This window comes from Siphateles boraxobius, unplaced genomic scaffold (assembly GCF_051911475.1).
Source record: "Siphateles boraxobius isolate OS27281-9 unplaced genomic scaffold, OSU_SipBor_1 1, whole genome shotgun sequence".
In the NCBI taxonomy this organism is placed as follows: domain Eukaryota; kingdom Metazoa; phylum Chordata; class Actinopteri; order Cypriniformes; family Leuciscidae; genus Siphateles; species Siphateles boraxobius.
The window spans coordinates 30192543-30264631 of NW_027508699.1; the positions used below are offsets into that span (position 1 = coordinate 30192543).

General features: G+C 37.8%; 4 protein-coding genes and 2 long non-coding RNA genes across 7 annotated transcripts in view; 4 read left to right on the forward strand and 2 right to left on the reverse strand.

Annotated features, from left to right (window-relative positions):
- Positions 1–9774: 9774 nt before the first annotated feature.
- Positions 9775–27189, reverse strand: prmt5 (protein arginine methyltransferase 5). The gene is made up of 16 exons (XM_077232798.1): positions 27050–27189; positions 24573–24691; positions 19641–19726; positions 19143–19277; positions 16470–16582; positions 16247–16296; positions 15986–16149; positions 15752–15913; positions 15566–15643; positions 14611–14669; positions 12823–12945; positions 12120–12295; positions 11829–12032; positions 11608–11718; positions 11132–11196; positions 9775–10505 (listed from the first exon to the last, which is right to left on the reverse strand). The coding sequence occupies exons 1-16, from the start codon at positions 27145–27147 to the stop codon at positions 10353–10355; spliced, it is 1896 nt and encodes a 631-aa protein (XP_077088913.1). The 5' UTR covers positions 27148–27189; the 3' UTR covers positions 9775–10352.
- A 1139-nt stretch (positions 27190–28328) lies between these two features.
- psmb11a (proteasome 20S subunit beta 11a) lies at positions 28329–30628 on the forward strand. The gene has a single exon (XM_077232883.1). The coding sequence runs from the start codon at positions 28329–28331 to the stop codon at positions 29445–29447; it is 1119 nt and encodes a 372-aa protein (XP_077088998.1). The 3' UTR covers positions 29448–30628.
- psmb5 (proteasome 20S subunit beta 5) lies at positions 29060–40434 on the forward strand. Its single transcript, XM_077232921.1, has 3 exons — positions 29060–31067; positions 34795–35101; positions 39607–40434. Exons 1-3 carry the CDS (start codon positions 30852–30854, stop codon positions 39891–39893), a joined length of 810 nt encoding a protein of 269 aa, XP_077089036.1. The 5' UTR covers positions 29060–30851; the 3' UTR covers positions 39894–40434.
- On the reverse strand, positions 39987–46754 carry LOC143740848 (uncharacterized). The gene is made up of 2 exons (XR_013204909.1): positions 46552–46754; positions 39987–45197 (listed from the first exon to the last, which is right to left on the reverse strand). It is a non-coding gene; the product is annotated as an uncharacterized LOC143740848 (long non-coding RNA).
- LOC143740852 (uncharacterized) lies at positions 41105–42110 on the forward strand. The gene is made up of 2 exons (XR_013204910.1): positions 41105–41186; positions 42017–42110. It is a non-coding gene; the product is annotated as an uncharacterized LOC143740852 (long non-coding RNA).
- A 24853-nt stretch (positions 46755–71607) lies between the features above and the next one.
- cdh24b (cadherin 24, type 2b) overlaps positions 71608–72089 on the forward strand; it is a 143350-nt gene continuing 142868 nt past the window's right edge. For both annotated transcript variants that reach the window (XM_077232827.1, XM_077232833.1), the window contains exon 1: positions 71608–71752. The gene's annotated coding sequence lies outside the window, so the exon portion shown is untranslated. The remainder of the gene's footprint in view (positions 71753–72089) is intronic.

Sequence of the window (72089 nt, forward strand, 5' to 3'; positions counted from 1 at the left end):
TAATAGGTGCTCAAACTTCATTTGCTGATGGCGACCATGTTTTTTGAGATACACCAATGTTCTGATAGACATACATGGCACCTTGGACCAAGACACTGACTGCATACCAATTTTCAAGTCAATCGGACTAACGGTCAGGTGTTCATAGCCCTTTTTATGTTTTTTTCATGTTCAACTTTTTTTCAATAATTATTAATATTCAGACTGGTTTTGGTTCCGATCGGGCGAAAAACCTGTACTAGTTAGTAAAAGTAGGTTTTTGACAAAATTCAAAATGGCAGAAGAATTTGCATACCGGAAATGAAATCGGAGATATACGTTTTGTTCTTCATGAGGTCTGGATTCCAATGATATAAGTGATATATGACACTTGAGTCTACGGCATATGGTATATGAGTTATGAGCAGTTTCATACTTTTGGTCGCTGTAGCTCCACCTATTGGCCAATCTGGGTCATACTCTCTCAACCTCTCCTCGATTTTTGTACTACCATCTGGCCAAGTTTGAAGTCTCTAGCCTTTACGGTTTGGTCTGCACGATTTGTTTTATGGTGGCAGGAAAATAATAAAAATCAGTACAATTTCAATAGGGTTTCAGCACTTCGTGTTAGAACCCCTAATAAATGTTTTTATCTTCACCACAATTATTCAGCCATTTTATAATAGAGAATACAATTGAGGGGATACAAAACATCATAGACTGATCAAGAGAACATCAACTAATATGCTCAATATAAAAATACAAATTTCTTTGTAACAGTGGCAAGAGCAATATTTATATTGCGTTTAATAATATTGCCAATGGGTGGCAGTATTGCACTAAGGATGTTTCTTAAGGCCAGTCTTACAAATGAAAATAAATACTTTTTTAATTATTAAATTAGTCGCCACATTTGTGTGGATGTTTGTTTTGCATTTTCAAAATCTACCACACTCATATTGCTTAAGTTTAGCTGTCGAATGAATATCCATCAATGAACCCGTAAATTGACTTCCTGTAATGTAGCCTAATCCTATTCAGCTTCCTCTTTGTCTTCATTTCCATCTCTGTCCTCAGCGGGATAAACCACCATGCACAGCTTCTGCCCCAAGTGTGTCAGTTTATTTATAGACAGACAATGGTGCACGGAGTGTCTTTAGTAGCTTCTAGGCCTCATTTCAAATCTGTTTAGTCTAATGCAAATGTAACTGACATTTGTAAATCATCTTAAGACATACCAACAAAAGAACTGAAGCTCTGGGCTTGTTTTCCCAATATACGCCAAATAGATAGTTACACAGGAACACCTGACAACATGATGGCCAGGCCAATGCTGCACGCCACAGGCTCAGAGTACAGAGAGAAGATCAGCAGGAATGCCCAGAAAATCAGGTAAATTACTGGCCACACCAAGCTCACCAGTCTGTGGAGTGAAACCTGTTGATTACAATAAAGGACTACATATGCACAGTACAAAAAAAGAAAGAAACAAATCTATAATCAATTATAAATTATTGTTTACAGGCTAATACTAGGCTCTGACAGCTCACTAACACTATGTCAAAACTACAAAATAAAGTCAATAAGAATAAGTCTTTCCTTGATTGGCCGACGTATATCTGGTTCTTTAATGCGAAGCACAATCTGCCCGGCAACAGTGACCCCATAAAACAGGTAGTTGATAAAACCAACATAGTTGATGAGGGTGTATATGTCGCTGGTGCACATCATCAGCAGAGTTGATATACACTATAAAATAAATCAGTACTTGATTTAACTTGATAGAAGCAAGCACCAACCAGCACACTGCATATCTTTTATAGAAAAAAAAGCTTTTTACATAACTTAAAGATGCTGTATGTAAGAATGACATGGTGGTCGAAATAGGTACTGCAGTCCAAATTCAAAATATCAGAGACAATTGTTTTCCCCGCCCTCTCCTCCTCAGACTCGGTGGACCACCATGGGAACTTATTTCGGAAAAATATTGTATGGTAGGCTAGTCAGCGAGAGACAACAAATATTTGGATCCCGTTTGAATTGTGGCCTGAATTACACATATGATGTTTGTCAATTTAAAAGATACATTTTAAAGTCAAGAACATCTCAGTTTGATGTAAATCTGTTGAGGTATAAGACTGTGAAAATACGTAATTACAAAGACTACAAAACCCAAAAGGCGCTCATGTGAAGTCTTACCTTTTCTCTCAATGAATGAAGCTAACTTTACTGAAGCTAACGTCTGTCATTTTTTCTATAGTGTAACGTTATAATCGTAACGTTACGACGTCATGCCTGTGTGTTTTGTACCAGACTGCACACACACACGAGCTTGGTGACGTACATAGTGCGAGACGAGAGATGTAGTTCATTGAGGGATTTTCACATAAAACTAAATGTTACTCTTCTGTTTTATGACAAACTGTGACGTTCTTGACTTTCATAATTATCTTTTAAATTGACAAACATCATATGTGTAATTCAGGGGACCGTTCAGACGGAATAAAAAGATAAGTTGTCTCTCGCCACTGACTATCATATTTTTTCCGAAATAAGGTCCCATGAGCCGGAAGCGGAGGGGAAGGATTTAGGCTCTCTATTGGTTTCTTGATAAACCCGAACAGTTTGAGATACTGTTGAAATCTTCTCTGCAACTGAAGAGGAGATAGCCTACATGAATTTACTTGATACATGAGGTTTCTTTCTCAGGAGAAAAATGTGAGAAGCAGATCAGTTGCCAAATGTCTGCATTTGCTTTCCATTCATTTTCAATGATATGTAGGAGACAAATTGAGGCATTATAAGATCCTATTTTTTCCTTCCTATGCCTTCTTACCACACTGATTTGGTGTCATTTACATTATTCATGTCAATAGAATCACCAGATGAAACAATTATGTATGTTGTTAAAGTGTACATTATACATGACAGTTTGAATATTATATTCATCATTTTGCATTTGTGGAAAATTACATCTCTGCGCTTCTGCGAATAATATTGGCTGTTTAATGCGTTAAAATAATGAAGTAATCCACAGCAAGTTTTGACTAGTTTTTACTTATTTTGCATGAAAATTATTTAATAAAACAAGCTCTCAAAGACCTTTCCCTTTTGGGGTTTATTACTTTGTGATATTATTTTGTGAGTGGCTGACAGTAGCCTACATCATCCCTGGCAAATGACAATGTACCTGTAGGGGTCGATGAGCTCTTCTGTTATATAGTTAAGAAAGTTCCATCCTGCATAAGCGAAGGAGCCCTGAAGGAAAGCGAGTGCAATGCGGCCCATGTCATAGGGCTGGAAAGGGTGAAACGCATGTTCTGGCTCCAACAAATAATAATGACCTGGAGACACAAAACAGAGAACCATTTTAATGTGCTGTGCCTGAATTAATATGTAGAGAGTATCCAAATAAATGGAGAAAGTTGAATTAACTATGCTGCATAATGAGTTTTATTTACTGCAGAAAAGCGTATTATGCACTGCACAGTACACTTTCCATTATCAAAATCAATGGTTCTTTCTTTGAGGATTTTTTAAGAAGACATCCAGAGCTCCTTTTTTGTCCTTGGGATATCAAGCACATGAAAGCAGCAGACTACAAACAGCCCAGCATGACAGTCGGCTTCATATGTGAGCTTGTCTGTGCTTAATGGATTTGTGCTCTTTTTTGTTTATAGTGCTAAAATGGGTCAAATATGAAAAGTATGCCACTGTAATACTCTTAGCCTAATGCCTGCCCTCTTATATTCAAGCCCTTTATGTTCACATCTAATACTTCACATGTGTCAAACACGCTTTTATTGTTTCCTTGCTCTGATACATAATTTCTAATATGTTTGTGGCAGTGGTAACAACAATAAAAAATTATATTGCGAGGCCTTTGGTGAACACAGGGCACTAAGCGAGAACACATAAAGGTGACATTAAACACATGTATAATGTTATGTAACAAAAGAGAATTCTATTTCAAATAAATGCTGTACTGTTGAACTTCATTTTCACCAAATAATTCTGAAAAATGCATCACGAAATATTTAACAGCACAACTGTTTTCAGCACTGATAATAATAAATGAGTCTTGAGCACCAAATCAGCATATTAGAATGATTTCTGAAGGATCATGTGACACTGATGACAGAAAATCACATAAAATGTATTAAAAAATATTAATAATACTGTAATATTTCACAATATTGGTATTTTTACTGCATTTAACTGCACACACGCACACACTCACACAGACACACAGAGTTTTCTTGTTTGTACAAAATAAAACTGTATTTGAAAATAGTAACTGAATGAAAAAATACTGGAATGGATTATATGCAAAATATAAGGAGGTGACCAGACAATTTTTTTAAAATATGGAAAAAAATATGGTGAAATATGTTTATCTGAGTAATGTTAATGAATGGATTTCCATGGACTGTACCCTTGCAGATCTGCACGATGCCCATAATGATGATGAGGCAGAGGGCGAGGAGCTTGGCTTGGCCGTGGTGAACACATCCTGTACACGCGTCGCCCAGCGGACACTGTAGCAGCTAATCCAAGTTAACAGCACTACAAGGAAAAGAACACATTATAAACATTCAAATTCAATTTGATGACAGTAACCATGCAAATTTACACTAAAAAGAGGAATGAAGTCAGTCATATGTTATATATATATATATATATATATATATATATATATATACAGGTCCTTCTAAAAAAATTAGCATATTGTGATAAAGTTCATTATTTTCCATAATGTAATGATAAAAATTAAACTTTCATATATTTTAGATTCATTGCACACCAACTGAAATATTTCAGGTCTTTTATTGTTTTAATACTGATGATTTTGGCATACAGCTCATGAAAACCTAAAATTCCTATCTCAAAAAATTAGCATATCATGAAAAGGGTCTCTAAACGAGCTATTAACCGAATCATCTGAATCAACTAATAACTCTAAAGACCTGCGAAAGATTCCTGAGGCTTTTAAAAACTCCCAGCCTGTTTCATTACTCAAAACCGCAATCATGGGTAAGACTGCCGACCTGCCTGCTGTCCAGAAGGCCATCATTGACACCCTCAAGCAAGAGGGTAAGACACAGAAAGAAATTTCTGAACAAATAGGCTGTTCCCAGAGTGCTGTATCAAGGCACCTCCGTGGGAAGTCTGTAGGAAGGAAAAAGTGTGGCAAAAAACGCTGCACAACGAGAAGAGGTGACCGGACCCTGAGGAAGATTGTGGAGAAGGACTGATTCCAGACCTTGGGGGACCTGCGCAAGCAGTGGACTGAGTCTGGAGTAGAAACATCCAGAGCCACCGTGCACAGGCGTGTGCAGGAAATGGGCTACAGGTGCCGCATTCCCCAGGTCAAGCCACTTTTGAACTAGAAACAGCGGCAGAAGCGCCTGACCTGGGCTACAGAGAAGCAGCACTGGACTGTTGCTCAGTGGTCCAAAGTACTTTTTTCGGATGAAAGCAAATTTTGCATGTCATTCGGAAATCAAGGTGCCAAAATGCCTGAAGTCCAGTGTCAAGTACCCACAGTCAGTGATGGTCTGGGGTGCCATGTCAGCTGCTGGTGTTGGTCCACTGTGTTTTTGCAGGGTCAATGCAGCTAGCTATCAGGAGATTTTGGAGCACTTATCAGATTAATACTTACACAGGCAGGTGGCAGCGAGCAGACCCAGAGCTCTCTCTGGAGGGAAGCATGAAGGAAAGAGAGGCTGCAATGCGTAATTGGCAAATGTGAGGGCAATCACAGCCTGGTTAGTTGGATAGATCACCAACACTGCAGTCCACAGCCTTAGAAACCTATTCAGAGGACAAGCTCTGTAAGACCTTACATTACATTACATCTAAAAAAAAAAGACTTGGTCTTACCCAGCTAGACCTCCAAAATTGTATTTAACATACTCTCCGCCTGACTTTGGGATTTGGCTCCGCCAGCATGTGCTATGCTGAACGCCCAGTTCAGCATAGCACAAAGCACTGATGGCAGTGATGACGCCCACGAGAATCCACACTATGAGAGCCAGACCCACTGAACTGGCATTTTCCAATACACCCTTTGGACTTACAAAAATCCCAGACCCAATACTGTTACCTGGAAAATTAAAACAGACAAGCAATTGCAATTAATAGAAGGGCTTAATTGTAGCTCATTGATGATTGTGTCTAAAATAAAGTAAATCCCCACACCCATCAGGTTACAAAATTTGGAAGAAAGGTATAGGTCCAACTCTCTATTAATGCCTATTGTTTTGGATATCGGACCAATATAGGGTTTTGGATGTCCATATACAACTGATGTACTGTATAATAACGTTTAAAAATGGGGTCAGTGCGTTTTTTTTGTTTTTTTTGCAAGGATGCATTTAATTGATCAAAAGTGACAGTAAATATATGTAAGAGTAATGGCTGCTGAAAATTCAGCTTTGCCATCACAGGAATGAATTACAGTTCATTCCTGTGATGAAAACAGTTACTTTAAACTAGAATTGTTTCAGATAATACAGTTTTTATTGTATTTTTGATCAAATAAATGCAGCCTATTGTGAGCATAATGAGACTTTTTCAACCACATTAAAAATCTTACTGACTTCAAACTTTTGAACAGTACTGTATATATCCTATAAAATAATTTGTCTCTGTGTTCTGCTCTTCTTTGTGCCTCAGTCTGTGTTCTTCTCTTCTAAGGTTTTCTTCTGTGCTTTGTGACCTTGAGGGCTGGTTTTAACTAGTCTGGTAAAATATTAAGAATGCTCATATTTAACACCTGTTGAGCACTGAAAAGTTTCTTTGTTTGGAAACAACAAGAGATGGAAAAAAGACGAGGCTAATAAAATAAGCTATTGCCACTTACAGAAGCTCTGAACTGCAGGTGATTTTTTGAATTATTATTATTATTCTTGAAGAACCTTCCCGAGTCCCTTTCCTCCATTATTTAACTTTGTCAGTGGTGTAGAGTAAATGTAATTAGTTATTGTACTTAAATATCTTTTTGGCTACATTGTAGTTTAACTGAGCATCAAAGATGTTAGCAACTTTTACTCTCTACATGACTACATTTTTGAATAAGATGTACTCTTTACTCCATACATTTGTGATGAGTAATGCAATTACTTGTTACATTATACATGGTATAGCTTTTTCTACAGCAGTTTATTTCTGCTACAAAAGAAGCGATATCGCCATCAACAGGGCATTTTGTTACAACATTATTTTATTTATCCGTTACATCGAAGTGACCTTTTTGAAGGATATAGGTTTACGTTTAAATCAGATACTCTAAGACCAGGTTTCACAAACAGGGCTTAGATTAAACCAGGATTCGGCCTTAATTCAATTAGGACAGTAGCTTCTTTAAACATGCCTTAGAAAAAAAAAAAACACATTACTGGTGTGTATCTTGAGACAAAACAGTGGCACTGACATATTCTAAGATATACCAGTGCAAGTTGCTTTCAGTTAAAAGCCTAGTCTGTGAAAATGTGGGTTTATGATAATTGTTTGCAAACAAGAGAGAGAGAAAAAAAAAATCAATCTTAAAATGATCAAGCAAATGATCTCTCTCTCTCTCACACACAACATTGCAACACAGAAAGATACTGACCCGACCAACTGTAACCCAAACACTTTCACAGCTTACATCTCAGATAACATGCATTAAACCATCACTTTGTATGGACAAATAGCTTAAGTTTAACCAGTCTTCAAAATATCTTATATGTATTCAGAGGACACAAAATATACTTATCTTCATATATTGTTCACCAAATAAAGTGGAAAGAGAAAAAAGAGAGGTAAAGTACAGCATAAAATACACTTTTTTAGACTTACCCACAATGATACCACACGCACTGAAGAGTCCAATCTCTTTCTTTAAGGCCACTGCTGGTTCTCTGTCCGAGTCCGGCACTGATGAAGCCCTGCGTCGGGCGCCACCGCTGCTCATTTTCACAGACAGCAGTGACTTTGTGCTGTTGGTGTTGAGAGTCTCCGTAACTTTATCCTCCCGCCCCAAACTTAATGTATTAATCTGATAAACCTGCCTACAGTGCTCAGGTATGGTCTAGTTTAGTAGATGATTGTAATGGGAAATATTATGCAACTACAAAGAGTTTTTATTATTATTCAGTAGCCCATTGGAATTACAATATTCGTATTCTAATGGCCCAAAACAAATTAATCTGGGTCATAATCAGATAAACAAACAGCATTTGAATGTTTGACCCCTGGACACACTATCACTGATATTATCAAGACAATAAAAGATTAAAACCTGTTGAGGTGAGGACAAAGTTACAAAAATAAAATGGAACCAACCCCATTTCTGTCATCTAAGAAAAAAATCATGCTTTGGTAAATCATATTTATGACAAAAAATTGTTACAATTATGAAAGTCAAAATTATAAGACAAAATAAGTATGACAATTATTGACTTTTTGTCATGAATCGACTTTTTAATTGAGATAGGAACATGTTTTAATTTTTTATATAATATTTTTAAGGCTTTAATAAATTTTGATTTCTATCTGACATCATTTGAGAAAAGAGTGTGAGTAGGGTTGTTTGGCATTTGGTGTATGAAATAACAATTAGAATTAGATGATCTAAACATTTATCTGTAAATATGCGCGCACACAAAACAGGGCTCCCACCACAAATATTGAGGGCACAATTTTTTCAGCACTTCATGGTGCCAGAATTGTTTTCTAGGGGCTGTGTGACAAAATGAGCTCTCTGGCAAGAGCACAAAGCTTCTCCGTCAGCCATGCAAACCAATATCTTTTCCCATAGTTACATTTTAATATATTTGTATAGTGATTTTCACAACGCATACTCTTCCAAAGCTGATTTACAAGTGAAAATGTCTCACAAACCACCCAGTTATTTAGCCAAAGGCATCAGTGGCGGGAAAGAAACTCCCAAAGATGTTTAAGAAGCCGAAGAAGCAGCCAAGAATCATTTACGATGACCAGAACAATGATGCAATGGCTTGTAAAATTGAATTCCAAAGAAATTAGTGTTTCTGGATAACTGAAAACTCTTAATGAGTGTTCATGAGTAAACAAAACAGAACCAGAGCTGATGGTTTCCCTTGTCTATAATTGTTTAGCTAAAATAATTCCCTCTCTTAAATGCATTTAAACAGCTACAGTGACTTCTTTGCATACAACAAATGTTTACATAAACGTTGTTTTTTATTCAGCATTAAAATGTTCATGTACAAATTTTGGGTCTGTTGGAGCATCCCGTCCAGCACAACACAACATTGGCTTCACGATCTCAGATTTTCACTACACGATAATCCAGGGTATCTGCAGATTATTATTATTTTAATCAAATGTAAAGCTTTTTATAACCTTTTTAAAGACCTTCTTCCTTGGAGCATTCCCATTCATACGATGTCCACATTTGGATTTGGCACAGGTTTTATGCTGGATGCCCATCATGACACTATTCCTGTTCTTTCTGTCCTCATATTTAAGACCTCTTGAAAAAAAAAAAAAGACTTTTCTTATTCTGTTTAAGATTCTTATGGCATTAAATCTCAAAAAATAAAAAAAATCAATTTACAACTAAAATTTGATAAGCAAATTCATCTTTAACTGTATTTTCTCACTTTTTTTGGTGGGGAAAATAAATACTGCTCAGAAATATAGAAGTGTAGGGGGGTGGAGAAAGAGTTTGTAACGATAAGTCTACAAAAGCATACAAAAAGAACTTGGGCTCAACCAATGGCTTGAGTTTGGAGAGGGACAATCATAACAAAGAGAAAGATCACATAATTTTGTATAATTTTTATTTATTATTCATGTTGTAAGACGTTATCAGGAAGAAAACAGTATAAAAGTATGGATTACGTTTCCTAACATGGCCTGACTGGGGACATCATACTATGATTATTCTAACCATGGGGCATTGCAGGGTATTGGTGGGCAATAGGGAAATATGGCTGATGTATTATGTACGATGTCAAAATAGACCGCCTGACTCACATAATCAGCTCTAGAAATGAATAGTCTTCAAAAACTAACAGATTTTTTTGTTAAGTCCCAAACACTCTTAAATATATATATTTTTTTAAAATTTCAGGTGTTTGAACTAAGAAAGAGCACCATGACTAGCACTTTGCTTTAAAGGATACCTCGTAAGTGCAGTTTTAATTTCCATCCTTATGAACATTACAGAAATTACCAAAGATACATCGCTGTCATGTAGAGCGTCTCCGTGAGTGTAGTTTGGCCCTTGAAACAAGATATTTAAACCTGCCATTTGACTGAAAATCAAAAAGTTGATACAAAAAAAAAACACGAACAAAAATAGGTAACCCCATGTGCGAGTAGATGTCAGTGTGGGAGTCTTGCTACAGGCCGATGGTGTAAGAGCGCCCAGCGGGGTTGTGAATGGCGGAGCATGTAGGCTCGGTCACAGCCCATTCATACCAGACCTTCTTTCCATTGTTACACCTCCAGAACCTCACGCTCACGTTATCACCGCAGGACAGCGGGATCGGCTGCTGCAAGGGGAGAGAGAGGGGGAAAGAAATAGGTGTTAGGATTACATTACCAACGTGACTGTACGCTTTCGCGTATTAACTGTGGAGTTGATGAACTGCCACGCTTTGACTGTGCTTTACTGGCTTCAATCTGAAAGTTCTAACTGTATTTATGTCCATGACGCACTTTCTTACCAATTGGTATTACAAGAAAATGCATATCAATACAGTATCAGTGTAACTGTACAGTTAGATAAAAGTCAATTATAAAGATAAACAGACTGCTAAGATGAAGCTATGTGAAAAATGCACTCCTTATTGTTAAGATTTTAAGGTAGCATGGCAAGAGAAAGCATGGTGAAACGCATAGCGAAGAATGGAAACGATGAATAGGAAGTTCAAAAAGTTCATGCTTTGATGAATAGAAAGTTCAAAAGCATTAACATTGCATAGCAATAACATTATAAATGTCTTTACTGTTAGTTTAGATCATTTTAATATCCTTGCTGCATAAAAGTATTAATTTCTTTCTACAAAAATCTTACTGAACCCAAAGTTTTGAACAGTAATGTATGCCTGCATTTAATTTAGTAAAAAATAAAATAAATAAGAAGTGTAGAAAAAAAGGTCTACTGTCTTGTACTTACTTTCAAAGGGAACAGGATGGGAAACCAGGAGAACATCCCAGGAGAGTGCGTTTCAGGTTTTATACCTGCAAAGATGAAGAAAGAGATATTAAGTTGTTGAAAGTGCCACACTAACAGCACTTTTGTTCAGTAAATCTGACTTGATACAGACAATTTAAACACGTTATAGCTACAGTTTGATGCATTCTGTGTAGATTAATAACCATTTGGATGTAAATGTGATCGGCTCTCATGTAAATTAGATTTTAATGGCGATCAAGTTAATAAGGCAATGATTCTTAATTGCCCTCTCCCAATAACCATGCCAATTTGTGGCCATCAAAATACTCAATGTGGTAACCCAGAAGTTATTTTTTGTTTAAATATGAATAGTCTAGTCACGCAGAAAGTGTGAATGAACAACACAAGCCTTACATTGTGAAATGGGCCTTTAAACTGACCCGGTGTGCATCACAAACACTGCAACAAAGACTTACTGAGTGTGACATCTTTGTAGAGTGTGGCCTCGAAGTATCCAGCAAAGCCGTGAAGCACTGAATTACATCCCACAGAGAATCGTAGACATTGATACCGGTTATTATTCATATCTGTGCAGGGTATAAACCAAGAGTTAAAGGCTCTGTAGAAAGTGTTAAAAAAAGAAACTAGAGGTTGGTCTTCTTGGCATCTATGTGTCTGTCTCTGCATGATCTCATACCTGTGGTGGGGTGTACGAAGGTGAAGCATGGCTTGGGGTCTGCAAGTTGGTGGAAGTTGTGTAGTCTGACAACATACGGTGTCTCAAAATGACACTCTGGGTCTTTGTCCCGTTCCCGACAGCCTCGGACTTCATTATATAGTTTAGATGAGGACAACGGAGCCAGGAAAGACGTGTAGGAGCAGGGAATGCTTACGCCACCATCTAGGAGAAATAAAGACTTTATGAGCTGATCAAGAGATGTACAATAGGGCGAAGTAAAACAAAGCCAAAATTTATATCATCCCAAACCTTTGAGGAAGTGCTGCGCTCCATCAAGGCACTCGGGTGAAAGCTCATTGTCCCCGAATGACCCTAAAAGCTCGCTAACAATGATATCTGCTTTCTCTGGAGCCGTCCATTCCCTCATGTCACATGACACAACAGTCACTTGATCACCCCACTCCTCAAATTTCCAGTTCTCCAGCCTGAGAAAGAGAAGGGGAAAACAAAGCTCTGCTGATTTCCATAGAAATTATTGCACTTGAAATGCCGTTATTTTTATATTTGACTGCATTCTGGGTTGAAGTGTCTAATTTCTGTGCAAATTTTAAAAAATATATTTTGCAAAAAAACAAACAAAACAAAGTCACCAAACATCACATTTGCTTATTCAAAAAAGATTAATGTATTCAAGAAATAATCTGAATATAAATAGTTAAATACATATAATTTGAGATCATGTGACACTGAAAACTGGAGTAATGGCTGCTGAAAATGTAGCTTCATCACCGGAAACAAATAATTTTTAAATACGTTAAAATAGAAAGCAGCTCTTTTAAATTGTAATAACACTTCACAATATTGCTGTTTTTATTATATTTTTGATCAAATAAATACAGCCTTGGTGAGATTTCTTTCAAAAACAAACAAAAAAATCTGTGATTATAGTATTTTATTGTTAAGGGAAAGGGAGAAAAGAAGAAAAGTCACACTTCAGTGTTAAGTTACTTACGTGACTACAGCATTAGGGTTCTTCTCAACAGCATATACGCGCAACTTCCTCTTAGCCTGGTTTGCCGCACGAAGTGAGGCGTTTACCAGTGGACCACGACCTGCACCTAGTACCATCAAAATCCTGAAAAGAAAATTCAGCGTTGACAGACTGCCAAGCAAACATCACATTAGTGATCGACCGATATTGATTTTTTATAACCGATACCGATACAGATTATTTGCATGTGTATGTGCCCGATAACCGATATGCAGAACCGATATTTATTTACTGTTATACTTCTGTTTTTGGCACAATTATTACAACACAAATGAACTGAACAAACCATTTTATTTATAACAATCACTCCCTCCTTGCATACAAAAAAAACAACCTTTATATTTATACACAAATAAATAGAGGGGTCTGAGTCCAAAAAATAAAGTGCACTGTTACTAAGTGTCTTTGTTTAAAAATAAAAGCTTTGATGAGGTAAAAAATAAAGCACAAAAACTATTCTAACATATTTGGATATGTTTATTTGTTTTCATAAATGGTAAACTAATCAAATTACAATAAAAACATTTATATTATTACATTATATAATTTATATCTAAATTAATCATATCATTTATAAGCATCAGCAGCAACAATGTTAACAATAGGCAAAATAAATGTTAAAAGTCTAATGTTTTCATATGGAAAAAATAATTGACAGGGGAGTCATATCACCTTTGCAGAAATGCAATTCATTTTAAACAGTTTTAGAAGGTTTATGTGCCGTTTAATAGGTTTAAACTAAGAGTGAGGAATAATTCACTGGGTAATATTAATTCACTGCATAATATTAGCTGGAATAGCCTATAACATCAGTAAAGTAACAAACAAAACAGCATATACATCATTGCATTTTCCAACTAGTATGTTATTAATTATTATTAATATTTTTGTCGGTCTAGATCATGAAATGCTTTATGACAAAGTGCTGTTTATCTATGCATTTACACATAACTATAACATTAGGCTATACGTTACTCAACCGCGATCGCGCGTGCAGATAATAAATAATTAATTTCCACAAAGCGGTATATTTAGATGTGTATTAGCGAAATAATTGCTATGTAGTAAATGATAATATAATCTAGGGTGTTTAAACAAGATAATCTTGTCAAAAGTTTCATTCAGTGGCCGTGCTCGAGCTTTCCTGATCATCAACCCAGTGAGTGCTCAGCAATATGAACGAACTTTTTTTTCGAGACTAATGGTGAGCAAATACAACAGATAGAGAATTAAATTCAGCGCTTTTATTTTCAACATGCACTCATTCATGTCTGTTTTATTTAATTCATGTAAAGTTACGTCTTTATTGGGGAAGGACATGACGGATTACGCTACGTGGCTCAATGAGTTTGTCTCAATTTTTTAGAACCAAGCTGCATAAATAAACTATATCAGGCATTTATGTCTCAAATCTCATTTCTGCATGTCTGTTATGTTAAATAAAGTTGAATAATTAAAGCAAAGCAACTAGAACATATACTTTACCTGTGCACAGAGTTGTTATTGACTGATCTCCTCAGACGCGGCCTGCAATGGCGGAATTCTCAAAACGGCCACAAGATGGCGCCGTTTATCGGAAAATCCGATATTACAAAACCGATTCCCGATTATGGGAAAATGCTTAAATATCGGGAAAAATATCGGTAAACCGATACATCGGTCGATCACTACATCACATCTCTGCAATTTTCTGCCTAGTTCATTAAGAACTGACAAAGGGGACACCTGGTAATGTGTGAAGTCACTTACTGCACATTGGTTTCCATCTGCTCTTCAGGAACTCTGTCTAGCAGACATCTATATACAGCCTGTCGGAAAAGATAATTCACCACAATTAATGGATACAACAGTGGTAGTAACAACAGTTCACACTACAGTTTTCTCAAGTAGTGCCTTTCCATTGCTACAACGAAATGTGCTGGTTCACAACTTTAAGGTCAGTAAGATTTTGTTTCTGAAAGAAAAGGTCTTGCTCACCAAGACTGCATTTATTTGATCAAACATAGTTAAAACAGTAATATTGTGAAAAATTATTACAATTTTAACTACCTTATTCCATTTTAATATATTATAAATTGTAATTTATTCCTGTGATTGCAAAACTGAATTTTCAACTTAATTACTCAAGTCTTCATTGTCACATGATCCTTCAGAAATCATTCAAATATGCTAATATGATTTGGAGCTCAAGAAACATTTCTTATTATCAATGTTAAAAACAGTTGTTCATTTTTTTTGGAAACAGATTTTTTCAGGATTCTTTGATTTTTTCTATAAATATATTTTTTCTTAACAATGCAAAATTCTTAACTGCCACTTTTGAAGATTTTAATTTGTCCTTGCTGAATAAAAAAGTTAATTTAAAAAAAAAAAGAAGAAAGAATACTGACCCCAAACTTTTGAACGGTAGTGCATGTAACTGCTAAGGTGCTCTGAATGTTTTTAACACATTTCTATGTAGTTGCTCGGGTGTTTCCTTACAAACCCAAATAAAAATATTCCTCCTCTACACTACTACATTGTGATGATCATGTATGGCTGAGTTCCCTCCTTCAATGCAACTTCATGGGATTTTTTTTGCCCATTTTATTGATAATTTAATATAAGCTCTAATGGTGCAACAAACAGCTCTAATGAAAATAACTAACTGGTGATCAACTGATGATAAGAATCTGCTTTCTATTAGCAAGTCCTTTTAACTCACCTGTTGGTACTGAGAATATTTGATCGGATCCTTTTCAAAAACTTCATACGTCTGTGATTCCAAATTGTCCATTAAAGGCTACCAAAACAATTAGGCATCATATTAGTATAATCAAAACCAAAATAATCAATATTGTGCTAAAAAAACCCCGCACAAGGCAAAAAGTTTACACTTTGGCAGACGCACCTGCAGTGGCGACTGTAGGTAATCTTCATAGCCTTTGGCGAAGAGCTCGTAGGCATTAGGTGCTGGACGGTTTTGGTTGAGGTACTCTAGATACTGCAGATACGAGCGCAAGTCTTTCTCACTGTGGCGGTTCGCCCCTGAGAAAATAAACTGAGCCTCCAGCTGAGGAGACCTTAGATAGTTAGATAACCACACTGAATCTAATTAATGTGACATAATATTGGTAACATTTACCTTGAAGAGGCGGAAAAGAACTCGCTGGTGGGCTTTTGAAAGGACCGGAAATCCTTTTTTATTGGTTAGAAATATGCTGGTGGGGAGAATGGCTGCTTTGATCGGCTCTCCAAGCCACTTGTCGACCACCGTGTCAGATGGCAGGTCTTCTCCGATCTCAATTGCTTCACACAGAAGAAAAAAAACTGAGTGTTTGGATTCACAGCTTAATTTTTAATAGATAATTATAAGCACTGGACATTTGAGCTTTTATGCTCTTACCGAGGCAAATCCTCTTGTTATAGTCACAAAGTGTTCTGAATGAGTGCCACCTGAAGAGGAAACGGGAAATTAAATGAACAGAGGCGGAAGATTGCTTTGTACTTCATGCAACCGAGTGATTTAATCTCAAAGCAGACCCAAATATTGACTAGGAGAGACTGCCACGGCCATCCTCGATGGGATGTATCATTAGATAACTTAATTAATATGTACTTTTACTCACCATCCCCAGGTCTTCTCATCATTGCTGCCATCGTCTATTGGTTTAGATGACTCGTTCTCAATGAGATCTTCACGCGTGTCCTCATTAGCCAACAGTGGAACTCGTATCCAAAACTATGTAATTAAAAACAAATCACCATTGAAATAATTTATTCCTAATCAACTGAGAAAGCAGCATTACAAGCAATAAAAGAGCAACCAACTGAGAAAAACCCAATGGATTGGTTTCTGCTTGCACACTGATGCATCACAAGAGGCTTAGCATTATAATTGAGTTGATACTGTGTCCTTATTGGAGCAGAGGTTGTCTTCGTATTTTGAACAAGTCTTTCTAATAACTTACTTTCTAATAAGTAAGCATGACAGGAAAATGTCTGTCCTGAATGTACATGAGGTGTGGAATTAATGGCATTTAGACCATCATTACGAATCATAAACTAATGCAGTCAATTAATTAAAATTTGTATGATATGCAGAATTAAATCACATAAATTAATATTTATAATCGATATGATCCTTAAAAAATAGACAATAGTCAATAGACATTTCTTATTATTATCAATTTTGAAAACAGTTGTGCTGCTTTATAGTTTTGTGGAAACAGTGATACATTTTTCAGGATTCTTCCATGTATAGGAAGTTCAAATAAACAACATTTATTTGAAACCGAATGCATTCATTTTGTTGGTCTACACATGATGAGAATTTCTGGCAATTACATGAGATCTTAATGTATATTCAGTGTCCATGAGCACTACACTTAAAAGACAGTGTTTCAAATTACAAAGAGCCGATTTTGGACTAATAAATGCAATTATTTGGATTTAGTAGGGATGGGTATCGTTAAGGTTTTAACGGTATTACTACTCTTACCGATACTGCTTATCGATCCAGTACTTTAACGGTATTCTTATCGGCTCTTTTTGGTGTGTGTGTTTTTTTTTACATTGGGGTATATGTACATAATTACCATTTGCTTTATATTTTTGAAATGTAAAATATCTATAGCAAAAGAAAAAGCAATGCTTTAACAAAACGAATAAAATATCTATTTGTTATGCAGCAGTGTGCAGGCTTTTTTTGTTTTATATACATGAGATAGGATACGATAAGCAAAATTTTGTAAATTTTTTAACTTACTAATTTAGTAATCAAATGTAAAATAACACTACATAGTTTATCATAGATAGATTAATGCTTAAGTTATTCATTCAAGAGCTGTGAGTGATTTTCTCTGCCTTTTGTTGTTTGATTCGCATTAATGGCTCAATCGTCAGCAGGTTTATTAGACGCTGCCCCTTTAAGACCGAGTGCAGATCTAATAGGTGACTGATGCGCCATCATTTTCTCCCAACTATTTATGTCCATTTAAGTCAAATTGTTTTTCAGTGAATCTCAGAGCTGGTCATTTTTATATTATATGTATATTTGATAGTTTAGATGCGCACATGAAGCCCAAAGTTAATTATATACTTTTCTTGTCTCGTTACAGTCCATTTCGGAGCGCGTGTCGCCTTGTGAACAGCGTCTCTTGCGCAGATTTTTGTGCTTTTAATAGCTCGTTTAATGATTAAACACGTCCGCAATTTAGCAACAGTAGAAACTGCATTTTACAACAATCACCGATCGTGCTGATTTTGACGGTACGTTTGGGTTTTTAGGAAGAAATGACAGCGCACCGCTGTGAATGGAAGGAAGTTGCGCTAGACAGAATGCGTCTAGTTTGTAATGGTTTCATCTCAAATATCTTCTTTTTATAATATTTGAAAGCCGAAATCTAAAATAAAATTAGAATAATATCCCAGATCTAACGTGTAACCACGTTTGAATGTTTAGATCTGTCCTCATTGTCACTCATTAAGCAGGGCTGTCGTGTTGTGCGCGCTGTGGCTCCGCGTGAGAGATTGCTCTCTCTCTTTTCTGGACTGCGAGGGGTGGTGATGGCGCAGTGGATAAGACACATGCCTTTGGTGTGAGAGACCCGGGTTCGAATCCACTGTGAGACACCAATGTGTCCCTGAGCAAGACACTTAACCCCTAGTTGCTCCAGAGGCGTGCGACCTCTGACATATATAGCAATTGTAAGTCGCTTTGGATAAAAGCGTCAGCTAAATGAATATATGTAAATGTATTATAGCCTATATATAGAAATGGCTTGCGAGATAAACATGTTCAAGATAACGTCTTTATAGCAATAATAAATAGTAGGCCTATTCTTAATTTCTCCAGTACCGACAGCAGAACCGATAACGTCCGAGCTTATCAATACAGCGGTCTTTCAAAAATTCAGCCCCGGGGCCCGTTTAATACCGGGTTTCGGTACCCATCCCTAGGATTTAGACGGCACTTAGTTCTTAACATAATTTTTTCTTTATACAATTAAGCTAATGAATATGCTAATCTGACAGCCCCTTTAAAGTATTGCAAAAGGATCTGATCCCTTGACCTTTATGGATCATGCATATAGTTATTAAAAAAAACAGATGGAAAGTAAAAATGATAATTGGTCTATTCAAACCACTAATTAAATTTCCATCGGTGTAAAAAAGGGAAGCAGCCGGAACGAAGATTGTGTGTAAATCATAGGCCCAGGGTGTATACATAAAAGAATAATGGTGTGTTTCGGAGCGTATTTGCGTATATATTTTCATTCTATGCTACAGACTGCCATTACCATGCAAGAGTGATGTCCTGTGTGGATGTGGTTGAGCAGGATTCGAGCCAGGTTGGCATAGTGTGGACCCCTTAGGGGGATCATGAAAGCTGGCAGCCCGAGATAAGCACAGAAATTGAGCTCCTGTACCACCGCCTGCAGCAAGGGCACAAAAGACATTAGAAGGAGAGATCACATCAAAATAATCAACAAATCTGCGTAGCTTCCTCTCTGTTGGGCAGATCTCCCATAAATGGCCCTCGTTTGCATCTGACTCTTGATTACATCTACAATAATACTGCAGTGTGTTTAAAGGAGCCAAATCGAGTCAAGATATTGTACACATAATTCGTGACAACAGTAGGTTACAGCAAATGCAGCATAATGTCTGCCTAATGAATTCAGATTAGATGAGGAATGTTTAAAGAATTTGAAAAGAAAATATATATGCTAATATATAAGGACCTCAAACATGGATAATTACAAAATAATAATAAGCAGAAGACACTGTGAACATACTGCTTCTGAATTCCTGCGCTCTGTGGTCAACTCTGAGTCCGTCTCAATCCAGGAGGACAGCTTTCCCACGATAAGTGTGTTCCAATCTAATGAAGAAAGAATGTTATTCTTATATTCTTAAGAATCTTATTATTACAAAGATTTAATCATAATGTCTAAGCGTATATAACTCTGTAAATGTAATTACACAGAGTATCATGGATAAATGCAGAACATGTTAGTTATTCAAGCTTTAATTTCTTAAAAAGGAACTTAACGGGTAACTATGCAGTTTTTTTAGCTTAACTCAACAGCTTCGGAGTCATTGGAATGGTTATATGACTTTTTTCGTACAGTATCATACAGTATGCCTAGGCTATAGGCTATTTACTTGTAATTTAGCTGCAATCATGTAAAAACGTTATAAGCCATCAAACACGGTGGACTAATTTATTATTATAAAGTAATAAAGTGCAGAGCCTCTCTGTGTGAATGGTATTTACGACAGTAATGTTAAATACAAGTACTCCACATCGACTCTAGGGGTCGCTGTTAAACAAAAACAGAATTCCTGCATAGTGCCTTTAAAGGGTTAGTTCACCCAAAAATGAAAATTATGTCATTAATGACTCACCCTCATGTCGTTCCAAGCCCGTAAGACCTCAGTTCATCTTCGGAACACAGTCTAAGATATTTTAGATTCAGTCCGAGAGCTTTTTGTCCCTCCATTGAAAATCTATGTACGGTATACTGTCCTTGTCCAGAAAGGCAATAAAGACATCATCAAAGTAGTCCATGTGACCTCAGTGTGTTAGTTAGAATTTTTTGAAGCATCGAAAATACATTTTGTTCCAAAAATAAAAAAAACTACGACTTTATTCAGCATTATATTCTCTTCCGGTTCTGTTGTGGATCCGCGTTCAGTGACGCTGTTGACGTAAGACGAGCTGACGTGTTATCTGGTGCGCCCGAGCTTTGTTTACAGTCTGAGGGAGACGCACGCTGTAAACAAAACAATCTTTGCAAACATGTCTAAGGATTTCGACACAGGGGAAGACTTGCATTTTTTTTTAACCAGACATATTTATTTTACCCAAATACACGGACGCACCAGATAACACATCAGCAGCGTCTTACGTCAGCAGCGTCACTGGCCTCATGAACGCGGATTGACAACAGAACCGGAAGAGAATACAATGCTGAATAAAGTCATAGTTTTTGTTATTTTTGGAACAAAATGTATTTTCGATGCTTCAAAAAATTCTAACTAACCCCCTGAGGTCACGTGGACTACTTTAATGATGTCTTTATTGCCTTTCTGGACAAGGACAGTATACCGTACATAGATTTTCAATGGAGGGACAGAAAACTCTCGGACTAAATCTAAAATATCTTAAACTGTGTTCCGAAGATGAACGGAGGTCTTACGGGCTTGGAACGACATGAGGGTGAGTCACTAATGACATAATTTTCATTTTTGGGTGAACTAACCCTTTAATGAGAAACTGACATTAAAGGTGCCTTGTGTCATGTCCGCCAAAAAATCAATTCATACTCCACATTCCATACCAGATGGGGACAGTATATCTCCAGAAATTGAGTTGGTCTAGTCTAGAGTAACAAAGGAGAAACGGCATAGTCTCGATATAGCCGAAGCTGAGCCAACTCCTAATAGAGGACATTTTGACTCCAGAGGAACATTGGTTGATGTCAAGTGATTTTTAAATATGACATCTTCAAGCGACTCCCCTTCACCTTTACCAGTGAATATGTTCATATTTGTTTTGTTCATATTACATTTTTATTGTTAGTTTGAATTACATTAATTTGACAGACAGCATTGGCTGATGTTGACCAAGCTAGCGCCATTCAGAGCAGCCAACTCTCACGAATTCACCGTGAGACACACGCCACACATCAATTTTGTCACGCACAGAAAAATCGCAAAGCAAAGAGGACACGGCGACTGACAGACTAGACAGAGCAGCTTAGTTGTGATATAAAAAAAAATCTCAGTTCTCAGATTCTGTCAATTTTATTACGCAAATCAAACAATAAATACCGTTTTGGCACTTGTAAATGTTACACCACAGATCCCTAGCGCACGTGAACCGATCATCTCTACTAGCTAATAGTAAAAAAACACGAACACTGTTGAAAGATACAGTAGGCTACAACTTACCAAAATGTATTCCTCATACATAATATCGACCAATAATTTTTTTTATCAGCGTGGTCAATAACAGGTCAATAACATAGCTGAAGAACAAATATGTCAGATTTACCTCAGGAAAGCAATTTAATAAACATAATATAATTAGCTAATGTTACATTTTATCATCAGCTTGGTAGAGACGGGCTCTGGTAGATAACAGGTGAAAACCGGATCGGATCTGTGGGTAGAACTAACTATCAAACACATCAGGTTCAAGTACGCCCACAAGCTGTGCGAGTTATTCGTGTATTGCAGTTTGGCTGGTGGTTATGTTGCCCGCATACCGCCTCCCATGGCCGAAACTGGTATTATGAGACCTGTCGGGCTGGGGCTAGTAATTTAGCATGCCAATTCAGGTTGATATCTCTGCAGCACTATAACTTGTCATTTTTTTAATGACATCATCGCCCTTATTTCTTCTCATTTTTTTGATGCGTGTAGCTCATTTTTTGGATATTTTTACCTCAATTCTTACACATGGCACCTTTAAAGGGGTCTCATCACACAATCTTTATTCCTATTATTTTGTCCCCTGAGGTTAAGGTTTTTCTGGCAAAAAAAAGTCATGATTTAGGTTTCATGACTGTTTTCCAACCTCTTTATGACCCTTAACATTGAATAGATCCCTTTTAAGTCTCTCTTTGAATGTGAAATGTGACTTCACCGACAGGTCACAACAATAAGGATTTTTCCACTGGCCCAAAATCTTTACTTGTCCTGACAAAATGTTCACTGGCTCCACCACAAAAAAGTAATAAATAAATGAAATAGGCCTAGTTAATGTCTTCATTGTTTTTGACCCATAATCTTATAATATTGTGTGACACCAAAAACTACAAGCCTAACTCATATAAATTTCAAATATTGTTGAAGACAAATAATCTGTCAGTAATAAAATAAGGACAAATAATCAAATTACAAGCAATAGCACAAATACAATAAAACAAACATACAAATAAAAAATAAACACTGCTTTTCATGTTTTCAGTTAAGTCTAACAGTAATTTTCAGGTAGAGAAAAATAATCAAATGTAAAATAGCACAGAATAGTCTTCACTGTACACATTATATATAGATTAATTCTTATTAAAGTTACAAAAGTTATTCAGTTAAGAGCAGTGATTTTTTTCTTTGTCCTTTTTTGTTTGATTAAAATTAAAACAAAGACAGCAGCAGGTTTATTGGGCTGCTCTCACTTTAAGAGCTGCATGGATCCAATATACTGTTACACAAACGTTTTATTTCTCAACCGTTTAGATTCATTTAAGATATAACAGACTCATTTTACTAGGATACTCACTGAGACCGGCAAAACGACGCGAAAGAGAGGTCAATTCAACATTCGGACGCTGTCTGAGAAGCGGCTTTTTGGGCACGCGCTACAGATGCGTGCGCACACAAAACTGCTCACACTATGGAATTGAGTTCTCTTTCGTGTCTTCTTGCACTTGAATATTTAAATTGGCAAGGCTTAAAAACACCAGGGGTGTAAATCGGAGCCTACATGACGATTCGATACGATACCGATTTCTTAAGCCAACGATTTGATTATTTTCAATACTTCAGAATTCCCCGCGATACGATTCGATACGATTCAATAATCGATATTTTTACATATCTATTAAGTTTCAAATAAATCAACAAAAATGTTTATAATTTGCCTTTTATTGAGAATACAGGAACAGTATTCTATTCACATAATGTGTATGTTGTGCTCAATGCACTGCAAATAAAACAGCAAATATAACAGTTACTGCATACAGTTCAAAACTTGATTCTATCGAATCGTGGTGCGTTTCCGTGCATATACGTCATCGCAAACGTGCACGACAGAAAACAGAACGCGGGTCAATATATTGTGTTTTTTTTTTATTTTATTTGGTGCTATTATGCACAGCTTAGTGAACAACACCGGTTTACTGTGTGTCGCAAAATCCAGACAGTGGATTTCCATTAATGTGTTGCCCTGAGTCCACGCACTATGTGTGTGCGAAATGCAAATACACTGCAGACTCACTCTCGCTCTTATCCAAGGTAAATGATCAACACTATCATCCCTTACATGCGTTTTATTTAACTAAATACATCATAATCAGCTAAAAAGCCGACTAAGTGACTGAGGGTGCATTCACACTGGCAGTTTAGTTCGGTGACTAACTAAGGTTAGCCCCGTGCATAACAACAATCGTTTGTACGCATATGCTGAAAATAGACAGGCGGCAAAACAAACACATTAATCGATACTCTTGCGGCGCATCGAATCGTCGGCTGTATAATCGATGCATCGATACGAATCGATTAATATTTACACTCCTAAAAAACACATGCAAATAATAAACTTTTGTGATGCAACACTGGCCCGATTGGGCAAGTGACACTTGACCGCATTTTACTCTTATCAATAATTCATCTGGTGTCAGGATTAATATCTATACAACTTCCTCCAAATCCTCTGTCACAGGGAAAGTTTCGGAATACAGACTAGTCATCATTGATGTGTAAACGTGGGCGGCCACATGTATGTGATTTCTTCTATCTTTTGAGTCCTGAGGGTTACAATATGTTTTCATTGATTGATATTTATGATGTACATAATTGATACATGTGTACATGGATATCCATCTTTCATAGATCAAGAAAAATTGATTGGCCACTTTAAGAAAGTTTCTAAAAAAAAGTGCAATTAACAGTGTGCTGCATGTAAATATTCACTCATGCAATATTTTTTTATATCTCACCTCTGCCACATAACAGCAGGTCAGAACGAGTTTGGGCTCCGGGTCGTGACTTAGCAGGGTCCAGTTCAAACTCCCGACGGAACCGCGGGTGGAACAACGGCATGCACAGGAAATCAAAGCTATAGGACAGAACCACATGAATTTAGACAAACAGGCACACATAGAAAACATATATTGGCTGCAATTTATGTTTAAAGTTAATGGCAAAAGTCTTCAATTGGGGAGAGGTCTTCAGATTTTGTTTTGGACTTTATGGATCTTTGCATAGGAATCAATAAAGTATATATTATTCAATTCAGAAATACCAAGCTTGCTTGGCATCACAAAAAAAAAGTTTAAAAATAGAGGGATAAATAATTGGTGTTATTCAGCTGTCAAGTGATCATCAGTCATTACAACCTCTCCCCATAAGGCTCTCAATCCCATCAGTCAATGAGGTCAGACCTTTTAATATAATGCATGCATCTCTATTCACCTTTCCCCCCACAAACTCATCTTATGGAATAAACCAAATATCAAAATTAGATTTTTTTTAGAACATTTTTTTAAATAAGTGGTTTAATAATAATAATTTGTTACACAGTGCATTTCTCAGCACTCAAAGCGCTTTACATAGCGGGGAGAATCTCCTCAACCACCACCAATGTGCAGTATCCACCTGGATGATGCGACGGCAGCCATATTGCACCAGAACGCCCACCACACACCAGCTTACTGGTGGAGAGGAGACAGAGTGATGAAGCCAATCAGTATATGGGGATGATTAGGAGGCCATGATGGACAGAGACCAATAAGCAAATTTGGCCAGGATGCCGGGATTAAACTCCTACTCTTTTTACGAAGGACATCCTAGAAATTTTAATGACCACAGAGAGTCAGGACCCCAGAATGTCTCATCCGACGGATGTTTTAATAAAACATAACTTTTGTTGCTGATCTCTTAGACCCTAATGGTGACATTCTGTCATATGAAAGTTTAATGAATATCTTCCAATATCCTGTCCCAATTAAAGATGATAAATGCTATTGCAAGAGGCATAATGCTTTTGATGAAAGCCTCCCTTGCCCTAGCCTAGAAATCTAGACGCACCCTAGCGTTTATTTTTGTTTATTAGCCTAAAATTTATTTTGCAGCCAATGTAGTCTAGCAACTCTCCGTTGGGTTTCGAGCTGGAAAAAACAAACTTTAGTCAGGCCAATCACATTGTGTATAGAGTCAGTGGGCGGGCTTAACATAATGATGGCAGAGATGTGACGTGAGAATTCCCTGCTACTTGAAAACAAAAAAGATTGCTGCTGCTGCTGGTGAAAAGCGGTCTTTCGAATCAGCTTTGGCCACGACTCTGGAGGACTTGGAGTTAAGCTTTTCTTTGAGAAAAGAAGAACGGCACTTAAGTCATTCTTAAAAAAGGAAGATGTCTTCAGAGTTTTGCCGAAAAATTTAATATATCAACTAGCTCCGCTGGTGGGAAAACGCACAACCATTGCGTTGCTTTGGTTGGTTGTAGCGCTATCTTATTGAGTGCCGAGGGAATATAAAAGACAACCGTTTATCCCGCCCCTCGGATTGAGGCATGCCAATGGTGAGTTCCCCAACCTAACATCTTGATGTGGGTCTGGCTTGCCAGGCTACCCTTACCCCAGAGTCATACACTAATCTCACTTATGCACTATCACAGTTATGTTTGGGAGTTGTTTCACTTTTAAGTAAAGAATGTAGAATAATAATAAATTTATTCTTTAACTTTCTGAGTCTCAAAACTCAATTACTCCAAGAGAGGAAACATTTTGGTGGGGTCTATAATAGGTAACATTCAGTAGAGGAAAACTTAATTATTACCATACAAATATTGTATACCCAATAAAATTGTGCATTTTAAAATCCTGCATAAAATCTAGTCTTGCAATGCTCTCTTAGTCTCTTAGTCTACATCTCTAACTAATGTAGCTTTTGTAAAAATAAACGTGAAGACATTTTTCATTTATTTTTTTCTTGTAATGTTATCACTTTTCTGGAATGATTTGAGTTTCTTTTATATTTCTAAAGCTAATGTTAATTGTAGTCTTTGCAATCACCACCACTTTAAATAACAAATGAACTGAAGCAGCATTTAGTAATACTTCTGCCACAATTATTACGCTGGAAAACGAACATGTCGCATCAACACGATTGAATGAGTCCATTCAAAAACATCTATTAAATAATAAGGCGAACCCATTTAATTTAAGACTCATTCTAGAGATATCCATAAAGGTTTCAAAATAAATCCATACGTTATACTGGCAAAAATGATGTGCAGACTTATATTGTGTGCAATATAAGCAGATCTGAGGAAGCCGCTAAGCTAGCAGATGCTCATGTGCATCACGTGCGAGACCTAGCCGAGTGAACTTCAACTGAACACACTTAACTTCATTTAGGTTCAATTCTGAAATATGTTTTCTTAGTTATTGCTCCGAAAGCTCCCCTTGCTTACCCTAATTTGGCGACCGCGGCTAGGGTATCCGCCACTTCGGGAACACAACTCAAATCTCTCCCGCAGGAGACCCTGCTACCTGCACTGCCGGACGCCATCGTTAGGAGACTGGATGGGAGGGAAAATTAAACTGATAGAGGACTATGGAGAAACTGAAGTCATGTTGGCTCAATACAAGCGTGCCTGCACTCTAGCAACCATGCGGTGCTAGATCCAAAATGGTGATGGTCTGAATCGCAGTTTCTCTTTCTCATACGACTCTCGCGAGACTTCAGAATCAGAACGAGGTCAGGCTACGAGAGAGACACTGATATACAGCAGACTAGAAAGAGTCGAACTTGAATTTGCTCCAGTAATTTTGAGAGAATGTTTAATTAGTTTTAAGGGATTGTGTCGTTTATGTAATAATCAGCTTGTTTATTAATACAACAGGATTATCATTATAAACTGAGTATATAACCACGGCAACGACGCGTTATTTTAATTAAACTGAACAATTTCCAGATTAAACCCGTCGTGTGACTCGTGTCCCAAATGGATTTTGCACTGTAATTTTACAGATAAAAGAATAGGCCTATTTGAGGGCTTTACTATTGCCTCAAGTTGAGTAACTCTCCAAAACATAATATTGAATTAGTTTTCACATCACTTAGGCTACCACTAAACCACAGGGGATGTGAAATTAACTTTTTTACTCGCTACCAGCCAAACTGGCTATAGGCCTACTACATTTTTACAGTTACCAGTCATTCAGAACTATTAGCCAAATCAAAATCAGAAAAAAATCAGATGAACTAGATTATAAAACCAGAATCCACTTTGAAACGTAGATTAAATATTTATTATTATATCTGATTGCCATACTACACACAAGTCAACTATACGGGCAATTAAGCATTTCATTTGAATTCAGTGTTGTAATCCACATGGTTTAAGTTTACTCCTCGTAAACCTTTTTGTGAATATTTTGTGAGATTTGCATTTGAGCCTTTGTATGTGTAAATAACAGACTGAGCTCATCTCAGCACTTTTATGATTATGTTTGAAGAGTCGCTTCAGTGTTGTGCCTCAATGATGACCACAGAAGCATATCAGATAAAAAGGGTAGCAAAGATTTTTGCTGAGACATCACAAGTGCATGCTTGTACATGGGAATATGATGTGAATACTGTCCACCTCCTATATAAATCACTGGTCTCAAAAGGGTCTTTTTTGTTTGCGCTTCTTCTAAGGCTCAACATTGCACCAACTTATAGCTATTTTCTCACTAAAAAGATAAATGGCGCTTCAGGATGTTTGTGATTTCCTGGAGACCCTGGATGACTGCAGCCCGTGCACTAATCTACCAAATGAGATGGGATACATTTGGAAGACACCGTTTGAGTTTGACAGAGACAGTCCTTTTCATTTTCTTACCCCCCCTCAGGAGAACAGCAGAAAAAGCAAGGCACCAAGTCTTCTCTCTTCAACTTTCTCATGTCTGTCACCTCATCAGCAACCCTTTCAGCTATCACATGGTACAACGACTTTGGGTTTTATATTTCAGGATGGTGTGATAGCCGCTGCGGACACTCGCGCCAGCTGTAAGGGTCTAATTTGCTGTCCGATAAGTCAGAAGATTATGCCCATCCACTCTCACCTGGTGGTCAACACATCGGGCAGCGGTGCCGATTGTATGCTATGGGAACGGATCCTCACCCGTGAGATGAGGCTTTACCAGCTTCGCCATCGCCGGAGACTAAGCGTCAATGGAGCTGCAAAGCTGCTCTCCATGATGCTTCATCCATTCAAAGGCACTAATGTGTGTGTGGCAGCTACTTTATGTGGATGGGATGGAGAAGAAACTCAGATGCGGCAGGAAACCCTACGGTCTAGCGTGGAAATGGCAGAGGTTAAGAAAGCAATGGAAAAGGATACCACTGCAATTTCAGATGAATCTGCTCTAGGTAATGAGAAAATGGCTTCAATAAATATGCAGGAGGATATCTTGAAGGACACTCATGCAACTGTGTTAGATCAAAATACAAAAAATGTTCTGTCTACTTTTGGAGGACGGTCTGGTCCCAGGGTGTGCTATGTTTGCAGTGATGGCCTGCAACTGAAAGGAGAACTAATATCAGTGGGCTCAGGGTCACCCTATGCATACGCCGTGCTTGATGATGGTTGGAAATGGGGAATGACTGTGGATGAGGCGGTGAAACTGGCCCGGGAGGCTGTTTTCAGAGCCACTCACTGGGATGCCTACTCTGGGAATAATGTAGACCTTTTCCACATCACTGCCCATGGCTGCAGACGCAGAGACAGAGAAGATCTGAAGGAAGAGTATTACAGAGAGAGGGAGAGAGAGAAGGAGAAGATCAGGGAGAGGGAGAAAGAGAGACAGAAAACAGTGGGATGAGCTGGTTGAAGGGGAAGGTGATATATATTCAGTACACTGTAGATAGGGACTCAAAAGGTGGAAAACAAAAAGACATGGATGGAATGTGAATGTGATGGACTGAAATAGCAGTGAGTAAAACAATTTCAGAGGTTCACTTGACAGAACAGATAAAAAGAATACAAAATAGACAGAGAAAGCTACTTCTCCTAAAACTTTTTATTTAAGCCAAATTAATAAAATATTTGATCAATACACTGCATTTTTTTCAGACAATCAATTGTAACCATAAAAACATTGGATTCTCCTTGATGTTGAAGACCAATAATGGATTGATTTTGTATTTTAAATCAATATCATTCACCAATTTCATTAAAGTCAACAAATTTAGTCCATTCCATTTACAATAAATGACAATGACACATGTGACAATACTTGGAATAAATGTTGCCTTGTATGGAAGTTAATATCATTCAGTAATAATTTGAGAAAATTATAAATCAATTAAACAATCAGTTTTAAAATGTCCAACCATTTGGGTAAATAGATAAAAAGAATAAACAATTTCATAGTCCAAAATGATAGTACTGATTTTTTTATCTGGAGACCCATTGACACTAATGATGCTTTTTTCTTTTCTCATTGAATGTGTTTTTAGGAAGCCACTGGTTATAACAATCTTTAATTTAAGCCTATTTTGGGGTGAATTGTAGAAAAACTTAAGTATGAATTTAGTAAAATGATTATATGTCAAATATTTACTTGGTAAATTATTAAATCCATTCACATGATGAATTCGGAACCGCATACTACTACTCTTACTATTTTTTCCCCATATCTTTAACCCCTGGTTTCACAGACAAGGCTTAAAGCTAGTTCCAGGCTAAAAAAACTGAAAGCAACTTCCACTGGCATATCTTAAAATATGTCAGTGCCATTGTTTTGTCTCAAGATGTACACTAGTAGCCTAATACTTTGTTCTTCCAAGGCAAATTTATAAAAGTGTCCTAATTGAACTAAGGTAATCCTAGCATAATCTTAGCTCTGTCTGTGTAACAAGGCCTATATGGCAAAAAATAGTGAGAGTAAATGCGGTTCTGAATTCAGCAACAGTGTTATAGCAACGGATGTTAGTAGTTGTATGACTTTATCAAGCTGTGACATTAAATGTGCACTTTTTGTCGGCCAAAAACGGTCACTATGATACATTACAGAGTGTCAGCCACTTTCTAATGTGTAGTTTAGGCATATTTAGTAAAATGTATAGCCTACTATATATAATGGCTTTAAACAAAGTGTAGTACTTTTGTTACAAACGGTCATCCTGGGCATTAGATGGCGATGCGGCGCCATTATCGTTTGTATCCTCACCATGTAACATAGAAGAAGCAGAACTCCGCTTCTGTTCTGGTTATTATCTGAAACATGGCGCTGTCTAGTGTATTGCGGAGTGAGTCTGCGGATTTTTCAGATCGCTTTGACCGGCCTTTTGGGCAAGGTTGTGGCACCAACCAGACGAATCTCGGCTTTGGAGACGCACTGAGTGAAAGTCTGAACTTTGCCGTGAAAACACTGGGTGAAGGGGATGAACCGGAGAGAAAAATCGAGTTTCTGCATGGCACGACCACCTTAGCATTCAAAGTGAGTTTATTTAGCCAGAAGCTAATAGCATCTGGCCAGTTTAAAAACTATTCAGCCCACCTTACCATTAATGTACCCTTATAATCACGACACATTCAGAAGTGTGTCTTTTATAAAACGACCCTGATGTTAACAGTGTTTGTTATGAATAGATAAAGGCTAAAGGATGAGTGACTAGACATTTTGCTAAGTATAACGTTAACGTTACCTATGTTTACTCATTTAACTGGTTTATTGACTTGTGGAGTAACGTTACTTCTAGCTCATTTCAATCGTATGAAAAGTGACATGCACTGATAAATGTATTGTGTTTTTAGTTTTTTAAGGACAGCGCCCCAATTCGTAACAAGAACCGCAAACTTGTGTGTCAAACAGAGTTAAAACGTGTTTACAGTGTTACGAACGAAGTCTCTAAAAGTCTGTATGGAAGTTTAAATGGGGGCGGATTACAGTATGAATAGATACTGTAGTAAAGTTGTGTCTGTATGCCAAAGCGAAGATTGTCAGAATAAGACCCATAATGACACAGCAACTAATGTGCTTTTTCATTGTTGACATACCTATGTGATCCTGAGCAGGTGATCTTGTCTGAATGTTATGCAGACATAAGATTACATTTTTTTAGTAGACTAGTCTGTTTTATATTCACAGATCGGTAGCAACACCCTTTATTTATTAGAACTCCTGTTAAAATTTCACTACCTGTAATTTTTTAACTCGTATATGAAACATTGTTGCATAACACTTGCTTAGAATGAATAGAAATAATAAAAAGTAAATTAATAAATAGATAAACATTAAGAAAATAAAAAGAAAATAAATACATGATAGCCTTAAACGAACAAACAAACAAACAAGCACACTAGCATCTTTCTAGATCAGTAAAGGAAAAAGCATTAGAAAAAAGTAACCAGATCAATTAAATATAGGGTACACTTACACTTCAGTGAACGCACAACATTCCGTTACATTATCTGCATTATTCATACATTAACATATATTAAAGCCATTTCCTTTAAAGCAAATATTTTTCAATTAGCACCCACTTCTGTTGAAAAATGTAAATCCACAGTCATTTTCTCAAATAAATACATCTGTTTTTCTTTGTGTCCATTCTGTCACAGAAGGTTTGTGTAGTTTCATCCAGTTCACAGTGATTATCTTCCTAGGTGCAGTTAATAATACATGTAATATAAATAACTGGGATTTATTAAACTGATTTGGGGGGAATCCATCAAGCAGACAAAATTGCATTGGTATATCTCTTCCCAAATCTTTACTAATTTTCCTCTTAACTCCCTGCCAATACACCTGTATTTTGGCACTACATATAATTTAATGTCTTCATTGGCATAATACATATTTATTTGAGTGAGTGGCACTAAATTGAATTGTCGTAATAGATTATTCACAAACCTGTATTAGTCTATTTGTTAGAACAAATAAATTATAGTTTATGATGTCATAAAGTGTCGTTCTGTTTGTTGAAGTCAACAATATTCTCTAAAATGATGTCAACAATGATCAGCTGATGAAACTAGTCATGATACTAGTGACATGAAAAACTGCAGACAGGATAACATAAGCCTGGATAACAAGCACTGATAGTAGGGGTGTGCCATATCATACCGTCCACGATAATACCGGTATACATTTTTACATGATAAAAAAGTGTCATATCGCGATATCAATGATATAGCGACGCAATGACGTATGGCGCATTTACGTTCCCTAGCACGCACAACAACAACACCTGTCTGAGCGCGAGAGCAGCCTGTCAGCCTCCGATGACTATTTAGCAATTTCACAAACAGCTTGAGTGTTCAGCGGGGCTGCAGACGCGCGTCTTCTCACGCGCGCGTTTAGGAGTCGGGACATGAGTGAATGGTCTCTTGCACAATCGGGCCATCAGTGCATCGTAACTAAAGTTTATAATTTTCAAGTCTTCTTAATTCTTATCAGTTTAAAGATTCAAGCGGTTTTAAACTATCCAGTTAGCTACTCGCGCACTCTCTGAGAGAGTTGCACTGCGTGCATACATAGAGTACAGCTCGCGAGAAACTAAAGTTATTTTTCGCGGATTATATTGATCATTTTAATGGGGGGAAAAACGCAAAATTGTGTAAAACTTCCGGTCTTGGTAAGTATACTCATAAACACAGTCGGTTATGTATAAAACGCATGTGACAGACAGTATAATGAAAACAGCAATGGATCCGTGCACTAGCTGTAAAAGTGACAGCAGCCATAGGCTATGCGTCTGTCATTAATGTTGTCGTCAAAACAACAAAAGATAGCTTTAATTGTAATGAATGAGAATTATTAGCCTATGTATTTAATTTAATCAGGAAACAGAACTAAAAGACTATGTGTTATTTTACATTTGATTACTTTATTATGTTTCTGTAGTATTTCTGAATACTGGTGTTAGACCTACACACATTTAACATTTAATTCAAAGATTGAAATCAAGCTTCCTTGTGTTGTGTAAACTCTTAACAACAAAATTACCACATTGTAAAAACGCAATGAGTGAGCAAACATTTAGGCGAGATAAACATAAGAAAATTTTCACCAACAACAAAAAAAATGTCTATATCGTCATAAATATCATTATCGCAAATATTCTTGAAATATCGTGATATAATTTTGAGGCTATATCGCCCAGCCCTAACTGATAGTCTTCTAAAATATAATACAATATTAGTGATTATATGGTTTTGCAAAGAAAAAAAAACCCTGTACAATGCAACTTTTGAAAGGCTTTAAATGGAGAAAGATGCTTGATAGAACCATATTGTGTCGTTACTGTCACACTAACAAGCCAAACCTGGACTCCTTGATTTATTTATTATTGAGATTAAAGTGCCCCATTAGACTTTTTCAAATATTACCTTTCATGCAGTGACTAATATAGCTGTTTGTGAATGTAAAAGGTCTGCAAAGTTTAAAAGATCAAAATGCACAACAAATAAAGTTGTCTCCTAAAAGAAAAAATTAATTCTAAACTGCCAAAACGAGTCTTCAGCAATTCCATCTCACTGCATGTTACATACCTACGTAACAGTGTACCAAATCTGCATAATACCAGCCTATGTGTTTTCATTGGCTGCCCACAAACATCGTCTACTTTGACCCACCCTCGAGCACTGTAATTGTAGCTGAGGCCTAGAAGAGTTTGGTTTGTGTTGTCGACATGTTTTCTGTGCTGCGAATCCACTTTGCATGCACTTCCAAAAGGATAAGGATTCACTATAGAGTTGATATGGGAAAAAAACTACACCATCGTTACTGTTCGTATCACTGTGTATACAAACGCTGAGGAAGCCTCTGGAGCTGAAATTCAGATATGAAAATAGGCGTTTCATTTCTGACATGCGCTGTAAGCTGTAGACCAATCACAGCAGACTGGGCCGTCTGACCAATCAGAGCAGAGGAGGCTCTCGGAAAAGAGGGTTTAGATCGACTGAATCTTTGAACAAACCGTTTTCAGACTCTTTGAGTAATGAGGTGATGTGCAATGTATATTATGAGAAAATAAAAGTGTTTTTGACCTTGGATGCATTTTAGAAGACCTCCAAAACAAATTAGGAACCTTTAAAAATAGCATAATAGGGGCAATTTAAAGTTATTATACATCAGCATTTTGTTGTTTTCTGTAAAATCAAAGTGAAACGTAAATAAATAAATGTGCAAGCTTCATCAACATATTTCTCTCATGTCTCAGTTTCAGCATGGCGTCATTGTGGCTGTGGATTCCAGAGCGACAGCCGGCTCCTATATCGCTTCACAGACAGTGAAGAAGGTGATTGAAATCAACCCATACCTGCTTGGCACTATGGCTGGAGGTGCCGCGGACTGCAGCTTCTGGGAGCGCCTGCTGGCCAGGCAGTGCCGCATCTACGAGCTGCGCAACAAGGAGCGCATTTCAGTGGCGGCTGCCTCCAAGCTATTGGCTAACATGGTGTATCAGTACAAAGGAATGGGCCTCAGCATGGGCACGATGGTGTGCGGCTGGGACAAAAGAGGGCCAGGTAAATATCATACGCATGTGTAAAGTGGATTGTGTTGCATTTGACCACACTTATATAATTAATAAAAAAAAATTAATACAATATTGTATTACAATAAAAATTAGAAATACTTTTGTTTTTATATATATATATATGTAAAAACTTTCTCAGATATTAATACACCCTACCTGGTTAATATTCTCTTATAAAATTGTCCTGTGAGCCCTGGGATTGAGGATTAGGGTAATTACATATATTTTGTAATGGTATTTACAAGAATATTTGCTTTTAATTAAAGGTGGTTTTCTGATTCCTTTCTGCCTCCATTAAAGGCGTTGAGCAGAAACATTCCAGCTGTAATCTTTTTGCATCTGGAATAGCTTTGTGATGTAAAAGATTGTCAGAATTGTTCTTCATCATTTATGTTTTGAATGATTGCTGCAGTTGGCATGGGGACAAATTATGTGATTATTCTCACTGCTTATTTGACCCTGCCTTTCTGCTGAAACAGCTTTGTAAAAATAGCTCCCTCTATCACCATAATTTCCCACCAGACTGCATCGGTAGCCAGGATCTGGTTTTAATATGCAGCACCATGACTTTGTTTTTGAGATGAACCACAAACTTGCATATTAATGGACTCTCAAGACCTTTGCTTTTCTAGAAAATGACTGATGTCCATTTTTCATAATTGGATATTGCATTTAGATCTATAAGAGGCTTTTAATCTAATGGTCTTAATGGTGAGCTCTGCCCATTTCCAGTTCATTTTGTTTCTTCCTAACATGAAGAGTGCAAGCCTAAATGAAGCAAAACTGACTGAGAAAGACTAAGATAAATTGCTGCTACAAAATGCAGTTCATGTGTGCAAACCAGGGATTTAGATTAGCCAGAACCACCAGATGGCGACATAGCGCTCTGTGATACTGATGCATCCCTCAATTGCAGACACTGGGGTGTTGTAACTGCTCTACATCACGGCCGATGTGTTTAAAGAGGCCCTGCACAGTGACATAGTAATGGGAAATCAATACGCCGGTGACTGTGGGCCAGGAGGGAGCCACACCATGATGGACGCGGCTCTCAGCCAGGGCAATCGGGTAGCATGCAAAATCCTGTCAGCTCGATCAATTGGGGTTTATGTGGTGACACAGGCTAGCGCCCCCCATCCAAAAAAAAACCTTTGCCTGGCGGATAAATAAAACTATGTGGTAAATCTTCCAATCAATTTTGCAAGTAGTGATTGCTGTTACAAGTTCGATAGCTGCGTTGTGATTCAATAGAGAGGTAAATGTTGTGCAAATTAATTCAATCTTTATTAAACCGAGCACATTTACTGCCTTAACAGTGTCTGGCACTCTTATTCCTGTGATTAAGTGTCTGATTCTGTGAGTATTTTTTAAAATTAAAAACTGTGACATGGTTCAAGATGGTGATGCAGTTAAACTTCTGTTGAGACCACTGTTGACGCCCCAAAGTTTAGCCCTTGTGTTATTAGAGCGGTTCTACAGATGCGTTCTCTTCTTTCCTTTCTGGTTGAGTTATGGACTCTTCTTACAACTGGTATTAAAATTAATTTGTGATTCAATCACTGTGAGGTCCAAATGTTGTGTGATTCAGTCGCTTACTCTATCAATTGAGATTTGAGCTAAAACACGTTTTAACCTTATTCGGGAATGTGTGACGTTAAAAGACTATATTAAATAACATTCTTGCCATCATGCATGAAGTGGTTACATGATATTCATGTTTACAAGGCCAATCTGACCTTTGGTCAAGCAATTCAAGAAGTGTTTCACCATGGTCTGATTTCTCTAAAAGCAACAGTCATGGTCTGTATTGACTTTCTGCATCTTTTTACATTACACATTCATTTTGTATCTACTTATAATTTGTTCTCTGTTGGCTTGTTGTGCACCAACTCTGAAAATATAGACAACTGCTGTCCTGCCTGGAGATGAAAATATCAGCAGGACTGCTATCTCAAAGACGTATGAAGCTCTTTCAACTGCCATCTTTTCATGTTGTGTAGACACGGACTGGCGATGTGCATGCATGCTTAGACGTCTGTACACAGAGATGCTTTGCTTTCTGAGCAGCTGCGCTCATCAGTGGCACTCTTAACCAACCATGGCTGTGTGACAATCAGCAAAGCAGTCAGCCAATCACCTGTGTATATTCCTTCCTTTCTTTTGTCTTGAAGTTGCCATTCATACATGCAGACAGCCGCTCTTTCAGTCTTGCACATCTAACTGCCTGTCACCTTTGTGATGGAGTGCAAGGAGTCTGGCTGTCGTAGCATCCCGAGATCGCTCTCGCTTCGGCGCCTCTGCTTTACGAGGGCTCGCAAATTCAAGTGCCTCTTTTGTTCACCTTTACTTCCCCACCCTTTCTCAGCGACGCAGGTAGCATGCAACGGCCGTCGTGTGATAAAACGATCCCAGGTGTTGTACATTAAAAAAAATTCCAGTCTGCTGAAGTACCCTCGCACTCCGCTCCTAATGAAAACCGGTGCCTTGCGGCTGAAAGAGACGTCCTATTGCCTTTTTTTACCTGTTTTTAGTCGTCACACTTGGCTCTACAAAATGGTAAATTACCTTGCATATATTCAGGGAGCAGTAACGATTATCAGGTCGAGCTAACGATGCGTACAGAGAGTGTAATTTGCTTGAAGACCTCTGAGCCTTATTTCCTACGATTGACCTTAAAATGTCTCTGTGAGCTGATTTTGGGGGTTCTTGAACTTTACTCAAACTTACCATTACGTTTTCAGTAGGCTTGCTGCGATAGTCGGTGTTACTGGTGTTAGCAACACCGGTTACATCCCTTGCCCACCGTGGCATCGCAGTCTAGATTTTTTTTTTATAGTAATAAAAATAATTTAGTTCAGTTAGAGAACAGACACTACAATTATAAACAGAACACATCTGCTCAATTCAGCTTAAGTCGAACAAGAGTCGCAGCACAGATCAGCAGCAGGAGTCAGATTTCACCTCACTTCGCCCATATTGCCTCACTCTAGTCTAGACTGACGAGACGATGGCGAAAGATTCGGTTTCAAAGCAAAATGTAAAAGCGCCTATTTAAGCGAGTTTGTCATTGCACTTTTTTTGTTGTGTTTTTTTCTTCTTCAATTGCTTGAATGGTGAATCATCACATCCCTAGTTTTCAGTACTAGAGATGTTCTTCGCGTTGCTATCAGACTAACAAGCTCGCTCATTAAAGGGATAGTTCACCTAAAGGGCTGCATGATATTGAAGACAAATGTGATGTGTAATTACTTGTTAAATAATGCAGTATGTGTTGATGCAATAATGCTTTAAGCGTGTAAAGTCAATTTGATATAATAGGACCAACATGTTTCTTGCTCTCTTGGTCCCTTGGGCTGACTCATCTTCTCTGACTAGTTTGGTATAAGAGCGTCATAACAGCATGTTGTCTCGTATGTGTCATCGGAGAGCACACTCTAATTCAAAATAACAGTTGCGTTTATGCTATCCATGACATTACGTAACTTTCTGAAGTATTACAATTATTGTTGCCGCACACCTTGTGATATGCATATCGCGATTTCAATATTTTTTTTTAAATTTCAACAGTGCAGCCCTATTACCCAAAAAATTATTTACTCATCCTCATGCTGTTTCAAACCTGTATGACTTTCTTTCATCTGCAGAACACAAAAGAAATGTTGCTTTTTTGTTGATACAATGAGTCAAATATTTTTTGCTGACTTCTGTTGTGTGGACAAAATCAGATGAAACATTCTTCAAAATATCTTCTATGTTCCAAAAGGTGAGTAAACGATGACGATATTCATTTTTGGGTGAACTATTCGGTTAATTGTCCATCTGCAGCCTGGTTCTGCTGGAGCACAGATGGGATGTAGTCACCATTACTCTAGCAGTGCGTTTTGTCATAGCGCAGCCTTTTGGACACTTGAAACTTGCCTTGAGGTGATCTGCTGCTGGACCAGACAGTGACCCACCAGTTCACCAAGTGTGATGTGCATCATCCATCATGTTTGGGGAGAGTTCAGGTCTTCAGGTGTGAGATCAATAATTAATTCTGGTGTTTTTGGAGCGCTCAATAGCACCTCAGGCGACGCCCCGGGTTGGATGCTATATTTGCTTGTGCCTGGTCATAGCTTGTCCTTTAGCTTGCTTAATATTAGCAAGATCTTCTCTTCTGTAATCCCCCCCTCCTGCTTTTATGCTGAAGCCCTTAGGTAAACCTGAGACGGAGCTTGAGCTATTGAGCATCCGTATGTCAGAAAAAAATAGTCAACCAACTGTTTCCCATGACTCCATTTCTCACATGTGCTCATCGAGATGGATTTGACCTTGTATAGTTCAGAACATTATTGATGGTCATAACATCGATCTACTGAATTCTCTCTTAAGGGTTTTCATTATTACATTTTTTTATGCTTTCATCTTTTGTGGAGGCGCCTGCTTCTTAAACACAGCAGGATGTAAAGCAGTGCTGATTGTCTCTCTCTTCCTTCTGCTTTCCTCTGATCACAGGGCTCTACTATGTGGATTCAGAGGGCAACCGCGTGTGCGGAGACCTGTTCGCAGTTGGTTCGGGTTCCATGTACGCCTACGGTGTCGTCGACAGCGGCCTTCGCAACGACCTGTCCATAGAGGAAGCCTGCGACCTGGGCCGCCGCGCCATCTACCAAGCTACTTACCGTGATGCCTACAGCGGAGGCCAAGTCAATCTCTACCACGTCCACAGCGAGGGTTGGGAAAGGGTCTCTCAGGAAGACGTGCTTCAACTGCATATTAAATACCAGAGTGAGAAAGCATAGAGAGAGGGTTTAGATGGAGAAAAGGGATGAGGGAAAGGCCACAGCATCAATTGAGTTTCAAAAAAAGGGTGAGACCGGTCAGATGAAGAATGAATAGCAGATTGCTGATATAACCTGAAAGGCACTTCAGTTAACTTGATGAAATCAAATCCACTTCCAGGAAAGTTAATGCCAACTCTTTTGTAAGAGCTTGCTCGTCTGCGCATGAGAAACTCAAGCAAAGCTGTCTCTCTCTCTTCCTCTCATCTCTCTTTCTCTTGAAGTTATATCACTTTCCGTTATTTTTCTCACGCATGTTATTCGTTGAGTTTTCAGCCACAGTTTCAGTAGTATTACAACCCCATCCATTGCAGTTCCACTTGTTGTTTGTGATTTATAAAATAAGGGGGCGCTGCATCCCAATGGACACTATGACAAGCCAAAACTCCTGTTGGCCAGCTCTCGCTGAGTGGGAGTGGGCTTCTGTTCTTCTCTTCTCACATGTATCTGCAGTTACCACAGTTACTAAACCTACTCTCAATAAATCCTTGAAATTTTGCTATTTAAGTGTTCTTTTTCTTGATGCTGATGTATTGCTTGGTAAGTGTTTTGACAGGTGTTCACAAGTTGTGCAGTGGCTCTAAAATGTATTTGGAAACTTGAGTCACACCTAATGTATGAATGTCATTGCATTAAATTACAAAATATCAAACTAGTGGCATCTGCAAAGTGGCAACAAATAATCCTATATCTTTTCTCAGAACTATACTTTTCTTGTCCAGTTACTTTTAGGCAACTTGCCCCAAGATCACTTTTAATTATGACTGCATGATGTCGTTAAATAATTAGTTTATAATGTAAAAACAAAATGCTAAAAAAAGCCCCCCAATTAATCAATCCCTCATTTATTATTGTTTTATTGAACAACATAAAGAATCATGGATATTCTGGAACCACAAAGTGAATCGGTTCATTTAACACTCCCAGTTTCTATTCATAATGTCATAATTACATCAGAAATACCAGAGAAAATAGTCAATATATGGTGGGGCGGGCCTTCAAATATTGTGTTAGCCAATGGGGTTCCTCATAAATGACTGTTTACTTGCAAATAGAATTGTGTAAATTCCTTATTGTGCTTCAAATCTCCTGTTTTTAAACCTCAATAAGCTTTTGTGCTATCCATGTGCAACGTCACATGAGCATAACTGCGATAGAGACGATAGTTCAAAATCTATACCGGTTGACAAATTTCTTCTGGTTTATCGTGTCTACCATTATAATGCCCACTCCTAGCCGGCCTTCAAATATTGTGTTACACTGAAAAAAATTTGGAGTAGGATTTACTTGAAAAAAGCTAGGCAACTTTTTCCACTCAGAAAATGCTAGTAAATTTACAATGATTTGTCAAGTAAAAACCTAAACATATTCATCAGTAGCTTTAATTAGAAATCGTTAAGTTAAATTTTAATTGGAATAAGGAATTAAGTAAACTTTACTTAACCTAGTTAAGTGAAAGTAACAAAGAAAATAAGTAATTTTAACTTGGCTAGTAAAAGGTTGATTAATATCGATTTAGTTGAAATTTCCTTTGCATTACATTTCACTCAAACAATTTTATTGAATTATACCAGTTATTTATTTAATGTGTTTTACTTAGAGTATCTAAGTAATCTATACTTCATGTCAGATGTTAAGCATGATGTGAAAATGCAAAGACCTCAATACTTGGTAGACAATACACAATGGCGGTAACATTTGATGGATCGTTTTTGTGTTTGAATGTGTCATTATGAGTAGAAAATTTACTCGAAATGTAACAAAATGGCAAGTTACTAAATCCTGACAATAAAAACAATGATAAAACAGTGTAAATACTGCTGGAAACCAGTGAAAAATGAACCTCATTAATTATTCAAGGTCCAGTGCATGATGGGAACCCCAGTGTCAGAAAAGTTGAGTAATTTTTACTTAATTTTATTGAGTTGATATTTACGCTTTCATTTCTACTCGCTTGACTTAAGTACTGATATGGAATTTACTTAGTTTTTTTTTAAATTCTTGCCTGAACTAACTTTTTCTTGTAAATGACATTGTTTTTTTTAAAGTAGTATTTACCTTACCAAAAAAATCATTTTTTACAGTGTAGCTGATGGGGCACATTTCAGTCAAAAAGGTTGAGAACCACTGGTCTAATTACTGTGTTCATGCTATTTTTCATTAAAATAAATGCCACTTGGTTTGATAGTTTATCAAATTAGGCTGTCAATTAAATTGTGATTAATTCTATACAAAAATGTGTTGGCAAAAATTAATGCAATTAATCATGCCCCCTGACCCGTGCGTAAATTCCTTAAGGGATTTTCCTAGTTTTGGAGCAGTTGAAGCTTGAAATACCACCATAATGTTATGTCTTTGAATTGATCAATATCTGTGAAAAGTCTTCAAATTAATTGATTTGCTCTTAAATAGGATTAAATTGGTATATTGTGTAATTTGAATGAATCATTTTTATTTTTAAATTGAAAGCCTATATTTAGTGCCATACCTACATTTGTGTCCAACTATTTTGGGAGCATTGTATCTATTTCTAGGTGCAACTTTTAATATCAGCTCAGACGGCTTAAAAAATTTCTATTTTTCGCAATGGAATTATTTTCAGCCATCTTGCCCATTTGTCTCCATCAGCACAGGAACTCTGAATATTTTCCACTTCACTTTTGCCTGAGGCCCTATTTTAAGTGTCTTACTTTTTCCTTCCTCTTGCCATCACTGCTTCGTAATAGCGTTTTAGAGATGCAAATAGTGCATTGTGTCTTTGTCTGCATTGGGCTTGTCTTGTGGGCTATTAGTGCTTGCACTTGCTGAGCAGAAGTAAACAATCTCTAACACCTTAAGCTGACAAGGAAAAATAGTATTTGTATTTTGTGCTGTTTTGCAATCGTCCTCAGGCTTTCGGGTCTATGGACCCAGTCCTTGGTTTGTTTTATTTTTTAATTAGAGGGGAAATTAATTTCCAATTTTAATTTTAGCACACCTAGTTTCCCAACACCAAATGTGCTTTATCACATTGTTTTACAATGCAAGGATTCACTGTAGCCCCCTTAGTAGTTTTATAGCTGAAAATAAACACTAATAAAGGCTATGGGACGCTGTGGTGGCCCTGAGCCCCAACGATTGTTAAAAACTAGTTTCACAGGTGGCTAGTTGGCAGATGGAAAGCAAATGGGATTTCAATAAATGTAAATGGAGAGTTCTTCCCCATTACTTTGCTTGGAGGAAATGAAGAGATGAGAGAGTTGCTTACGACATGACTACAAATCATGTTTTTGAAGTAATTTAGTTGCTAAACATCTGCAGCATCGAACACGTATTTGTTTAGAGTGGTGATATGAGATGTTGGGGAGGCCAATTTTGAAAGCACTCATCAACAACCTTAATTATCCATAATGGTTAGCTTTTTGAAAATGCAATTCACATGCATTATAACAAAATAATGTTGTTGGATGCATTGCAATGGGAGAAGTTACCATTTGAATCTCTTATGAGTAATATATATAAACCTCCACTTCAAGGTTTAAAAATGTAGGAACAGCTACTTGAAGTTTCAGTACCAGCAGTGTGCTTGTAGATATTTATGGATCATCTTCACACTATTTGTCCTATGATACAACAAGCATTGTGATACAATTCACGTAAGTCTGTAGTGATTTGGATAGTCAAACTGTAGCTTAACCAAAGCCAAAATGAAGAATAGGATTGTGTGAGAGACCAGCTGGTTAGTTTGTTAGGTGCCAGCGATATGATTTTCACAGTGTCAAAAAATAACCCCATTGCACCCACGTGCCACCATCTGTCAGGTGGTCATAGCATACATGACAAATCTCTCTTGCTTTATTTGATTTGCTCTTAATTGAATTTAAATTTCACAGTATACCCTGATTAAAATAAACACCTTAGACCGGCTTAAAATGGTTTAGCTGGTCTCTCAGCCCTGATGAGGCTGCTCTTATTAAAGGCGTTTGTGGTGTTTTTCAGCAGGATATTTTAGATATTTAGATATTCGCCATGCTGATCTTTGGTCTCAGTCTGGTCAGGCTATAGCTAGTTTTATAGTGGTTTTGGACACACTTCAGCTGGTTAAGTGCAGAATGGATGCCAGCTAAGACTAGCAAACCATCAAGCTGGTTTCAGGGTGGTTTCTCTTCAAGAAAAAATAAAATAAAATAAATTTCTGGTCTGGAAGATGTAAGCATATAGATCAAAATAAAAAAAACACAGTGGATTGTGATTTAATCCTGTGGTTGTGATTGAATATAAGAATAAGTTTTTTTTCCCGGATCAAAAAAAAAAGAGAGGTCAATTTGTCAGAATTGAGTGTCTGCCTAAAGACTCTCGAGACGTTATGTAATCAGCGTGCTTCAGTCCTCGAGCTTGCACCTCGTGTAATTGCGTTTGGTGCCACTCGCGCATTATTTTTTCTCTCTCTGCGCGTGCGACAGAAACGCTCTTGTCATTTCTTTTGCATACCCCTTTGGCCCACCCCTCCTTGTTTCTTCTCCCTCAGTTTCATAATAATGTTTCATTCTAATTGCGTCTGTGCTCATTAATTCCAATTAATGGTCATTTAAATATATAGGCATTTCATATGTAAAAACTTTGCATGATCAGACAATCTTGGAAGTTATTCTGCATGAAATTTTGTTTTGTCTTATCTTAGTGGCTTCAGTAAATCTGTCTTACATCTCCCCCTCAAATATTTGTCTGTCAGACACTTTGTCTCTCTGTGACAATATGCATTATTTAATGTGGATTAAACGGAGTTTCATACCTAATTAACACTTAACCCTTGTTTTATTTTAATGACATACACAAAAGTAAAGATTCATTACTATTACAAATGATTGCAAGGAAAGTCAAAAGGTTGGTAACTAAACTTTTAGAACTGTCGCCCCCCTAATAGGCCTTTTTACCACTGGCGGTACACTTAGGGTTTAAAGAGTTAACAGGGTTCTCAACAGCATTTTCAACCCTGGGTTATGAAACCCAGCCCTAGAGACACAACCAATCATAAACCGCCTCAGTTCTTATCTAATTAAATATTCATATTGAAATCAATCATAGAAACTTTCACGCTGTGTTTAAAAGGGAACAGTTAAAACTTGTGCAGCAACTTCAAAGGTGCAAATTGGAGTGAAGAGACTATTTTTGATGCATGTTTTAAAATAATTAAAGGTGGGGTATGTAATTCTCTTTTTTGTCCATTTTTTCAAAATAACTTGAAATCCTATTCTTAACCCACTTACAGCCACTGAGTTAGAAGCACTTAGACATGTGCCGGTATTCGGTAATGCGATAAATCGCGGTAATGAATATGCACGATATTGTTATCGCGGGGACTTCGAAATACCGTGAAAAATAATAGATCTGAATTTAGATTTTTAGAACGCGCATCAGCTTATTTTCCATCAACCGCTTAAAAAAACAATGCGTATATGCTGCGCAAAACACGTGCGCACTTTGATGTAAACAATCCCCACATCACATGTATAAGCACTGTGTGAATGCAGTGTGCACTCTAGTCTAATGTAAACAATCCTCACATGGAAAAGAAGCACGGCGGAAGGAGGAACGCTGCCGACTATTTATCCCCCGCATGGCTGCCAACTCTCACGCATTCAGCTTGAGACTCACGCAATTGACACTTTCACACGGTCTCGCGCCACACATTCATTTTCTCACGCAGAGAAAAATCGCGGAGCAAAGAGGACACTGACAGCGACAGACTAGACAGAGCAGGTTACTTTTGATATGAAAAAAATATCAGCTCTCAGGTTTTATAACGAAATTCAGACAATAAATACTGTTTTGGTGCTTGTAAATGACGTGACAGATCGCGCGCCTCAGTTCAAGTAAACAGATCATCTGTTACTTTTTATTAAAGATACAGTACAACCCACCGAAAGGTAAACGTACTTTCGATCAATCAGTGTTTTTCAACCACGGAAAGAGGTCAATAACACTGCAGGAGAACAATTATGTCACAGAACGTTACATTTACCTCAGGAAAGCCATTTAATGTTAGTTGACTATAAGAAAATAGCTATAGAGAGGAGTATTTTGCTAAATATGTGCACTATATTACATATTTTAATATATGTTTACTTGTCATTATATAATTGTTATTATAATGAAAATTACGGCATATTACATTTTTATATTTATATTATTATTATATTTATATTGTATGCATTATATTTAATTTCTCTCTGTATGTTTACAGCATTATGTGAGATATATTTTTTCTTGAGAAAAAATTAAATGCAGGCTATCTACTGTAGCCTACCTAATATTTATCCAAATGAGTCAATATTGAATCAAGATTGAAATTAAATCCAAGAATTTAATTGAAATCATGAAAATTGTGTTAAGCAATAATACAAACAGTAGCCTCAGTAACTGTACCATGTAAACATTATAACATGTTGTCACTAAAAAATAAAATTAATGTTTTGACAATCACAATTACACATTGTGATGCAAGTTTTTTTTAGATACCCCCAATCCGTCTGTTTCTCTTGTGCAATTAAAATATCGTGATAATACCGTATACCGTGATAAAAGCTCAATCAATTAATCGCAGCATGAAAATTTGATACCGGCACATGCCTAGAAGCACTGAAATGAAAATTAAGCAATTTAATCATCTGTGGAACGGGCAGGAATCGAAAAACTCCAGCCAATCATTTCCAAGACCACCTAGAATCATAGGACAGTAAGTTCTTCAATCAAACGGTTGTACCATACCCCCCTCCCCCCAGCGCGCGTGACCCCCTTCGTGCGCATACTCAAAGCTTGTAATGCATGCGCATCTCATAAGTAAAGTCGGTTCCATGCAGTTGTAAATCGTCATTACAATCTCTCGCGCATCTGAGTTTTCGCTCGTGCATGATTGCGTGTCCATGTTCTTCGAATGGGTGGAGTCAGAGCCAGCGGTGGAGAAAAGAAGGTAGGACCATTTGAATTGTGTATTTTCAAAATCTGCCGGTCGTTTTCCAAATCACACACCCCCAGTGCTTGAAGAGGGGGAAAAAAGGGAGAAGGGTCTGGCTGCAGACTGTGGGCGATTGGAGCTCCACTCTCAAACAGGAAGTACGTCACCTCCACTTCGCGGGGGCGGGGCGGAGTAAATTCGCGGGGTTTTTACATTCCATACGTCGCTGTGGGGAAACATCAGCGATTTTCTCCCCTTCTATTCAGGTATTAATTCTAATGATTTTTTTAAAATATAATGTTTGTAGAGTGTGCAGATGTGAGAATTATATTGATTGCTTGTTAATTTAAATGTTTGCCATTTTTTTAGTTAAGAGATGCACGAACGCAAATCTCCATTTTGAGCATTATTTAATGGCCCGAGACCACATATAGATAACATTTTAGTGTTGGTGTGTGGCAGGTATGTTTGTATTTATTGTTTAATTCTGTTTAGTGGGGATTTGATTGTATTGAGAAGTGTAAATGTGAAGAGAATTTAACGTTATGCATTTTCAGTTAAAACGGTTTCACCCTCTTCCATTTCCCTAACATGAAACTTTTGGCAGTTAAAGATTTGTGCATTTATTGTCTGAATTGTGACTTTCATTGTGTTTTGAAATTGAACAGGTGCAGTGAATTGGAAAAGACTTTCAGAGAGACACTGTCAAATGTACAGAAAGCCGTACACCATCTCTATATGCAGCCGCCTACAATGCAGCCAGCTTTACAAAGACTGTGGGGCTGGCTACCAGGGAAATGGACAACGGGGAGTGCTTTTGGGGTTCAGATGACAACCCTGGCTACTGTAGCTGGGATTGCTTTTTGGATGATGGAGGTCTTGAACAGTGAAGTGTGTGTGCGCGCAGTGTTGTCTTTGATGTAACAATTTTGGTCACTTTTTTGTAATTCAAGTGTGTTGTCAATATATATATATATTTTTTTAAACAATTCAATTAACTGGAAATTGTTCTTCATTATTTTACTGTGGTTGATTTGCACGTTATTTTGCTTTAAATACAAAATTCTAAATAATTATTTTGTTCATATTTGTATTTTTTTTTACAGTAGGGACCATACAGTTATTGTGTTTTATTTGTGTAGATTATTTGTTTTTTGTTTTTTTACATAAAAACAATTAAAACTTAATTTGTGGAAATTATTCTTCATTATTTTACATTGGTTGATTTGTACATGTTATTTAGCTTTAAATAGAAAATTCTGAAATTATTTTTACTATAATATTATATTTAAAAGTCATAAACCGTAAAAGTTTGGTATACTGCTTTGATATTGTGTGTGAAGATTAGGTGAGGTCACGTATATATGCGCTCGGTTAAATAAATATATATATTATATATAAAATAATATATATATGCGCTCGGTCGCAGTCATAGACAGTAAGGTCGCAGTGGAGGTGACGTATTTCCGCTTTTGAATGGAGCTCCACTTGCCCCGTAGTCTGCAGCCAGCCCCTATTGAAAAAAGGTGCCAATAGCCTACTCTCTTGCACTGCCAAATCCTAAAATTTTTCTACTGTGAAAAACAAAACTTGGAGATATTGCTGGTACAACAACAATTTATTGTTATTTATTAACAACATAAATGTATTTAAACAAGTCGTGTGTGTGCGTGTTTATGTGTGCGCGTGTGTGTGTGAGAAAACGGAACTCCTCCAAGTCTGCAAGTCCAAAAATACATTTATGGTGAGATACTATACATTTTATTTAATTAAATGCATGTATGGTAAGATTATTATATTTTCATGTCAATCTGTGTTCATTTTGACCACGAACCATGCGCTGTATCTTTAATTCAGCACGTGCAGCACAGCAGAAATAGACTCGGTGTGGATTGGAAACGATCTCTGCACTGCTGTATAGGCTACACACCGCTCCTGGAACGGATCGCTGGAGCGCATCCGCGTGCAGTGTGAACGCTCTAACCTGTTAATACGGGTGCGGAAAAAATATGCACCACATACGCACTGCAAACGGAGTATATGTGAAACGGGCTTGACACTGACGCTTTTTCTGTCAGTGGTAGAGTACCGGCTACACGCGAGAAGTATCGGTACGCAAGAAAAGGTGCAGGTACGCTTAAGTGTAAAATGTAGAAGTGCCGGTACTACGTACCGGTGAGTACCGCCCCACTTCGAGCAGTGCATACCCCACCTTTAACTTAAAGGATATTCTGAGTTAAGCTCAACTGACAGCAATTGTGACGAGGTTGATAGATTTTTGGAGGAGCAAATGTAAAGATTATATTTGAAAAAACATTTATTATATTAAAACTTTTATAGTATATAGTGGTGGTTGAGGAAATTCCCCCTTTCTATATGTATAAAGCGCTTTGAGTGTCGAGAAAAGCGCTATATAAATTTTACAAATTATTACTTTTTTCAGTTTTAAAAATGCCCAGCTATGGTATATATAATCCTTTTACAAGCATGTGTAGTGTTATGCTGTCATGATGACGTTGTAAAATTGAACTTCACACAGAAGTTTTGTGAGCAACTTACACAAAAAAGCATGTTAACACATGTCATGTTAATACTACTGAAATAGTATTTTAATGTTTACAGATTGAATTATTCGCTTCAAATGTAAGTGACTCTGAACCCCAGATTTTTGCTCTTTTCTCCCCCTTTTTTTAAAGGTTGAGTGGTAAATCAACATTATGCCACATGTGCTGTCAATTTAGCTTAACATGTTCTGAACCTAAGTCTTCGGAGGGATACAGTAATAATTTTCCAGAGCAAATCAACAACATTTTCACAAATGGATAAGCAGTTATTGAAACAGTTTGCATGCTCAATGCATGTTTGTTCAATCAGTGTTATCAACCTTATAAATATGCAAATAACAACTTTAATCCAGGGTTTACAAATGTGCAGTGTAAAATCTTGAAACCTGCCCAGATTAACTGTAACCCAGGGCGAAGTATAAACAGTGTGGAAAAAAGGCAATCCATTGGATTACCTTTAACCAAGGTATCAATTTACAGTATCTAAAATTTAAATGTCCATGTTTTAAATAGATATTATTTGAATATTTTTGAAAGAAGTCAACTCATCAAGAACAGAAAATACACATCAAAAACATTTATTTCTATTTTATTTTAATATAATTTAAATGTAATTGATTCCTTTGATGGCAAAGCTAATTTTCAGCATCATTACTCCAGTCTTCAGTGTCACATGATCCTTTAGAAATCATTCTAATATGCTGATTTGGTTCAGAAATGCATATCTTATATATATACATATTCCCCCAGGATTCTTTGATTAATAGAACAGCATTTATTTGAATTAGTTTTTTAAACATTATAAATGCATTTACTACCACATTTGATCAATTTAATGCATCCTTGCTGAATAAAAGAAAAACAAACAAAACAAAACAAAAAAGCTAAAAAAAATTCTTACTGACTCCACACTTTTGCATGTGTAGTAGCCTATAGACTACATATTTATATTGACTGCATAAATTGAATGTTGACTAGAATCATAGATTCCAAAACCACTCGTTTGAAATGAGCTTTATCTTAAAATGTAACACCATGCACCTTATATAGCAGGCAGAATCAGATACCTTTGTGGTTGTTGGTTAAGCTTAATGTCTCTGAAATTGTGTTCGATGATGGAGGTGTCAGAATGATAGTTATGAACAAGGTGGAAAAAGGTCCATATAGTCATCACCTGTCTTCTGAGTGGCTAGACTGACACAAGCCGTTCACCTTTGCTCATGACACTTGACCATATAAATGCAGCATGTCTGTTTGTTTTATTATCAGCGTCTCTGTTTCAAGCGTGTGGCGGCCCTGCAAGGGAGAAGGTGAAGCGGGGCGATGCAGTTGTCTGAAGAGAAGAGTTTAAGACTGATGTTTGCGGCTGTGGTCACTGCTTTTGTGTATTTTTGTTCCTTTGCTCTCTGTGTCCTTTTGAGCATGCCCCACGGGGAGAACCAGCAAAGAAAAAAACTTTATTGCTTTTCACAGCGGGTCATGGAGTATGCGGCATTGTGCATCAAGCTAAATCGCATAGGCTGGCTGGCGTTCTGTTGTCAGCTATAGAGAGTAGCCGACTGAGCAAAATAACACTACCAAAAACCAAAATATATAATTTTATATGGATTGAGTGTGTATGGATTAAGTGTGTGCTGGACCTTATTTACATGTGTTTAGCTTGCATGAAGGATGCAAATGATTGATTCCCCCCCCCCCCCATTCTGTATAATTAACCTTATCTTAGTTATTTGTAAATGTTTCATGTTAATCTCTGTTTTTCTCAGGCTCAAAACATAGGCCTTTTTATCTTTTAGGTCAGCTACTGTGATGGCACGGCAACAGTTTGAAGAGAGACTTGCTGTTTCAGCGACCAGTGGCACTTCTGGGATTTCTTCTTTTGCCTGTTTACAGAGGAATGCAGTCTCTTTCTTATAGTTGAGCCTTGAACACTGACCTAAGTCAAACCTTTAGTCATTATGTTTAAATGTGGCATTGTGTATCCAAAGAAGCTTTTTCGTGACTCTAGAAAGATTCAATATATGTGCAATTTCATTACAGCTGGACAGATATAGTCTCCTGAACCTAATTACCTACTAAAACTTTTATTTTTTTTTGCTTTCAAATGCAGTTATTTTTTTCCGTAAGGGCCGTATAAGTAATTGGTGACACCTGACCAATACCATCAAATAAATAGATTTTTGAGAAGATGTGATGAAAATAGAAAATAAGGATGCAGGCAAATATGTTTTCACAGCATTGCTGTAGTGGATAAAATAGTTGACATGTCATAGCTGTCTACCTGATTTATACCACATGTGATTTAACAGACATTTGAAGACAGCTGTTACCCTCCTCCACCATTAAAGTTACCATGAAATCAAAATTTACAGTTCCATTTTTTAAAGTTCATGTGCCCTCATAATATTAATCAGAATAGCTTCCCCTTTCATTTGCAGCGACGTCTTCTCTGATGATGTGTTTACTGGTGCGAGGGCATGCAACCTATCAATCACATGAGATCACAGCAATAGCAAACCACAACCATCCAATCAATTCCCGATGGACAAAATCATGTCCTACCCTACGTTTTTTCTTTTCAAGAAGCCGTTTCACTCAGATATATATTACAATGGGAAGAAAAACTATCTTGTCTTCCATTTCATTCTGCCTTTAAAGTTGGCATAAAATAGAAATACTCTGTTTTCTAAATGCATGTTATTAATCCTAATGATTCATCTATGCGTAGGCTATGTTAAATTGATTATTGACCAATCATTAAGTTTGCTTAAACCTCACTAATTTCTTAAAAACGAATGAAAGGTTACATTCAGCCTCCATCCAATCAACTACCGATGGATAGATCCAAGTCCCCGCCCTACTTTATTTACTTCATTTTGTGATAATCCGTTTCACTCGGAAATACATCACAATACGCAAGAAAAGGTCTGTCGCAATTTCCGTTACATCGCCACTTTAAGTACTGAGGCTTTCTGCTGCCACAGTAACCGCAGAACAATTTGCTTGGCCGATCATTATGTCTGTGTACTTGCACAGAGTGCATATTTGATGTTAGTTTGGATAGTTTAACATCTTTGTGGCTGCTGTGACAGGGATGTTAGATATGCAGAAGCAGCCTCCTGCTCACCTAAGGAACAAGTCTCTGAGGCGTGAAGTCTTCTCCTTTCCTGTAGTTTCCTACTTAATCTCCTGCGAGCGCCCTGTCTCACTGGCCATCTCCCCTGCGCTCCTGTTCAGGCTAATCAATGCCTCAGCCCTCCTCACGGCGGTGGAGGACTAGCCTTAATTAAGGTCCTCCAGCTTGTTCCTCAAGCCATTCCCCTCCGCTGCGGGCCTCTCCACTGTCACCGCACTTGTAATTCTCCAGGCCAGTAACATGAGGGTAATGAGAAGGGATGCGTTCGGCCTGCCACCACTGATGGATGATCTATAGTGGGCAGGACGTCAGGGCGATGATTGACAGCCACTGGACAAGATTGGGTATAATTGACGATTCTTGTAGTGGATTGTGTGAAAGTTGTAGTAATGGACAGGATGGGATTGGTGGAGGATTTGGGAAGAGTGACAAGGTCAGCGGGCGAGGAGATTAGATTCCTTTCATTCTTATTCCGTGTCAGCTGGTGTGGAAATGAATAGATCATGTTATGTAAATTAACTGACTTTGTATGGGATACAACGGGCTGAGGTAGGGGAATGTGTTATGCAAATTCCAGGCGTATTTTTGGCTCGTCCTTTACCTTGAAAGCCCATGTCGCGTCCTTTACACATCCTGTTTACCTGGCTGCTCTTGTTTTCCGTTGGTTTTTCTCTCCCTTTCCTTGTGTGTAATCGAATACAAGCTCAAATATTCAGCAGTGTTAAAATCCCGCCAGTTGCTATCTAGCCTATAATGTCGGCTTGTCAGGGCTGAAGCAGAATCTCAGAATAACTACATATGCCACCCTTATCTTCTGCCTCCCATGTCCTCTATCTACCCAGTGTTTGCCTCTATTTGACTCCTTTTGGTTATTTCCCCTAGAATCTCTGTTTTATCATGCTCTTGCTTCTCTACCCGTGCACCCTTTCTGGTTTAATGATCTCTCTCGTTCTTATAGAGGACAGATCTCCTCTCATTATGGTGATGGTGATGATTCAGATCACTGGTGTTCTTTCCCTAGTGCCTCTCCAAGGCCTTTTTCAATAGTCTGCTCATGAACTGTTTGTCTGTTCAAGGGCACACTGTGACGCCTCTGTCCGCAAATTTGCTCATATACACACCTACACACGCTCTTAGCTAAAGATACACTTCGATTCCATGACTGAGGGGTGTCTAGTGCATTACTAAACTATGACACCTGACCTTGATGCAAGGTTTTGGATCATACACCTCACACTTTACAATGAGCTTTGGCCTTTACTTCCCTCTTTAGTGTGAAAAAGTATGTTGTGTGAAAGGATGTTGTTGCCATGGCAATGTAGTTTTTAGGTCCATATTTCCACATTCCAGTCACCTTGAAAGTGATTTAAAATTCTAAATGGAGCCGCTTTTGATTTTGACCTACACTTGTGTAATTTAGCTCTGGTATTTGTCACTGTATATATGATTTCAGCATGGTGTCATTTATTTTTACAGTAGCTGAAATGTGATTGACTGATCTATTCATCTTGTTCATTGTAAAGCAGTTTTCACCTTTGATTGTGTATTAAAGAAAATACTTTTGCCTTCTGGTTTTCTATTTTAATATACTTTAAAATATAATTTATTTCTGTGATTCAAAGCTGAATTTTCTTCAGCCATTACTCCAGCCTTCAGTGTCACATGATCCTTCAGAAATCATATATAGGCCTATATATATATACACACACACACACAGTATATATATATATATATATATATATATATATATATAAATGTCTATATGTGTGTGTGTGTGTGTATATGTATAAACATGTATATATATATATATATATATATATATATATATATATGCACACACAAACATATATACCTTAAATGCATGAATATTTCGCCAATCATTATTACATATTCGGGTCTTTAGCGACCTGTATCTATATCTATTTCTCAGTACCTTCAGCATCTGGCTCATATTCACGATCTCAAACACATTCTCAAAACATAAATTTCCATTTTTTCAAAATCAATATTCTAATCGCTGACAGCTCTTCACCAGATCCACCATAAAGTGACAGTGACTACTGTTTGATTGCATTCAGTACATGCTCTGCAATAAATTGCTGAGTTATTACAAGATTTGCTGATGATAGCTACTTCCTATTCTTTTGTTTTCTGCCTGCGGTAACCATGAATGAAACGTCACTTCATCATTGTTTATCAGACACCTTGTGGAATAAAGGTGAATTGCACTTATTCAGTCATCAAAGATTAAAAAGATTATTATTGTTGTGCAGAAAAAATATAATTACACTGATACACATCTTGGGTCGTTTTTACAAAAAATTTATGGGAAAACAGGCATTCTTTTATAATTTTATAAAAACATTTCTTGTCATATTGTTTATAATTAATTGATTGAGGAATACTAAGGTGGTTGATGTCTAACTTTAAAAAATAAATGAGGAAGGGGGGTAGTGAATGACGTCCAGGGTCACTAAAGACCCGAAGTATGCGTTTAAAGGATTATTTGACTAAAAAGAACACAAAAAAAGTTTAAAGGAATGTAAACGTCTTTACTGTCACATTTGAACAGGTCTTAACGATCCCCAAACTTGTAATGGTGTAGGTATATATAGGCCTACATTTTCAATGTATACATTTTTATTTATTTTATTTATATTATTTTTTGTAGATATTAAATACATATTTCTTGTAAATATTATTTGTTTGACTATTTTTATTAATTGTTTCCTTTTTTTCAGACCATTAGTCAACAAGTCCATGGACAACCTTATAGGTTTCATGAATATTTTGTGGACATGGAGGTGCAGCTGAGTTCTCTGTAACAACTCTGCAACAACGAAAGATATTTTGAAGAATGTCGGTAACCAAATGTTTGAAGGACCCCATAAATTCCATAGTAGCTTAAAAAAAAAACACTATAATGGAAGTCAGTTGGGCTCATCAACTTCTACTGACATTCTTCAAAATATCTTATTTTCTGTACAGCGGAAAGAAAGAAATTTTGTATAAATTTATTATACAGGTTTGGAATAACTTGAGGCCGAGTAAGTGATGACAGAATTTTCATTTTTGGGTATCAATCATCTTCAGCATTTTGTATATTAGTCTGCATCAGGTCAGTAACTAGTTGTCATGTCTGTCCTTCCTATGTGGGTCATCGTATCAAATTAAGTTATAAATAAGTATAAATCATTAAGTTTAAACATGCTCATGTGAATAGCTTTTAAATAGTTCTGCTGTGTTTGTTTTGTTTGATCTGAGAATAGACTTGACTTTCTTTTCCTCATCTGAATTCCTCCACAACCCTCTAACATTCTTAAACAACATTCGGATATAGTAAGGCCTATTAAGGCAATTCTAAGATAGCATTCTATGCGTGTTTCGTCTGTACTTAATGCCTGTCAATCAATATTAGAGAGCCACCCTCAGGCTGAATAACGCAACCTCTGCCAAGTGTTCTGCGTCTGTTCAGCGATTAGAATATACAGCTTACGAAATGTTTATCATAAGCTAGTGCTAAGACCCAGAATCTGCCCTTCCTAAATTTAAGGTCAGTAGTCGATACTGCTTTAAGGTACTTATATGCACTGTCCTGCCCCAGCAGTGACAGCTGTTTTTCTTTCTTTTCGGAAAGTGGACCTATTCAGGCCGATTTGTAGACTGATTTTCAACATGAAATGTGGCCTTTGTTGCACTGACAGTGTAATAAGCCAATCAGTGATGAAGAGAACATAATTGGTGCACATTATCACACTGACAGGGTAAAAGGCCAATCAAAGCGCGACTGTGGCACTGCCTCCTCTCACTTGACTTTTCACCTGTGTCTTGTGTTTAAAGTGGAGTTGTCTCCATGTGAAACTTGTCTGTGTTGCACAGTTGCTGTACGCATTAATCTAATATTTTGTAATATTCATTTAGTTTTATTTCTGTAGTGTCTATTATTTTCTTATCCAGATTTTTTTTGCCTCTGTGGAGAAAATACCTCTGGCAGAGACTTTACAGTGCCCCTAAATGTATTTGGACATGTTAGCTACACTAAAATGTATGCCATTACAGCAAATAAACTATCAAACTAAGTGACGTTTTCTAACTTCAGTGTTTGTGCCCACACATAATCTGTGCCCCCTGCAAATACATCCATCATTCACATAGAGTAGTTTTACATGTTCCCATTCCCTCCCACAATTCTTTATTAAGTATTTTTTCTAATTTGATAATGCGTTCATCTACCATGAGCTTAATTAGCACTTTTACCATGTTTAAATTCACTCCCAGATTTTCCACCAAAATGTGCAAAAAAACCCCCCCCAAAAACATTCACATGTACTCTGCTTCCTTTCCTGCTTTACATCATATTAACTGTGAAAGTATTCCGTGGAGGTTTGACACTTCAAAAGTGTCAAAGTACTTTTGTCTTAAAACATAATAATTAATAATATAAATATAAAATAACTACTTAACAAACTTCCTTTTTTTGTGCTTGTGCTATATTTATTCAAATTTAGTTAATGCAATTACATTCAGCAATTTAATTTTAATTGTGGCTAATACTTTTTAGGGCTTTTCACATATAGTTCACCCTGGGTCATTCTAAACCCCCTGGTAAATGGAATGGGCTATCTTGCTTCACGTTTGGCACTGCTCATAATTTACCCAGGGTTAACAATTAATCCCAGCCTCGGTATTTATAAGAAAGATGTTTCACACCATACATTCCTAAACTCTGGGTTAACATCCTTATTTGCATATTTGCTGTGTCAGTGTCGTTGTTTGGACGAGTGCATCATGTGACCAGTTTATATTAAAGCTCATTGCATGTTCTGATATTATGCAAAAGCGCTGGTAGCCTACTGTAACATTGCTAAGGAACAGGGTTTCATAACCCCCCTGCCCCCCCCCGTGTAAAAAGTGGTGCTTACCCCAGTTCCAAATAACAAGTGTAAAATGTTCTTTTACCCTGGATTAAAAGTGGGGTTCAGATGATAACCCAGGGTTAAGCACAGTTTGAAAAGCGCCTTTGGGATCACTTAAAGGGTTAGTTCGCCCATTTAAAGGGTTAGTTCGCCCATTTAAGACATGAAGTTGTATGCAATCCTTACCAGCACTATAGTGCATACACACTGACCCACTCTGTTGTCACCTCCCTGGTCAGAGTTCTGGCCGCTGGAAGTTTTTCAATAAAGTAGGCCTACTCTCGGTTATTTTCCGGGGCCACAAAACTGTGCGTTTTTACGTGAAAAAATGATTTGCGTTTCAAAGCTTGATTAATTTACCACACAAAAAACACGCCGGCCAAAATTCATACCTCAGTTTTAATCGGGACTATTTTCTATCCATTTCTATCAATCCGCGCTGCTGTCAACGTCAACAGTGCGCACGTTCCGATCAGCTGTTGATAGCGCGACTCGCTGACAACATGTCTGACTGCGAAACTTCTGATGATGAAACCAATTTTAGCACAATGTCAGACGGATCAGATGATGAAAGTAATTCTAGCACAACGACAAAGGGATACCTTTATGAACCGGAGTATACAAGATCAAATCAAATGTTATTGATTGCAACACAAAATTCAATCAAGTGTTCAATCAAGTTTTCTCAGCAGATTGCACCAATATCCCTATATACTGTTTTTATATTAGACATCTTTTCACGTGTTTCATAATGGAATCTAAACATCAGCTTGTTTACCGTAGGCTACAGTTTAGACATGGGATCATAAAGTTAGTAAATCTTACCCGTGGTACTGGTACAGCAAAACTCTTTAATTTTCCTTTTCCTCCTTGGTTGGGGATGTAATCGTCTTCGCTGAAGTGAGCACTACACACACGAAAATCCTTTATTCTGGATATTTTAGCTCCCGCAGAGTAGCCGATGGCAACCAGCCAAAGCTGTCTCATAGTTATATTCGAAACAGGAAAACGATGGAATCTGAACTTTGATCCCGGCACATCCTTGTGTTCACAGCCTGGGAATTTACAAGTTCGCACCAATGTTAATTTAATACTTTTTATGTCGTAGTCAATCGATTGTGTAAACATTATGGAACAGCTGATCGGAACGTGCGCACCGTTGACGTTGACAGCAACGCGGATTGATAGAAATGGATAGAAAATAGTGCCGATTAAAACTGAGGTATGAATTTTGACCGGCGTGTTTTTTGTATGGTAAATTAATCAAGCTTTGAAACGCAAATCATTTTTTCACGTAAAAACGCACAGTTTTGTGGCCCCGGAAAATAACCGAGAGTAGGCTAGTTTATTGAAAAACTTCCAGTGGCCAGAACTCTGACCAGGGAGGTGACAACAGAGTGGGTCAGTGTGTATGCACTATAGTGCTGGTAAGGATTGCATTAACATGTCTTAAATGGGCGAACTAACCCTTTAAATCTAAATAATAAAAGTGGTAGAAATAAGTTGCGATGAGATTAATTAAAATCCTATGAATGAGAAAAGCTCCAGAAAAGCTTTTTTAATTTTTTTTAAGTATAGGCAGGATTTTTTGTCACTATTATATTCTCTTGTTTTTCTAAAATATGTTTTTGTTTTGCCCCATGAAACTCCTTAAAACAGAATCCCCCAATCAAGTAGCTGATCCAGCCTTACCTTGAGAGGATTAATTTTAGCCAATGCAGGCTCATCTCATCCAGTAAATCAAGGACAGGTTTATTACTTGTAGCGTCTTGGCTGTGTCTGTTTCTGTAGCTTATGAGAAGATCTGGACTGTTGCACCCCGTGGGGATTTGAGAGAAAATCATACAGGGTGCATTCCTTCAGCTCTCAGATTTATTTACCTTATTAGTAGATATTAAGTGTCTGGTAGTGCATCTGTGCTGTAATTAATTGTGTTGTTAAATCACAGTGTAGTACTTAGCGGGTGTGTGTATGTGATGACTAGAGTGTCCCTTTCTGAGAGATGAGGTTTAATAAAGATAGAATGACTCCTAATCTGCTGTTTACCACTGCTTCTCACCCTTGCCGTTTCTGTCTTCATTCCCATTTGCAGCTTTAATTAGTTTTACTAAGTCCCGGTGTCTGCTGAAGATGTGCACAATCGTTCTCTGCCGTATACGACCCAACATGCATCCACTTACAGCTCGATCTCTGCTTCAGTTCTAATCTCAACGGTTTGTTTGTTTGCATCACCTGACTTCGGTAATTCTTTGCTGTGATCGTGCCCATGTAGTCTTGGCTTTCATCTTATTAATTGGCAAATCTGTCCTGCGCTGGGAGCTCTCAGGAACACCATAAGGCCTGGGCTGGATACCAAGCCTCGAGCTGAATGCCTCCGGATGCCTAACTGATGCGTCAGCGTGGGAAATGAGATGAAGGGGCAGACGTCCCCTGCTTCATCATGCTCCTCATCCTCCTCCTCCCTCAATATGCTCGAGACAGCTGGAGTGGCGCTCATAAGCAGAGGCCGAAACTGGAGACGGTTGCGAGGCAGTGCGCAGATGTCTGAGACTCCATGGAAGCACTGCTGAATACTTGGAGAATTGTGCCTCGAGGGTATAGATGTTGTCACTGTCCATCTAGTTTCATTATCACCAATGGTGTAAATGGGCTAAATTGACCTGGAAGTGGGTAATTGTTCTGACATTTGACTTATGACGCAGATGTGATGTAAATAGAGGCTTTTTGCTCTTTATTCTCCTATTGATGACCTTACACTGTTCTGGAAAATATGAATAAGCTTACCAGCTACACAACCTTTTTAGGGTCAGTACGTAAAAACAAAACAAAAATAATAATAATAATAATGCAAAATATCAACGGCATCTGGAAACAAATGACGCTAATGCTTTTCTCAGAACGAAAGTTTACACACATGTCCTAGCAGAGTATCCACTGGTGTAGTTCTACACAAGTGTCCAAGACTTTTTTGTATTCAATTAGAACAACATCTATTTAATCTACTTAACATAAATGTATTGCTACTTCAAGTGTTTTGATTGTAAAGTGAGTCTGTGCGATATTTCTTTAAAGTAATGTCATTTATTTGTATATTTTGTAATATATAATGCAAAAACATGTATACATTGTAATTGTAATTTAAGTGTTCAAGTATGTTTTTTAGTCACTGTATATATTTGTTCTATGGCTTTGAAAAATTCCATGAATTCCCTTTTTCCAGTACTGTTGAGGATAATTTTCTTTGATTGTTTATATTAAAGAGCTTTGTGTACCATGTAACACATTATAACTTTTGGGACTCAAAATTGCTTTATTGTCCTTTATTGAATTTGCTTTATTAAAACTAAACCTCAAAACAGCTTGTTCTGAACATCTGCAGCTTTCTGATGTCAAAGAAATTAATATATATCAGCACTAAACGATTACAAGGATACGGACTCGTCATAGGAAGCTTTTGGTCCCTTTTTGGAAGCTCATGTCACCATTTCATTGAAGTCATGTCATGTCATGTCGCCATTTCAGTTAAGTCATGTCATGTCACCATTTCAGTGAAGTCCAGTCACCATTTCAGTTAAGTCATGTCATGTCACCATTTCAGTTAAGTCATGTCATCATGTCATGTCACCATTTCAGTTAAGTCATGTCATGTCACCAATTCAGTGAAGTCCAGTCACCATTTCAGTTAAGTCATGTCATGTCACCAATTCAGTGAAGTCCAGTCACCATTTCAGTTAAGTCATGTCATGTCACCATTTCAGTTAAGTCATGTCATCATGTCATGTCGCTATTTCAGTTAAGTCATGTCATGTCACAATTTCAGTTAAAGGTGCTCTAAGCGATGTCGGGTGACATCACTTCTTGTTGACGTTTAAAGTATTGTCAAACAAAACGGAGGCTAGCTAGACCCTCCCTCCTCCTCATCCGCGCACTATCCCCCCAAACCCCACCCCCAAACCCTTCTTATCGGTTATTGGCTGGAACAGTTTGTAATGTTTCGTGGTGCGGGTAAGCCCAGTTTGTTTTTGTTGCCGTTTGTGGAGCCTGGGGTGTCTGCAGCGACCCTGTTTTTTTACAGTGTGTTCAGGGGACAGGCAGCTAGCGGATAGTGAGGAGATGTTTGTTGTATGTGACGAAAAATGTTTTGGCCTAAAAAACACGTGACATAGCTTTGAGCACCTTTAAGTCATGTCATCATGTCATGTTGCCATTTCAGTGAAGTCATGTCATGTCGCCATTTCAGTTAAGTCATGTCATGTCACCATTTCAGTTAAGTCATGTCATCATGTCATGTCGCCATTTCAGTAAAGTCATGTCATCATGTCATGCCACCTTTTCAGTGAAGTCATGTCATGTCACCATTTCAGTGAAGTCATGTCATGTCGCCATTTCAGTTAAGTCATGTCATGTCACCATTTCAGTTAAGTCATGTCATCATGTCATGTCGCCATTTCAGTAAAGTCATGTCATCATGTCATGTCGCCATTTCAGTGAAGTCATGTCATGTCGCCATTTCAGTTAAGTCATGTCATGTCGCCATTTCAGTTAAGTCATGTCATGTCGCCATTTCAGTGAAGTCATGTGCTGCGTCCCAATTCGCATACTATCCGTCCTAGTATTCGAAAATAGAATTAGTACGTCCCAAATCGTAGTATGTTGAAATGAGTGTTCCAAAGATACCCGGATGGTCTACTATATCCGGTCAGAATCCGAAGTCCAGATCGATGCACACTCTAACGGCTAATATTGCCCACAACCCATCGCGCGTTGGACGAGGATTCGGTTAGAACTACAAACACGAGTGAAAAGTGTTAAAAAACTACAGACATGGAGGACGCGCGCGAGTCCGGCGGTTATGTAGAGAGGTTTAGATAAAGGGGTTTGAGTGATTAATTATCAGTATCTAACCTGACGAAAATGTATTTATTCAATGTTGTCTACATTATATTGCATCTGCAGCAGCATTGTGAACTTTTGTAAAGATATAGCCATTACCTTTTAAATGCATCATTATATTCAAATTGCAAACACATGAGGAGTCTCCACATGAAAGACCCACGACTGGCAGATGAACGTGCTCTTCGAAACGGTAGGAAATCAAATTCGATTGAATGGAGGATTTTAAATGTGACAGGATGATTGACAGGGCAGTTTGGTGACTGGATGCACGCGACAGATCTGTCCGTTAGAGATGACGTGATAGTATGTCCCAAAGCTTGCCTACTCTTTTGCTACACACTCAAAAGTATGTACTTTTTCTTCACAAAAAGAGTACATACTTTTAGGTCGTAGTATAAGTAGGCGAATTGGGACGCAGCAATGGTCTCTCGCTCGCTTAACTTACCTGCCGTGCGCGCGCGCGGTTTGGAGCATCTGTCTCCCATGCACGCTCGCTCTAGATTACGGGATATTTTAACTAATTTGCGATATAACAAGTCGATCACGAGTAGCTCAACAGGTAGATATATAGATAAACTCATCTTTCAGGCATTTGACCGACCGGGTTGACACTTCAGCGTGAGAAATCGGGGGTGTGGCGTGAGATCGAGCGTGAGAATTGGGTCAATTGCGTGAGTCTCACGCTTAATCCGTGAGAGTTGGCAGCCCTGTCATGTCATGTCGCCATTTCAATTAAAGGTGGGGTATGTGATTTTCTTTTTTGACCATTTTTTCAAAATCACTTGAAATCCTATTCCTGACCCACTTGCTGGCTGTAAATTAGAAGCACTGAAATGAAAATTAAGCAATTTAATCATCTGTGAAACGGGCAGGACTCGAAAAACTCCAGCCAATCATTTTCAAGACCGTCTAGAATCATTGGATAGAGAATGCGTCACTCAAACGGTCTTACCATGCCCCCCACCCCCACCCCCCTCGCGAGCGCGCATACTCAAAGCTCGTGACCCAGTCACAGGAAGTGCAAGTCGCCCCGGTACGCGATATTTTTTTTCACAGGATGGTAGGGGAAGACTCATGAATATTCATTAGGGAACTCATGCCTGATTGGTCTGATGACCTACCCCCTAACCCCGCCCCTAAACCTACCCGTCACTGGGGGTCTGATGACCTACCCCTAACCCCGCCCCTAAATCTACCAGTCACTGGTGTTAAGACCAATCAGGGATGAGTTCCCTAATGAATATTCATGAGTCTTCCCCTACCATCCTGTGAAAAAAAATATCGCCCCCGGTACAGAGAGAGAGAGAGAAGGTATAGTTGCTTCCGTTTAGAGAATGTCAGACAAGACATCATCACAGAAAAGGAAATCTATTTTCGAGAGAGCAATTGCGAACAAAACGGCTGAAAGAGAAAGGTCTAAAACAAGGGTCATTCTAGGCGATGCTTTTCAACGTTGGCGGCAACTGAAGGACCAGGAAGGACTACCAACAGATGCGGCTGTGGCATTTTTTCTGCTTGACAGGTGAGAAGCCGATTAACTTGTAGTATTTACTACTAATCAGGGAACTGTCTTTACTGACGATATGCACACGAGAATTGTAGCTGTTCTAACGTTATAGCCCAGCCATATGTAGAACTAGCTAGCTAAACAACCTGTTTGGGGAGGAAGCTGATGTGAGCGATTGTGTTTATGTATGGGCATCTGAGTTTTCGCTCGTGCTTGATTGCGCGTCCATGTTTTTTGAATGGGTGGAGTCAGAGCCAGCGTTGGAGGAGAAGTAGGTAGGACCTTATGAGTTGTGTATTTTCAAAATCTGCCGGCCGTTTTGCAAATCACATACCCCACCTTTAAGTCATGTCATGTCACCATTTCAGTTAAAGGGATACTTCAGCTCTTGGGAAGATTAATGACTGTGTATTTAATAGTGGTCATTTATATAGTAGAAATGTGAAATTATTTTTGAAATTGAAGCATTCTAGACTGAGAAAAGGCAGAAAATGTATATTTTACTCATGTGGCTGAAAGACAACAACTCCCAGAATGCACTTGCATTCCCTTAAAGGTGCAATGTGTAAAAAAATTGAGTATCTATTAACAGAAATGCAATATGACATCCATAACTATGTTTTCAGTGGTGTATAAAAAACTTACTTAATAAACCGTAATGTTTTTATCTACATAACCGCGGGCACCCCCTTCCATGAAGGTCGACATATTGTGACGTCATGTTTCTACCGTAGCCGACAGCGGACAAACAGCGCTACAGAGCGCGTTTCGTCACTACCTTGAAAGAGAAGCAGCAGAAAGCAAGAAGCTAGCCATAAACACCGTGAGTAGTGACTTTTCCCTTGTCAGTGGTGTAAAATATGTAGTTGGATTGTTTCATGTAACTTATGTCTTCTCCCTTGCTGTGTTATGGCTTTGCTATGTGGGGATGAATGTGCTGGTTATGTTCGTGAGACAGCTGATTAGTACTCTTGTCATTGACCGCAAAACAACGTTACAGGAATCACCAACCCGTCGATCGCGGTTGACAAGTCGATCTTGGAAGCATTTAAGTCGATCCCGAAGATTTTTCAAAGTCAGAGGAAAAAAAGCCTATTGTGTGTAGTAAATGGTGACTAGGGGATGCGGAGGCGCGCGCGCTGTTACAATCATGCCATTTTTGCCGCGCGCACCTTTGGGCTCATGCGGACGCGTCGAGTTTAAACAAGGCTTTACGCTTTAACCAGCTCAGCCACAGTAACAGCTCATATTTAGCTAAACTTTTACTACCCTGTAAGAAAACAAATATAGTTGCATATAGTTTCATGTGGTTCTTCTCCCTCGCTGTATTATGGGTTTGCTATGTGGGGGGAAATGCACTGGTTACGTTTGTGAGACAATCAGCTGATTACTATTATTTATTATATTATATATTAAGACCCTTGATCCTCATCTGACTATGGCTTTGTAAAATTTATCCATGATGTGGTTTATAGTGGACTGTGGTACAGAAACAGTGACAATGTTACACACTCTTGGCTTACTCTGGCTATTCTCTGCTGTCTCAGACGACAATATGTTTGTCCAGTTTCAGCCACCGTAGCTTCTTTGAAAGGGAGGGGTGAGCAGTGGGCTGAGGCCTTCGTGCAACTCGCAACCGAACCGCTAGATGTCGCTAAAAATCACACACTGCACCTTTAAGTTTATCAAACGACGAAAACACTTTTAGTGTGAAAAACAAAAACAAAAATAACGACTTTTATTTCAACTATTCATTTCCTTCTCTCTGGGCCTCGAGTCAGGTTAATAGTTTAACAGCGTATGATCTGTTGTTGTATGTCACACGCATCACCCACATGACCAGCGTCGGCCAATAGTGAGCCTACGTGTGACGTAGCACTACGCAATTACACTAGTTTAACTGACTAGAGGCCCAAAGAGAAGGAAATTAATAGTAGAAATAAAGTCGTTATTTGTGTTTGTTTTTTGCGCACAAAAAGTATTCTCGTCGCTTGATAAACTTAATATTGAGCCACTGTAGTCACTTGGACTATTTTAACGATGTCTTTAATAACTTTTCGAGGCCGGCAAGTTTCAATCCCTCAAGAAGCCTAAGGACTAGTATGGAGGAGTGATCCAGCTCTCAGATTTCATCAAAAATATCTTAATTCGTGTTCTGAAGATGAACGAAGGTCTTACGGGGTTGGAACAACATGAGGGTGAGTAAATACTGACAGAATTTTCATTTTTGGTTGAACTTTCCCTTTAAGTTAAGTCATGTCATGTCGCCATTTCAGTTAAGTCATGTCATCATGTCATGTCGCCATTTTTTTTTATACAAGTTCCATGCTCATCTTGTCTTATACTAACCATTGATTTCAGAGGAGATATTTTTATAAACCAGTGTAAAGAACAGGGTGGAACTAAATTATGGTTCTTTTTAGGACGAAAAAGAAACTTTACAGTTACATGAAAAGTGGTCCTCAGGGATATAATTAGGAAACTTGTTCACCTAAAAATAATTAACCTCATGTCATTCCAAATCTGTATGACTTTCTTTCTTCCATTAAACACAAAATTGATGAATTAGGTAGGCCTACTTTTCTCCATGCAATTAGTCCTCATGGGCACTGAGGCTTCCAAGCTTTAAAAAGGAAACAAAAGCATTATAAAAGAGGTCCATATGACTCATGCACTATATTCTAAGTCATCTATAAGTCTAAGTCATACGATAGCTTTGTGTGAGGAACATTCCAAAATGTAAGTCGTTATTCACATATCCTCCCCTTAGATGATCTGTTGACTGCCTATTAAGTTGAACTTGAGAACCGAATTATGCTTTTGTGCCCTTTTTGAAACTTGAAAGTCTCAGTCACCATTTACTGTAACTGTATGGAAAAGAGAGGTTTTTTCTTTCCTCCTGGGAAAAAAGTCATAGTTGATTTGAATGACATGAGTAATTAATAACAGAATTTTCATTATTTTGGGTGAACTATTCATTTAAATAAAAACATGTATGACTTGAGCTTTTTTATGTCTGGAACAACAGACATTTTATGTATGGAACAACCATGGTGGATACTCTGAAACCCTTGCTTGCACAAACAGATTATGGAGGCTAAAATTGCGTATGGAGAGAAAGAGAGACATTTTGGCAGAGATGGAAAATCTCACTACGATCAGATCAGCTTATAGCCCAACACGCCGCTTGAGATATGCAGCATGACGCAGCATGAGAGACGCTTGAGATAAAGATAAAGAGATTCAAACCATAGATTATTCTCTCCTTCTTTCTCCCATCCTTGAGGCTGTGGTGTCTTTGTGTAACCTTGGGGTTAATTTGGTGTGACTTTGACATTTATGAAATGTATGAACTATGTGGTCTGGACCTACACTACAAAAGCCAAGGGGTATATCAGGAGAGATGGAGATGGAGGTAAAGGCAGGGATAGCAAGAGAGAGGGAGCAGATGGGTCAGCCATCTGGTAGAAGGAGAAAAGGAAGGGAGATGAGAGGAGGAGGGAGCGCTGGAGAGAGGCAGAGAGAGAGATCCATGGGAAAAATATATGAGTAGGAATGAAAACATCGGATTGGTCTGTGTGTGTTAGATGTTTGTGTTAGATATTCCTGAGACTCCGGTGTGAATATGGAAAGCATGGTGAGTTGTGCTGCATCTAGTTTGTAAAATTGCACAAAATTACCGATATGATAATTTTGAATCTGGCAGCCGAATAATTTTGAATCTGTTATTTAAAAACATGTGAAATCCCAAATGCATGATTGACGTAACTCCCAAATGCTCGATTGATCATTTATTCACTCTCATTTTGCCCTAAATCCAAATATGTTTTTTTTTCTGTCATGAAAGACAAAAACAGAAGAGAATCCCCCTAAAAGTAGTTACAGTGTGTGTGTGTGTGTAAAATAGTTTATTTTTATAGGTACATTGTTATTTTTTTTGCTTCTTTTCAGCAAAGAATCTTAAAAAATGTATCACAAAATGTATCAAATATTTAAACAAAAATATTAAGCAGAGGAACTGCTTTCTTTTTTTTTTTTTAGAAGAAGAACTGGTAGTTTTAAACTGAAAATAATAATATCTCTTGAGCACCAAATTAACATATTAGAATCATTTCGGAAGGATTGTGTAAATAACAGCTGATGAAAATGTTTTGAAAATAAAAACAAAAAAGTTACCCCCTTCCTAAGATATATATATATATATATACTTGAGATTTTTTCCTAACTTCAGTAAACTACAATATAAAGCTTAAATGTTTACTTTTGCATACAACATAATGGTCTTTTACACACACACACACACACACACACACACACACACACACACACACACACACACACACACACACACACACACACACACACACACACACACACACACACACACACACACACACACACACACAAACACGCACGCACGCACGCACGCAAACAAACAAAGTAAATAATCCAGCTTTTATTTTAAGTATTATCTGGACAATATTTACTTACTTTGTATTAAGTAGACAGTGTATCTTCTTCTATCCACTATTTATGTAAGAAAAAAAAAGAAACAGTTACAATTTACATGTTTGTTTATTAAGCATATTGTTACTAAGCAGCTTTACTGAGAATATTGCCATAAAACGATTTAGCAAAGCTGAAGGTGACTGGCAAGGTGAAAAAAATTCTTATATAATCAAAAGTAATAAATAATGTCATGGTCTGTGAGCAGCATGACCCCTGTGTTCTGCAGAAGAAAGAAACTCATAGAGGTTTGGAACGACATAAGGGTGAAAAACATATGTTCGTTTTGGGGTGAAATATTTCTTTAATTCCCTTTAGATTCACTTTAATTCACAGATATATATTTTTGCAGAAAATGTGAGAATGAGGGTTAAGAAATGGAGAAGTGAAGGGACAGATGGAGAAAGTAGAGGAGTGACAGGATATGTTATGCTAGAGGGAATGAAATGACAGAGTGCAAAGTAACAAGTCTCAGAGCCCATTCTTGTGGTAAAGTTTAAAAAGATCAAAGTAATGATCTTTCTAAAAGACCAGATGTCTGGAAAATAGATCCCAATTTATTCTAGGCAGCCAACATCTTGAATACACCTTAAATTGCACCCCTCTTGGCCTGCCAGCCACGTAAGATTGAGCACATTAGCGAGGAGAAAATAGACCTATTTTGAGGACGGCGATACATACACAGTTTCTAATTTGTATAAAGTGTTCTCACGTGGCGAGAACAAGAGATCAAGGTTTTCTCATTACAAAGACGTGACGTCTAGAGTATATAACAAATTTTCAGTGCTTTAATGTTTTACGGTTTCCACTTTCCATCTGTCTCCATCTCTAAATATTTATCGAAACAACTGTAAAATCTTCTTGTTTAGATTATTCTCTTGACTTGGTTGACGATGATTACCAGTGCTGTTCATTACCATGAACTGGTTGTGTGGCAGATAGCTATAGAAAATTGCTTCTATTACTTTAAGCACACTACTTTTCACAGCCTTTCCCACTCCCTAAAAAAATAAAAAAAAATAATAAAAATAAAAAAAAATATTTAACATGACCACAAGAGCACCATGACATTCCAAGATCTACGATCAATGCATCATGGCAGCACATGGTTTTCCATTACTTTAACTCATTGTAATAATTTAACCAATGTCAACTTAATTTTGACTCATCTTGGCTGTACAAGTATGTAGCAAGGTTAGATGTTATGGGAAGAAGGAGGCAGGAACCGGCGAACATTCAAAGACTTTAATAAACGTAAAATAAACAAATACAAAATGAAAGTAAAGACAGCAGTCCCTCACGGACGACTGCTGTCACATTTAACAAAACACAACATAAATCCAGGCCTGGCCTCTCTCATCCTTCACTGTCGTCGCTCTTCCTTTTATGCTTCCGCTCCTCCGTGAGAGATACGAGACCGGTGTGTCGCGCAGGTGTCGCTCATTATCAATCACGCCACCGTCCTCGTGCATTTTTTACAGTGTGAGGGAATTTGACTCTGTGACCTCCGGCTCTGCTGACATCATCAGCCCCTGGCCCTGTTCGGGAGCTGTGAAGGGTCAAAGACAGGTCAGCATGTGTCAGATTCAATGAGATCTCTAAGCAGGTTTCCCCTATTCCAATCTGACTGTTCAATATACAGCGGTCGGGTAGAGTAACATATCCGATGAGGGCACGATAGCCGCTGGAGAAGCATGAGGAAAATATTTATACATTTATTATTTACAACCCGCCGCTCGAAAGCAAATAATCCTCCTCGACCCTCACTAACGTGAAACTTTTTGAATGCATCGCCCTCTCAACAACAACAAGTCCCCGGATCAAATACGTCCACACACCCACACGCCAGCACAAATGCGGAAGGAGTCAGCGTGTTTGTGTTATTGTCTGCTGCTTAGGACAGGACTTCAAATGGTAAATGTCAGCAGGAGATCAAGGCAAGGAGGCCTTATGGGCGAAGCGTCAGTATTGTCATTGACAGGTAGACAGGTGGAGAGAGACAACATGCTCGTCAGAGACGGAGGACGGGAGATATTAGAAATTTTGCCTCGTGTTTTCTTGGCTGTAAGTCTGTGCTTTTTTGGGTTGTCAGAAGACTCTTGAAAATAACGGGCTTGGTTGATTTTCCCACTGTCACTGCTTCCCATAGTTGAGGGAATTGTTCACTCAAAAATGAAAATTATGTCATCATTTACTCTGCCTCACTTGTTCCAACCTGTTGAATTTCTTAAGTCCTAAGGTATGACCAGTGTCAGGCGAATTTTCGTGCATGGGCAAAAAAACATGCATTTTGGAAATTTTGCGAGATGGCAAAAGATTTTCCTTTTAGTACATTTATTTCATTATTATTACTCGGTGCTTAAATGTATAATTACACTGTAACAAAGACATTCAAATAAAGTGTAAACAAATTTTGCTAATGTGACTGCACCGTTAGTGTTTTAAAGAAAGTCCAAAGTGGTCCAATGTTGTTTTAGGTTCTTTTGACTTTCATTGTAATAATAAAAACAGTTTAAACATTCTTCAAAATATTGTCTATTGTGTTCATACAGGTTTGGAACCTCACGAGGGTGAGTAAATGATAATGGATTGTGTATGTTTGGGTGAACTAAGCAGAAGTGCCGGATAACATTGAAATACATTTTCTGTTCTGTTGTGATATGCAAGCTAGGATGTTTTTAAACAATTGTCAGGCATAAAGGAGGTGATACTGGAGTTGAAGGACGACTTGGGTCAGAGACTCCATCACTTTTCTTATTTAAATTTTTTTTTTTAAACAGTGCCCTTCAAAGCTCAACAGATACACAGACACACGTACACACACAGAGGAAGCCTTGGCAGCAACACCAAACATTCCCGCGTGGATAAATATGTCCATTTATGCTTTGACTGGCTCAGTTCTGCTTCTATGATAGAGGGGGGATAGTCTTTTTAATATTGGACTCACATAATGTTTCTGTTGTGCTGTCTTGCCTAAGAGAAATCATATAAATGTGGGGGGAAATGCAAAGAACTGCACTCACTCGATAGTCTTACCATAATAAGGGAGTAATGATGTTGTAAATTGTGATGACTGCAGAATTATATGATTTATTTTCTATTATACATTGGATTTCTGTAAGAGATAGTTGTCATGATTGTTGTGATAGGCTGCAGACTGCCGAGAGCGAGGGAGAGTGAGTACGTGATGAGGGATTTTAAAACAGTCGTTTTATTATGGGAGAGAGAGGGAAAGGGAGAGAGCGAGAGATGCGATAACAGCGTTTGCCCTGTTCATATTTGACTCAGTGCTTGTCATTGAACACCGACAGACTCACACAGCGCAGGAAGAAAGTCCACGCATTAAGATCGACATTACAAGGTAAAATATTCATTTGTTTTCTAGATCGCTCGGGATGAATTTAACACGAGCTATCAAAGACAGAGCTTCTGTCTCCTTCATATTTTAGAGTCTCTTTTTTATTGCTGGGTTAAGGAATAAGCAGCCCAGTGCGCCGCACGAAGGATTTATTTGCAAATGTATTAATTTCAAATTAAGTATAGGCTACATGTAGCCTATATATTTTTGTGTTTGTTGCCTAATTTATTATTTTGGCTTTAAAGCGTTGTGAATAAGAAGAAACACCATCGTATTGTGTTCAGTTTGTGTCCGCTTGCATTTTTTTTTATTTTCCATCTAAAGTCCACTACGATTGTTT

Bases quoted from the DNA above. Each gene is read 5' to 3' on its own strand.
- prmt5 (XM_077232798.1), bottom strand. From the start codon at position 27,147: ATGGCGTCCGGCAGTGCAGGTAGCAGGGTCTCCTGCGGGAGAGATTTG. The intron at 24,692-27,049 runs GTAAGCAAGGGG...TCTGTCCTATAG, and splicing joins GCCGCGGTCGCCAAATTAGG to CTTTGATTTCCTGTGCATGC. The intron at 14,670-15,565 runs GTGAGTTAAAAG...CTTTTCCGACAG, and splicing joins AATATTCTCAGTACCAACAG to GCTGTATATAGATGTCTGCT.
- psmb5 (XM_077232921.1), top strand. From the start codon at position 30,852: ATGGCGCTGTCTAGTGTATTGCGGAGTGAGTCTGCGGATTTTTCAGAT. The intron at 31,068-34,794 runs GTGAGTTTATTT...CTCATGTCTCAG, and splicing joins CGACCACCTTAGCATTCAAA to TTTCAGCATGGCGTCATTGT. The intron at 35,102-39,606 runs GTAAATATCATA...CTCTGATCACAG, and splicing joins CTGGGACAAAAGAGGGCCAG to GGCTCTACTATGTGGATTCA.
- psmb11a (XM_077232883.1), top strand. From the start codon at position 28,329: ATGGCGCTTCAGGATGTTTGTGATTTCCTGGAGACCCTGGATGACTGC.